Raw genomic sequence first — 72,089 nt, 5'->3', positions numbered from 1 at the left:
CTTTTGTGCATGCTGCTCCCTGCATCGTGGAAATCATGAATTTAGTTCCCTGGAAGACTGACTCCTCATATAACTCAGCTTGAGTTTCACTGTCTTGCTTAGGGTTCTCTTGAGAAACAGAACCAAAGGAAGTAATCTGTCCATCTGCCTATCTGTCTGTCTATCATCCATCTATCCATCTTTTTGGGAAAAGATTAGCATAAAGTGTTGTCTCAGAAAACTGTGGAGGCTGAGGGTCGTTCAGGAAGCTGTCTGCATGCTGGGGACCCAGGCACACTGGTGGTGCATTTTGGGGGCCCACGTGCTGAGCAGCTGCTGGTACAGAGAGGAGTCTGTTCAGAAGACCTGAGCTCCGTGACCACTGAACCGGGTGACTGGTGTTTAAATGGGCAGGCAGAGCTCCTCAGTCTTCCTTTTACTTTGTGTTCTATCCAAGCGCTTACAGGTTTTCCGAGGCTCCAGTGCCCCTGCTTTACTGAATTCTCCACTTCAAGTGCCATCCTCTGGGGACACCCTCACCTACACCCTCAAACATGTTGTTTAGCCAACTCTCTCAACAGCCTGGACACAGGCAAGGTGATACATTCATGATCAGAATCGGTTTGCCCAAAAACTATCTGTGAGAAACTTTCTATGAGCCTCTAAAAATACTTTTAGTTTTATTCATAGCTTTCATCATGAAATTTAATTTGATAATTTATTTTCTGTCTCTACCTGGCTCAAAGCTCATGAAAATAAAGGGTGGCGGTAGTTCTAAAAGGCTGAGTAGCTCAGGTCTGTGAGAGGAGAAGGGAAACAGCTCAAGGAAATGAGGAGGGGCCCTGGAGACCCTCAGAGCCATTGAGAAACACCTCCTGGCTGAGTCCCAGCAGCACTCTGAAGGCAAAAGCAGCGGAAGTCCAGGCAGCCTCAGACTTCTGCGGAGCTCTCCACTAGCCGTTTCTTACTTTGTGTACTGGTGATTTAACAATGTCAGCCTGAACAGTTGAATAGTTGAAAAGGAATGTGAGGCTCAAACTGAATTATTTTCTGTCCATGGAAAAAAACCTCTCTAAAGCTAGTGAGATTTAGCTTCCTAAACAATTGTGTATATTTTATAGAAATCACAGCACATACACATGTATAGTGAAAAATTCTATATACACTTATTAAATAAAAGATGAAATTACTACTCTACGCACTTTAATACATAGTTTGAGTACATTACATGCCCACCTTGGTAGTAGAAATTGCTTGCCACCCTAGTTCCACAGGTGAAGAAATCACGGAGGTCAGGAACATATTTATGTTTGAATAATTCAAGAGTGCAAGACACAGGATGTGGATCTGTGCATTTTGATTTTAGAACTGGTATGTGCTAAGTTTGCTAACCTCCAGGTATGGTTATTTTAAAGTTAAAATCTGTTGGCCTGCAAGCCATCCTCTGTTGCAATGGCCACAATTCTGGTATCCTGTAATCACAGGTGACTAGTGACCACCTCCACGACAGTGAGGTATAAAATATCCCCATCACACAGAATGTTCTGTGTGCTGGTGCTACTGTGCAGACTGCCTGGCCACATCTGGAAAAACTACTTTCCTTACTGTCTCCTCTTATTCCGTAATGAACATGTTGTTCTTATGCGCAGTTCCCATGCACAGTCTATGTACAAAATTTCTGTTTATAAAATTGTTATTCATACATGTTTACAGTATATAATGATTCTGTTCATCTTGGGGAGTTGGTGCATGCTCATAACAAAATTATCTAAGGAAATGCAAATGTAAGTGTCCTGATAATAAAATCTTATTTTCATGTAGTGTTTCTTTAAGGAAGGATCAAATTATGCATATTGTTCCATAACTTGTTTTGTTACTTAACAATTAATTTTGAATTTAATTTTATAACAGATTTTTGAGATGTCTCAAACTGTTTTCCAGAGTAGTTGTACCACTCCAGACTGGTTCTGATTCCAGCAGATAGGATTGCTCCAGTGTGTCTAGCTATTTGCCAACATTTGAAGTTCTTAGTACTTTCAATTTTAACTAACTTGGTAGTTGTTTAGTGATACCACATTGTGGTTTTCATTTGCAGTTTCCCAATAGCTGACTAGGTTAAACATCTTTTCACATATGGATTTGCCATTTTGTACCCTTTTCAGGAAATTTTCCATGCATGTTTGTTGTCCATTTTCTACTTTTTTTTTTGTTATCAAGAGTTGAACTCTGGACCTTATGCTTGCCAGGCAGGCACTTGTGCTGCTGAGCTACATCCTCGCCCTTCCTACTTCTTACTTTTTTTTAACTCACCTGTTATTTGTATGTTCTTCGAGTGTTCTTTGTCTATTCAAGTATTAGTCTTTTGCTGGATATTTTGATTTTGGATATATTTTTCCCACTATACAGTTTTTTTCCTCTTCCTTTTAACAAGGACTTTTATAAGAGAAAAGTGTTGCTATGTAAAATAATTTATTAAATTTTCTATATATATATAACTTTTGGGGGTTCCTTTTTTCTTGGATGCTTTTTAGTCCTGTATTATATGTTAAAATTTTTATTCATTTGAGTTTTAATATTTTTCTATATTGTGAGATTAGATTGAGTCTCTTTTATGTTGCTGTGAATAGCCAATTGCCCCATAATCATTTGTTGAAAAAGCAGTTTTCTTTCATTAAATGGCACTTGTACCATTGTCAAAAGTATACTGGCTATATTTGTGTGGGCTGATACAAGGGTCTGGTTTCCTTCCATTGCCTGATATGTTTATCACCCTATCAGTATCACGCAGTCTTCACATGCAGGAGGTGACCTGTTATATCTCGAAAATTGGTAGAATAATTCCTGCCTCTTATACACTTTATTTCAGCAATTCTGGTTTCTGTGCCTTTTCTTACAAAGTTGGAAAAACTCTCAACTATGTTAATAAAAAATGTCCTTTGATTTACATGAGAGTCACATTACCTCGGTACAGCAATTTAATAATGAGTTCTATGGTGAACCTCCCAATCTGTGAACAAATTATGTATATTTTGTAGAGTATCTTAAACTTACTTCGAGAGCAATTTTTAGTGTTCAGCATAGAACTACTAAGCATTTTTGTTAGTTTTACACCTAAATATGGTTTTCTTTTAAGTGCTTTGCAATGACATTGGATTTTTAAATTTTGGTCTCTGTGTTCATTGCTGGTGCATAGAAATATGAGTGCATTTTAATTTCAAGTTTACCTCATATCTTACACATTTGCCAAGCACACTTTTTTTAATTCTACCGAGTGTTTTAAAATGACATCTTCTATATAGACAAGCATTTTATATACAAGTTTTTTTCCTGTTTTTTGATCTGCATGTCTTTCATTTCCTTTTTTGTCTTGTTGACGTAGGTTGAACTTGCAGCTGTATGTTGAATAAGGGTAGTGAAAAAGACATCCTTGCTTGCTTCGTAGTTTAGCAGGAAACATTCAGAATCCCCCATTTAGTGTAGTGTTAGCTATAGCCTTTTGTTCTATATGCCTTTTACTAAATTGAAGAAATTCCCTGCTATTTTTATTTTTCTGTAAGTTTTGCTTGTGAATGACTTTTGAGTGTTTTTGAAAATTTTTCAGAATTAATTGCTGTGGTCATTTTTCTCCTGGAACCCAGGTCCTATTGGCGGACTAGAGTGAGTGATTGTTGAACGTAGAATCAGCCTCACATCCCTAGAATAAACCCTGTGAGGCTGCACTGCATAATTCCTCTGGTGTATTGCTAATCTTTCTCCTAATATTTAGAAAGAATTTTTATATCTGCATTAATGAAGGATCCTTTTGTATTGTGTTTGTTTTCAAATCAAGCTTTCAAGGTGAATTGAGAGTGTTATGTTTTCTGCAAGAGATTATGTAGAGTTGGTGTCAGTTCACCTTTAAATGTCTGTTAGAATTCTCTATTGAACTTCTTTGAGTTTGGATATTTCTTTTGTTCCGGATTGTTAAAGTTATGAATTCAATACCTTACTAGTTAAAGAGCAATTCAAATTATTGTTTCCTTCTGGGTGAGTTTGAATAACGTCTGTGTTTTGAGGAACCATTTCATTTTACCAAAACTGTCAAACTTATCCGTCTAGTGTTGTCTTTAGAATTCCCTTTTATTCTTTTGATGTCACGGGCACATACTGATTTCCTTGTTTTCATAAGTGATGTTGATAGTGTGAATATTTTCTCTATGTCAGATTTAATTTTATGGATTTTTCCAAAGAACTAGCTTTTGTATGTGCTTGTGCGCTCACACATATATGTGTTTTTGAGGCAGGGTTTCACTATGCAGTTCGGGCAGGCCTTGAATGTTCTTTGGAGCCTTGGTTGGCCTCAAACTCACAGTGATCCTCCTGCCTCAGCCTCCCAAGTGCTGGAATTATAAGCATGTGCCACCGTGCCTGGCTCCAAAACTAGTTTTTTGTTTCACTGATTTCCTCTGTTGTTCTTTTGTTTGTTTCAATGATTTATGCTGTCATCTTTATTTTTCCTTCATATGCTTAAGAGTTTTTTCTTAGTACTTGTTTTAAATTTGTTTTACTGAGTTTTCTCTACATTCTGTAGATAGGAGCTTTATTATTGATTTGAAATGTTTCTTCTTTTGTATACACACAGAGTAAATTTCCCTTCACTTAGTTTTATAAACTATGTTTCCCACATTATGATAGTATTTTGCCTGTTTGACAGTTTTGTTTTATTGTATTTTATTTATTTTATTTTTGGGACAGGGTTTCACTATGCAGTTAAGGCTGGGCTTGCTTTCACTCTGTAGCCAGCCTGGCCTCAATCTCCCCGAGATCCTCCTGCCTCAGCTAGAATTATAGGCATGTGCCACAATGCTCCACTTCTAGTTCAACAGTTTCAAACATTTCTAAACTTTTCTAAAACGTCCATTTTGATCTGTGGATCATTTTAAATTGGGTTAGTTACATTCTAAGTGTTTGAAGTTTTTCTGGTAGTGTTTCTTTCATGGTCTGAGGACATGCCTGTGACTTTAACTCTTTTGTTGGTATCGGGATTGAATTCAGGACCTTGTTCTTTCCAGGCATGAGCTTATGGCACTGAGCTATATCTTGAGCCCCTTTACTTCTTTTAAATAGTTTGAGGTTTGTTTTATGGGGTGAGTTATGGCCTTGGTTCAAGTGTATCTCTTGTAAATGGAAGAGAAAGTAAGTTCTGTTATTAATGCACTTTGTAAATGTCATTGACGTCTGTTCACTGATAGTGCTGACCTCCTCTATTTTGGTGGTTTTCTGACTTGCTGGTGTTTTAATTGAGGTAGAAATACTTAAGTCTATGTTATTAGTACCTGTTGTAGTATATGATGTTTATATCCTTTGTGGGAAATTGGCACATATTTCTAAAGTATCTTAATTCTTTTTTTATCCCCTTTCCCTTCCCTCTCTCCCCACTCATTACCTTACTTCATCCATCTCTTGATATGCTTCCTATTTCTTTTTTCTGTGTAACTTTTTAGTAGTTTCTCTATAAATTGCATTATATGTACATAACATCACAGTCTCCTGGTATGGCTATTTTATCAGTTTTACTATAGAAACTAACTTCCTTTTCCTCATCTAAAATAGAATTATTGCTAATGTTTCCTCTCTATATGTTATGACTGTCACTATATAATGATATAACTTCAACCATAAAAATTGTTTAGAAAACTCAAAATTGTATAATGTGCAATAAATTGAACAGAACTGGAAGATATATTAAGTGAAGCAATCCACACCGAAATAGCCCAGCACCTCACATTCTCTCCCACATGTTGAAGCAAAAATCTGTGCTGAATGTAGCACACTGATTCCTAGAGAACAGAAATGTGGGGGGAGGTGAGCAGGGAAGGGTGAGGGGGGTAAAAGGAGACTGGATTTGATCAGTGTAGCTTGTAAGTATGTTTTTAAATAGCATACTAAAGTCTGTTACTATGGAAAATTACACATGTTAATCAAAAGTCCATTTTTAGAATTAAAAAGAGCCAGGCATAGTGGCACATGCCTGTAATTCCAGCCCTTGGGAGGCTGAGACAAGAGGAACACTGAGTTGAAGTCCAGCCGGGATACACGAGCGAGCTCAAGGCCAGCCCCAGAACATAGGGAGACCCTGTCTCAAAACAGCAGCAACAATTTAGAAAGAAAAACTCAAGAATAAGAGTCTAATGTTTGTCCATATCTTTGTGTAATAAATTCTCCGTCTGTTTTTGAAATTCCAGAAATTATCTGTCTATCTACCTATCTCTATCATGTGTCTGTTATCTATCTATCTATCTATCTATCTATCTATCTATCTATCTATCTACCTATCTATCTTATCTATGTGTCTACCTATCTATCTATTTTTAGAGAACCTCATTGGCATGGTTTGGGTCTAGATGTCACTTCAAAGCATCATGGGGTCTGGTGGGGGGCTGAATTTAGAGTGTCTGGTGCTGGGTTAAAGATGTGTAGCTGCTCAGTCAGCCCACTGACCCTAATTCCAGCCACCTCAATACAATATAAAAGGAACATAAAAATGCCTTCGTTGCTTAGCTGTCCTCTGTCACCATGAACTGTTGCCCCTCTGAAATGTGCCACCCTGCCTTGGAGCCATTCCTATGGACTGAAATGTGTGCAATTTGCAGCTATATGAATTCTCCCCGCTGTAACTTTGAGTGTCAGGTATTTTGTCTCCTCAATTAGAAAACTAAGACATCCCTGAAGCCATCATATTGTGGTAGACTTGCTGTCAACAAATGATCTTAGTTTTTTTTTTTCCTTTCTATCCTGAAAATATTTTTGCTAGATGTAAAATTCATACCTCATTGTTCTTTCATCACATATCACTGTAATTTTTTTGTATGTTAAAATCTTTTTATTTGTCCTATAATTTTGCATTTTTGGTAGCATTTTAGGGGTGGTAGGTTACTACTTTTGCCTAATTTGACAAGTTTTTAGAAAAATTTTATTTAAAGAAAGACTAAACACAACGGAAAATGGGTAGACATAATACATATGTTCAAAGAAAAAATAAACAGTAAGAAATCACTAGTTGATGTTTACATATTGTCCTCTTACAAATAGTTGTTCAAGATACAAAACTGGAACATATAAAGTGGAAATTCAAACAGCGAGACCGCAAACAGTTCTGATCAGTATCAAACAAAAACTTAGTAATATGGTTGTTGTAAATCCTATACACTTAAACATACAGGCAGTTATCCATATCTTCATTTATGTTGAGATTAAACAAACTAAAGCAGGGTAAAATCATTCTTAACAAAGAATAAAAGTATTGCTGGATTTCACATCATGACATTCCAGGATAAGCACTTGGTACTGTAGTGTCTTTTTTTTATTTGAAGAAAGACTACACAAAACAGAAAATCGGTAGAAATAATACATACTTCAAAAGAAAAAAATAAGCAGTACAAAATCAGTAGTTGATGATTACAGATTGGGCTCTTACAAATAGTTATTTAAGATACTAAAGTGGAGCATATAAAGTGGGGATTCAAACAGTGAGACTGCAACCAGTTCTGTTCAGCTATCCAACAAAAACTTACAAATGTGGTTGTTAGGGCAGGGGATATAGCTCAGCGGAATAAGCGCCTGCCTTGCCAGCAGGCTGTCATGAGTTCGATTCCTGGTACTTATAAAAAAAAACCTTAGAAATATAATTATCAATCCTATTCACTTAAACATATATGCAGTTATCCATACCTTCAATTATGTTGAGACTGAAGAAATCCAAGCAGGCTATATCATTCTGAACAAAGAATAACATTATTGCTGGGTTTTACATTATGACACTCCAGAATCAGCACTGGGTATTTTAGTGTCTCTTTTCCTTCAAAGTATTTGTTCATTTCATCATGTGTCATAAGATCAGTTATCATAAGCTGTTTATGGGTTCTACGTATACATGAGTCTTATCATATATTTCTATCCTTTCTATATTAGATGGAGAAACAAAACAAAACGTGACAAAGCAAAAATGTATTCCTATAAACACATGAAACAAAAAAGACATATAAGACCATTGTACAAGGTGTTCTACCATAGTTCCCCTGTTGTCTCTTGTTATTTTCAATAGAATTGGCTATATCATCAAACATAGTGTTACTGAATATCAGTATATAAAAGTATTAATAAAAATATAACTTTGTATTTAGAATAAAAATTCAAAAACAGGCAGTAATCAAACCAGAATATGTATCATAGTATGTCTTGTCATCTTCATTGTAATTACCTATACTCTCAGACTTGATACTATCAATCATATCAGTTTTGAATAAAATCTGTTGATACCAAACAGCAATCAAACAAACCAGATTTAACTAATATCAGTCATGATAGAACAGTATAAGTCATACAGGGCTCCAGATTAAGTTAATAGGAAATTAAAGATGATTACAATGCTGTATCCTGATGTTTTTTGGGTAGTTTTCTATGCCCTCAAATCTAATGCAAGTAGACAAACTGGGACAGGATAAAATCTATCCAAGCAAACTGGTGCAAGTAATGTGGGTTTTAAATCCTGATGCACTTTTAACAATATCTTCTGCCATCTATTTTAAGATTCTCCCTCCCCTTTCGCTTCCCCAGGGGACACTGTGCATTTTTGGGTCTCACCGAGACCCTTGGTTTTAAATTGGGGAGGGGGGACAATCTGCTATTTACCTAAGTGGTTCCAAACCTTCTCTCTCCTGGACTTGATCTCTAATTGTATTGCTTTACCTATTAAAGCCTGTTTATCCACAAATACTAGTCTAGTTGCCCCTATAACTGTCTAGTTCTCTGTCACATAGGGCATTGTTTTCTCATATATGACTTTCAGTCCATATACTCTTTTTCATGTTAATTATATTTCCTAAAAATAGCATCTTGGTGAACCCTACCTTCTGATCTTCTCTACATGTGGATCTCTCTCTTTTTTTTAATTTAGTGTATCAAGGCCATCTCTATTAGAGCTTATAACCAACCATCTCTGCCCCATTTCTGTTATGGTCTCTTTTTGCCATCTGCTGTCTGCTTGTCTTCTTCATTCTGTTTCTGCTCCATTCATTGAGGCATCTCTGCCACTGTTTCTGGAACCCTAGTACTTTTCTCTCTCTCTAGAATGCCCTACAGTATTCTCTGAAGAGTTGGATTGGTGGTCACTAATGTCTCAAGTTCTTCTTTGTCTTGGAAGCATCTTGTTTCTCCATTAGTTTCTGGAGACAGATTTATAGGGTATATCAATCTGGTCTGGAAGTTATTTTCTTTCTGGGCTTGGAATATTTCACTCCAGGCTCTTCCTGAGTTGATGGTTTGTGTCAAGAAGTCTGCCATGATTCTGATGGGCCTTCCTTTATAGGTGATCTTTTTCTTGTCTCTAACAGCTTTTAATATTCTGTTCTTATATTGAATTTCTGGGATCTTGATTATTATATGCCTGGGTGTGTCTCTGTTTTGGTTGTAGGTGGCTGGAGTTCTGTATGCCTCATACATCAGAATATCATTTCCTTTTCCTATGTTTGGGAAGTTTTTGTTAATTATTTCTGTGAATAGCCTTTTTAGTTCCTTTGTTTGTACCCCAGATTCTTCATTCACACTCTTTACTCTCAAGTTGTAGATCCTCTTGTTGTCTTCTAGCCTTTGTATTGTTACTGCTTGTTTCCTTGTTATTTTTAAAAAAGTTTTTCCTTTCAAAATCCCACATTGAAAAACTGTCCTCCAGTTTGAATAATCTATACTTAGTTTCTTTCAAGCAGCTTTACCATCTTTCCATAGTGTTTTTAATTTTCTGGTATCTCTTTGAATCTCCTTCATTTATTCTAAATTTTGTTTCTATTCTTCATCAAATGGTTCTCTCCTTTGTTTGAGTTCCTCCCTTCTTCCATCTGTGTCTGCTTGAGGGGTGCTTAACATCTCTTTTATTAATCTTCTTATATCTTGCTTTACTTGGCTAAATATTTCACTTTTGAACTTATCTTCGAAGTCCTGAAGATATCTCTTTATGTCCACTGGTGTCGTGTCTGATATTGCATATTTGCTGTCCTCATTCTCCTTTGTATATACCTGTCCTGGATCAGTGTTCTCAGGGTTGGGGCCTGGGGACTGTTTGTTGTTGCTTCCTCTTTGTATCTTTTTTGTTTCTTCCAGGAGGCCCCAGTTTATTTCTTTGTTGATTGCAATTCTCCTGAAGCATGCTGGCTAGGTGACCCCACTGCAATGTGCTAGTGAATTGCAAACAGGGGCCGCATATGTTGGCCCATCCCCTCTGGATCAGTCAGCCTGCTGAGGCCTTCACTGCGTTAGTGTATGCTGCCACTGGAGGGAATTGATTTTGGATAACCTATTGGGTCTCAGCCAGGTCGCATGACCCAGGCCAAGCTCACTCCACTAATCCCGTTCGGGAAGGGAACAACTGACTGAAGTCACTGCTGCCCCTAGTTCACATTTTCCTCATCTGTTGACCCAGTGATGGACAATTATAGAGATTCCATCTTGGCTATGGTGATTAGAGCTACAATTAACAGGAGATGAAGCTCTCTCTTTGCTATACTGATTTTGTTTCCTTGTCTTTATACCCAGAAGTGGGATAGGCGAATAGTTGCACTAATTTACATTTCCACTAGCAGTATATAAAAGTGCTGTTTCTTAGTCTTTCTGTGATATTTGATATATTCTTTCTTTCCTTTATTTTTTGTTTTCTTTTCTTTTGTTACACTAAATTCAACTGGATTGAGATAGTGGCTTAATTTGGTTTTGATTTGCATTTGCCCAATGGTTAGAGAGACTGAACATTTTTCTTTTTGTTTAACATTTGCATTTCTTCTTTTCTTCCTCCTCTTGATGTCCTCTGCTTTTTAAGGCAGGATCTCTCTATGCAGTTCAAGTTGGCCTGGAACTTTTGGCAATCCTCCTGCCTCAGCCTTTCCAGTGCTGGAAGTATAGGCAGGCACCACCATGACTGGCAATGTGTTTCTTCTCTTGAGAAATCTCTGTTCAGATTGTTTGCTTGTTTTTTAATTGGTTTGTTTTTGTTTGTTTGTTTTGTCATGAACTTTTTTTTAATTCCTTCTATATTATGGATATTAATTCTTTAGGAGATGAATATTTTCTCAATATTTTTACCCATTCTTTATGTTTTCCTTTGACATGGGATCTCTCTGTAGTCCAGTGGTGTGAAACTCATGGGCCCAAATGATCCCTCTGCTTCCCAAGTGGCTGTTGCTAAAGATATATTCCACCTTGTGCAGCTAACTTTTTAGAAAATCTCATTTTAGATTCATATTGTGGATGGTTATTGCTTCTTCTAAGTTAGAATAAGATTGTGTGTAATCTTTGTGTCTTGATTGTCACATTCATTAGTAAAGACTGTTGTATTACTCCAGTCAAGGAACTTTTTAAACATCATTGTTTAAACTTTTTAAGCAATATTTATTTATTTATTTATTTATGCTGAGAATTAAACCCGGGCCTCATGATAGGGAATTGCTACCACTAAACTCTATACACTGCTCTACAAATTGGTTATTTGCATCTTTTTTGGATGTCTTAGTATGAATCTTCATATTGGTGCACATGACATGTTATTTTTTATTTTATACTGCAATATTATTACCATTAGTCTTATATTTGTTTGGGGGATTTTAAAAAAGTGCTTGTTATTTTGAGAGAGAGTCTCGCTGCATATCCCACCCTGGCTTCACCTTTACTAGTCCTGGTTCTGCCTCCCAAGTACTAGCCCTGAATTTATCTTTAAGAATTTATTTATGTCATCACCTGTTTTTAAATGATAATAATTTATATTAAGGTTTTTTGTTATTCAGGTTTTCCAGGGTGTTTTTTTCTTTTTTTCCAATACCAGGGATGGAACTCACAACTGCCTGCTTGCAGGGCAAGTGCTTGTGCTGCTAAGCTAAATCCCCAGCCCCGGGTTTTCCAGTTTTTAAAAACAGTACGGATCACACTGTGTAGTTCAGACTGAGCTTGACCTCACTGTATTACTCTGACTGGCCTCAAACTTGCAGTAATCCTCCTGCCTCAGCCTCCTAGTTTTGAGAACACAGATGTGTGCCACAGCGTATGCCATGATGCCTACCTACAACATTGATCTCTCACCCAGGTACCTTAGAGATGTTGGTGAGGATACTGAATTTGCTGTGTTGATGGAGAAATACAATTCATCTAAGTGAGGAAATATGTGTGTTTTGTATGGCACTCAAGTAAATGGCTTTGAATTTTGACTCAAAGTATTTTTTATTTGAATGTAGGAAAAAAATCTCTCTTACCCTAAAAAAGAATAATTTGGGTAAAAATTTCAACAAGGAAGGCTCTGGAAGTTCAAGTTTCCCTCAGCTATACAATTCTCACTTCCTTTCTTGTCCCATAAATAGAAAACACTTAGCATATTTGGTCCTACTGAAAAACAGCTTCATGTTCAGAGTAGGGCACAAAGAAAGAGGCAGCTCAGTATCCAGCCAAAATGACGATGATAAAAATAATTCATTTTTAAAGTGCCCATCCCTAACTATCTCAGTAGGTTATTATGGGCTAATCTGTTGGTCAGCCTTCCATGATGAGGCAAAATACCCAGAGCTCATCTTACAGAATTAAATGATTTGGCTGCTGGCCTCAGTAGTGTCAATCTATAGTCACGATTTTCTTTGCCAGAAAAAATACTAAAAATGGAAACTCAGTAATAGAATCTAATTGACATTTGATATTATTTTCCACCCCCATATCTCAATTGCCTAAAAATACTATTTTCTGAGACTTGAAGAAGTGAGAACTTTGGATCTCAGTTAATACAGCCTCTACATTTTACGCGTGAGGAAGCAGATGGAAAAGGCCTGGTTTACATTTCATTCTAAATTTCATTTTCTTCCTGCAGATAAGGTTTGGTTGGTTCCTCAATTCTTGCCTTATGTAAGTGTTTTTCAAAGGTATTGTTCCTCTGGAAACATCTTGATGCTTAATGACAGAACTGGGTTTTCCAGGAGAAAAATAATTTCTCACCTCAAAGATAAAGCCTCTCAGTATGATATCAACTTAAAAATCAAGTGTTCACATTCCCTCATTTAATCCCCTGTAGTTTTCTGTACCATTAATCTTTCTTATTTAATTTCTTCCTGTTAAAGAGAAAGTAACACTCTGGTTCCTTTGCAAAATGTTTCATCTGTGCCCTTTTCTCCCTTTTTGTTTGATAATTTTTCAAAAACTGATCCAGGATAATTGAATATAAAGTAGAGGATAGTGTGGTAGATAGCAGTTCTGGCTCAGCAATAATAATATGATCACACTGGCAATAAGAATCACAAAGAATATAATAATCAACCTAATCCATAATGCACAAAATTTTTAAGATGAAAAAATGTAAAGCTCTACTATGGGACATAAGAAAATTTGAAGTTACCAATTTCATAGATAGAACAATTTAACATGTATAAAGATACCAGTCTTGGGGTCGAGAATTCAATAATAAAGCAACATATGCAAGATTAGTTTTAAAATGTAGCCACTGAGTGCAGTTATTTCTGTCTGATTTCTGGCTAGAAGCCCTCTCATTGGAGAGATTTTGTTTTCAAATAGGATTTCAATATTCTCTTTTTCTTTTTTGTCAAAGTGGATATAATCAAGTAAATTGAGCCATTCACAATTGGGTTCAAACATCTGTGACTGTGTTACTTCGGGAAAATTATTTAACGTATCAATTAGTCTTAGGTTATAAGTCTGTGTAATGATTGATACACTGTTTCAACTTGAGAAGTTTAGAAGCTTAACTGTCTTAATACCTCTGTATCCTAGGAGGTAGAAGACATGGCTGTCTATCCTGTAGGGTGTTGTGATAATTGAGTCATTGTATTAACCTGAGAAATTTTGAAGTGTAGTGTAAGTACGCAGTTCCGCAGAGGTCTAGGGTCCTCATTTTGTCGTCGTCGCCCTCTTCCTTCTCCTTCTCCTTCTCCTTCTCCTTCTCCTTCTCCTTCTCCTTCTCCGTCTCCTCCTCCTCCTCCTCCTTCTCCTTGTCCTCCTCCTCCTCCTCCTCCTCCTCCTCCTTCTCCGCCTCCTCCTCCTCCTCCTTCTTCTTCTTCTTCTTCTTCTTCCTCTTCTTCTTCTTCTCCTCCTTCTCCTTGTCCTCCTCCTCCTCCTCCTCCTCCTCCTCCTCCTCCTCCTCCTCCTCCTTCTTCTTCTTCTTCTTCTTCTTCTTCTCCTCCTCCTCTTTGTACTGGGAATCAAACCCATGACCTCACACTTGCCAGGCAATTTCTTGTGCTGCTGAGCTAAATCCCTGGCCCAATGTCCTCGTTTTGTAAACATCCTCAGTGCATGCAAGAGAAGGACACAGAGATGTTGTGAGCACTACACCTGCCCTAGGGCAAGTAGCCTGCATATAGTCGAAGGGAGGAAGAGAAGTTCAGTCTCACCACTTCTTGCTGTCTTCTACGATCAGTTGCCCCTCGTGTTTGCCACTCTGCCTTGGAACCAGCTGATTATAAACTAAAACAGCCAGCCGGCCATGGTGGTGCACTTCTGTAATCTCATCACTTGGGAGGCTGAGGCAGGTGGATTGTTACAAGTTTGAGACCAGCCTGGGCTACAAAGAGATCCCAAGACCTGCCTGAACTGTATAGTGAGACGTGTCTCAAAAAGAGAAAAATAAAATAAAAAGACTGAAACATCCACAAACTGTGAGCTAAATAAATCTTTCCTGCTTTAATTTGGGAATTAAGTATTTTGTCTCAGCAGTGAGACAAAAGTAACTAAGACAGTCTGTAAAATGGGTTTTGTAAACATTCAATGAGTTAATTTACTTGAAATGCTTGACCTTATGTTGGGCTTATATTGCCTCATAAACTAATTTGGAGAGGAAATATCTAGTATTTTAAAGCAAAGTTCTACTACTGAGATAGGAACAGGGATATTTACAGTGGATTCTTAAAAGATCTCTAGTGTAAAGCTTCAAAACCTTTTGAGATTTGCACATAGCATGTAGTAGTTGGAGTTGTAGGAGACATAAGTTCTTGTCTATTGGCATGAGCATGTGGGAGGGAAGGGTTTCATCATACTGGGGTTTGGTCTTGAGACCCTTAATAACTGTCCTTAGATATAATAAATTTAGTTTGCTCCACAATGGTGGCGTTTACACTGGTAAACTATCCCAGGATTCAACAGTCTTTCTGTAACAGGTCGGGAAACTCATGGTTTGGGCCTTGGTTGCCACAAAGTCTAATCTCTGTTGTAACTACTCAGCAGTCACTGCATGCCAAGGAGCTATAGCTGAGGTGTGATGAATGTGTGCCCTTGTGCTTTAATAGAACTTCATAAAGGCAGCATGTACAGCTGTTACATGTTATTCAAAATTCTTCTTTGGATTCTTCCATTCCTGTAAACTGTGCTCAGCTCATAGGCTGTGTAAAAACAGGCAGTGAGATGTTGCTAACCCGTGATCTGTACCTCAGACACAGGCAGCATCTGAGATATGAAAATGCCTCGCTAGGGCTCTTCCAGGACATTCCTTGAACGTTTCCTGCAACCCTACCAAGTTTCCAGTCCTCAGAAAGTAAAGGTGGTATTTTTAATGCTATCACTATATTTTTTCAACTTTATTTTTTAGGTTAAAGAATAGTTTCATGCTTTTCTAAAAGACACAGTTAAGTGAAAGGAAACCTCATCCCCTTTTACCCCTCTGCAAATAGCCCATAGTTACTGTATGGTAAAGGGCTAACTTCTTTGGGTATAAGTAGCGTATAATTCATGCCACGTTTTTAAACTGAAAAATTCCTTTTATCTTCCTTTAGAAAATCACTGTTCTTTTAAACCCACTTAAAAAGTCATTCAACAAATTTATAGGTCTTGAATACACAGCTATCATATACCATGAATACATTCACTGAATGATATGAAACTTTTCTTATGTAAACCATTTTTAAAGAATTTTATTCTTAGATAGAATTTTAGACTCATAACAACTTGTAATAATAGAATGCTCTCTCATACATTTTTCCAGCATTCACGGATGGTAGCATTTTATGTACATTGTCAAAACCAGGAGTTTCACATTTGAGCAACAGAACAAACTAGTATATAAGCCCCTACTCAGATTTTGTCAGTTTTTGAAAATTGATTTTATTGAAACACTTTTGATGTAGGAAAAATCACATAGATTATACGGAATCTGTACCCATACATAAGATATCTTGATTCTTCTATTTTCCTCCATTTCCCCCCCCCTTCAACCCTTCTGTATATATTAGTATTTTTTGATGGGAATATGTGCTCACTCTCATTCTCTTTCATATCCTGTGGAAAATCTAATATTAATCCAGAAGTTTTCGTGAATATGTGGATTGGTGGAAAGGAGGGTTAATATAACATTCATTTTCTGTAACATTTTAATTATTCAATTTTAACATAATTTACAAAAATTCAAAAATAAAAAAATTATGATAAAGTCTGTCTTTTCTTGACCTCTTCATCTAACCTCAGAGGCATTGTCCTCTTAAAAACATCTTAGCAACTCTGTATGTTTGTCATTGCTGCTGTAATAAATTATCACATGCCCAATGGCTTAAAACAGAACAAATGTACTATCTTATAGTTCTTGAGGTTGGAAGTTCTAAAACTAAAGTATTAGCAAAACTATATTCCATATAAATGTCCTACAGCAAGACATTTCCTTGCTTTTCCCATTTTCTGAATGACACCTGCATTCCTTGGCTTGTGGCCCCTTCCTCCATCATCAAAGCTAGCAGTGTGGCTTTCTGAATTACCATCTTTGTTCCTGAGACAAAATAACTGACATCCAAAGTTAAGGGAGTAAAAGTTCATTTGACTCACAGATTGTAGAGGCTTTAGTCCATATTATGGTAGATCCAATATAGGGTAGCTTAGCTGTGGGGTGTCTCACAGTCCACAGTGCAGCAGGGTAGGCAGCAGGCAGCAGAGGAGTGAAGTAGCACAGCAGGATCAGAGCAGGCAGCGGCAGTGGACTTTCTGTCTCTTCATTCCATCCAGGCTCATTATTCTAATGAACTCTTGTACTGGTGAGACTTCCTCCAGAACGGGCCCAGGTCCATGTTCAGGGACTAATGGTCAGGAGTAGGCAGCTAGAAGGTTCCTTTTAGGTGAAATACAGGCCATCACATTCTCAGATTCCAGCCTCAGAAGGAATAGCTGGATTCTTCATGGAATTCATGGAGCACCTGCCCAGCATACACCACAGGAGAAGATAGGAGGGAAGAAATCACATTAATCCAGGGAGTTAATCATATAGAATTTCTCCTCAGAATCCTAGTATCTCTGTGACATTCTATAGAGCACCTCCTTCTCTAAAATGAGCTAAAATAGGCAAGTCTGGCCATACAATGTCATCATTGTCATAATCTAACCTTATCAGATTTGAGTAAGAAACTATAACTAAATGCTCAGCCCAGGTTCTGCTCATAGTATGTGCTCACTATAGCTTGGCTTTGTCATTAATTTTGTAAGTTCATAAAGCAGAATTAGATTATGGTCAAGTGCTCCAGTGACAGCATAGACTTAAAGCACAGTTCTTTCTGGCTTTGTGAAATCAGTGAAGTTGCTCCAGCTTCCTGAACCTCAGGTTTTCATCTGTCCAATGAGGACAAGTCTAGTGCCTAATTCAAAAAGTTGTGAAAATTAAACACAATGATGTATAGAAAGTGCTCAGCATGGCACTGGGTCCATGTATGTCACTCAAATATTATTTGCTGGTATTACAGTCAGTCTCTTCACTGCTCTAAGAGCATTCTGTTCTCTAGCAATTGGTAGCTAATATTTGCTATGTGATTACTGAAGACATTAAGCATGATAGGAACAGATGATCACCCACATGGAGGTTTAGGTCGTACCAGATATTACAGTGTGCCACTGTTTTGTGTTAAAGAAGTTATCAGCTTAGACTTAGATGGGATTTGGGGGGACGTTTCATCACTGCTTCAGCATCCTTCACTATAGCACCACTGAGTGGGCATCTACTGTATGCCACAGATGTGGGCAGATACTGCCTGGGGAGTTCACATCCCCACAAGACAGGGCATTCCCTTGTTCTTGCCTCTATCGTGAACAGAGTTCTCCTTCCTTTTAGTTTTTTGATTATTAGTTAGTTTCTCCTAGAGAAAGAAAGTGGGGCTCCATCTTACATCAGAGAATGCTGATACACCTCTGAGCTTTTTAAGAGTCTATCTAACAAAATCATTCAATAAACAAACAAAAGGTAATGACTTCAAATGAAAATACAAAATTAGAAAATGAAATTATTTTCAAAAGAATGACTTGTGAATCACTGCTTGTGTCAATACTTATGCAGCTATACATATCTTCCCTTTCATGTAAAGGCAGTTGCATTTGATATGTTTGATATAAAATAATTCTCATCCTGAATTTTCAGTTTCTTCATCCACCTAGGGTACCACCAGTCCCACTTTAAGACTGAGATAGAATGATAATTGAGATACTTCATTCATTAAAAGAGTTTGGCACAGTGCCTCATGAACTGTAGCCATGGTATTATTTTTCTCTGAAGACGATCAAATAACATGTCTTCCTCCTACTGAGTAAATACCATACTTTTTCAAGAAAATTAATTTTTGTTGTCTTTTCAATTCTGCTTTGAATATAAGAGCTGTGTGAAATGTGATATGGATTACTATAGGATTCTTTGGAACTCTGAGGACAAAATAAACTACTTCTTTAACATGGATCTTGCTGGCAGAAGTCTGTCTTTCAAAAATTTGAGTAGAAGTCGATTCCTAAGCATCCAGTGAATGTTGTTTGTCTCCTAATTATTATGTAGAGTATGGAGAATTCTTTTTAAGTGGGATTATAGACATTTTAAGTTTTTTTTGACTCAAAGTTTATTAAAAATTCTTAAATCATTCGTTATTGTCGCTGTGGTTGTGGGGAGCAGGGAGAGGGAACAGAATCCAGACCCTGTGAAGGCACCGTGAGAAAAATCCAACATTAAGTAAGCATTTCTGTGCCCTAACATCATGCTCAACAGAGAGAGAAGGACATGTGGTGTTAGATTTCCGTCATGCCTACCCTCTCCTCGGGCAGAAAGCCCTGACCTCACTTGCCTTCAGATTCACAGGCTGCAGTGTCACAACCACAGTTTTACCAGGGGCCGAGGTGGGGAGCCAAGGAGGGTGTGAGTGCAGAGCCCTGGCACACGCTGCAAAACCAAACCCAGGCGGCGTCAGGATCTGGCTCCTCTTCTCACATCTCACGTCCAGCACAGCTGGGCCCCACTCAAAGACTCCTTGGTCTTCTTCCAACTAGGGGTTTTCTCCTCTTGTTTCCTTTGTAATCCTGATGAGAGAAGTTGTCTGTTTGTATCAACTTATCTGCTAATTCATGACAACACATCAAGAGGGATGTTCAAGACCAAACTCTATACATTTAACAACGAAGTATCCTTCATTTTACCACAAAAGTGTGTCCCTCAATTGCTGAGAGCAAAAGAAAACCCACAGGGTTGCAGCCATGACTGAAATTCCTTGAGGTGCTATTTAGGAGTCTGCACTGTGTAGTGCGTGTCTCTCTGTCTTCACGATGGTGCTCAGCATTGGGTGACCCAGGTTGCCCTGGGAAGTAACCTATGCACTTGCTGTGCCTTAGGCACAAGGATAACTAGCTTCCAGCCCTTGCACCTCCGCAGGAGTAATGCAGGCTCAGTAAAAGTGCAAACGTGTATCAGATAAATGGAAAATTTAACTTCCTTGACATTTTGTTTTTAAAAGTGTTTGCTATGATTGTTTTTTAAGAGAATGAAATTCTAGAAAGCTTTTTATGGAACACACAGGTATCAAAAATTATATTAATTAGAAAAATGACAATAATCACCTGTACTGAATGGGCACATATCCTGTATCACTCCAAGTGCTATGAACTTTAGATTCTTCTGTGACATCATTTCCGAACAACTCTACTACGTCCCTGAACTCCTGGCATTGATTGGGGACTTGAATCCTGGACTGTCTGGATGCAAATCCCTGGCCCTTAAATCAACTTTCATAGAAAAGCATGATTAATAGGCAGGACTTTGCCACCAGACAGGCCTCCCTGCCCATCAACAGATAAATACATAAAGAAAACATGGTCTATGTGCAGAGTGGGACACTGCTCAATCAGAAAGAATACATTTGAGTCATTTGTAGGAAAATGGATGGAGCATGACAGCATAAGACTGAATGAAATAAGGTGCATAAAGAAGTTGAAATATCACATGGTTGCTCTAATGAGAGAGCTCCAATATATAAATAATTAAAGAGCAAAATTAAAGAGAGACGGTAGGAAAAAATAGAATAGAGGTTCAATGCATGACCTCAAATATAGACCACTCTGCAATGCCTTGAGAAGAATAGAGGTATTAAATGAGTGGAACTCCATGCTATGTCCATTATAAGGAGAGGGGCGTGGGCAGAAGCCCTGGTACGAAGAACTCACTCTATGCATACAGCACAAAAAGAAAGATTTTAAGTCTTTATTAACTCCCAAGATGGAGCTAACCCATGTCTATGGTGGTTTGAGTCTTATTTAGAAGAAAAAGATTGAGAGTTTCAGGCCCATGCCTGTGAGGCTGACATGGACAGTCCAGTTCATACACTAAGACTGGCTGAGTACACTCATGGTGTTCTGGCCATCCACAGCTTCAATTCTGTTGGTGTTTCCACAGCAAATGTTCACACTGGTTAAGGAGTTCCAAGCCTCTGGAGTCATCACCAGAATAGGTGTCTACATCACAGCAGGAGTCAGCGCTGCCATGGCCCTTATGTTTATTTTTGGTGATTTAACTCTCCTGTAAGTCACTGAACGTTGTATCTCTCTTCTTCTGAGACTGTCCGTATAGGCACCAGTTCCTTTCCTCCCATCAGGAGAGTGAGGAATCCACCTGACCCCAGCTTTGTCTCTTCTTTATTTTCCCATCCTCTCATCGTCTTTACCCCAAGAACCTAAAGAACCTTAAGAGGCATGCTGGTCACAGCACATACTGTTGTTCAAGTTATGAATATGCTTAGGTTGAATAGGAAACACATTCTACAAAAACTACCCTCTTCAGTAACATTAGATCATGACCAAGTCACAGAATTTTTGCCCTTTATCAGAATACGTGGCATACAGTTTTTTCCGAGTTACTTGTCTTTATTTTTTTAATTACTTAAAGTGTAATTACTTAATGGTAACAGTTATTTAAGATATAATGGCAATGCAATATACAGCATATTTAAATTGTATTCAAATTTGACAATTATACTGTTAAATCATCACTACACTTTGGACCCAAATATTCCCATCACTCTATCAGTCTGATATACTTTTATGTTTCTGAAGTATTCTTTTATCTCTTGGAGAAGACATCAAGGCTCTATACATCACAGTTTAAACATCATAACATTTACTTTTTCCTGCATGGACTTCCTTGAATCATGGACTTTGTGTAGTGTGCCCAACCATCTCAGGCTTTCCAGGAGTGAAAGGGATTCCTAAGATATGGGATTTGCAGTGGCAAAACTGGGACTGTGTGGGAAAACTCAAGTGGCTCAGCCTACCTGTTACCTGAAGTTGCCAAGTACTTGAAGCAGATTAATCCTCATAATGACCCTATGTGATAAGTGTAACTTTCTAATGGAGAACCAGGATGCTGAAATTTTAAATAACTTGCCCATATTTGCACACTTAATTGATGGGTATAGGAATTCAAATAGAGGCTGCCATCCTCATCATCACCTTTCTGCCACTGCTGGAAAATGTAGTGTTCAGAGGAATAAACAACACCATCCACACTTACCTGCACTTACCCAGAGATAGTTTGACAATTGATCATATGAATGCTTGGGAATGGATCTAAATGTAGGGTCTAAAGGCTATTAAGGACAATGATAAAACTGAATACATTTTTGAGTTCAAAAGTGAGGAACTGGCTGGGCATGATGGCACATGATGCCACAAGCCTATAATCCAGGAACTCTGGAGATTGAGGCAAGCGGAGTTTTGTGAGTTCAAGGCTGGCCTGGGCTACATACAGAGTTCAGGGCCAGCATGAACTACTACCAAGACCCTATCTCAAAACAAAGAGGGGCTGGGGATTCAGTTCAACAGGATAAGCACCTGCCTGAAAAGCACTAAGTTGTGAGTTCTATTCCTGGTATAAAAAAAAAACAAAAACAAAAACAAAAAAAACCCCAGAAAGTTAGGGCCTATTACAGTTTGTGTAAAGGGTAATCAGTAATGAGAAAGTCGGACATGTTGTTTAGGTACACTTACCCACCCGAACATTCTGTAGCCATAAATTCCAAAGCCATGAATTTGAATAACCTCAGATCAAAAGTAACACGGAAAATTGTACAGACTTTTTTCTTATTACTCCCTAAATACAATATAACAATTATTTTATATAACATTTAGATTATATGAGGTGTTATAAGAAATTTAGGGTGATTTAAAGTACATGGAATCATGTACTTAGGTTATATGTAAATAGTATGTTTTACAAGGAAATCAAGCACTCTAGGATTGTGGTATCTGTGAGGGGGTCTTGAAATGTATGTGGTGGAAAGAAAGAGCCACCTGTGTGTAATTCCCAAACACGGCTAATTAGAAGACCAAATCACAAAGTCCTGTTTAGGGGCTGGGGATTAACTCAGTGGCATAAGCACCTGCCTTGCAAGTGCCCAGTTGTGAGTTTGATGTCTGGTACCGATTGAAAAAAAAAAAAAAGTCCTGTTTAATTTGTAACTTTTTCCTGGAAATTAATTACTGGGGAATATTTTACAGGCAAGGTGGTACAGTTTTAAGCTATGACTTCACAGCCACAAACTGGCTTAGTGATAGCCAGCAGTTCCATTTCCTTCCTTCCTTCCTTCCTTCCTTCCTTCCTTCCGTCCTTCCTTCCATTCATCCTTCCTTCCTTCCTTCCTTCCTTCCTTCCTTCCTTCCTTCCTTCCTTCCTTCCTTCCTTCCTTCCTTTCTTTCTTTTAATGTTTTTCATACAGGGACTCACTATGCAGTTTGGGCTGACCCTGAGCTTAGTTTGTAGGGCAGGCTGGTCTCAAATTCACAAGGATCCTCCTGCCTTAGCCTCCCCAGTGCTGGGATTATGGGTGTGGGCCACCACCTGCAAGAGTTCCCTCTTGTAGTCACTTTCTGAGATGACCACCCGCAGAGCTCAAGGCTACTCAAATCTCCTTTGTCCCTCTCCCACTGATTATATAGCAAGAGCCTCTTGGCTTTGGCAAGGGCTCATCCCCTTTTAATCCTTTCATGTGAACAATTTACCTCTTCTTTTGCATTAGGACTGTTTTCTCTCCAGTGGCTCCCGTTTCTCACTCTCCTTTCCAGCCATGGTGCTCAAGTGAGTTGCTCCTGCTCAGCCCCGCCGCAGTCTGACTGCCCATCACCTTGCTTTTAACACCATCCCCATCTGAATAGTTTTGGTCAAGCTCTGCCCTGCATGTTCCTGTCCCCCTATTCTGATATTATCTTAGCTGCAGCTGATCTTTCTGTAGTGTCCTCCCTTGCGTCCCCATCCTAGAAAGTCTTAATTTTTAAATAAATGTATTGTTACATTTTAGGTATGCATAATGATCGTATTTATCAGAGAAATTTGTTCCTGTACATGATACGTCTTCATTCTTTTTTCCCTTCTCCTGCACTACCTTCAGCCTGTTTCCTTCTCGCTTACAAAAGCTTTGTTTCTATTTTTTCCTGTTTTCTCATTTTTTCTTTTCCCTTCCTTGCTTTCCTTTTTCCCTTCCCTTGCTCCTCTTCCCATTTGAACACTTTCTTCCTGTTTCACAATATCTATTATACATTTCAGTATTATTTCCTTTAGTTTTTCACACCAGAAAAACAATGTGATATTCACATGTGTGTTCAATTTAATTCACTTAAGCATGGTCTCCAGGTGCATATATTTGGCTAGAAATGCCCCAAGCTTCAGATCCTACTAGCTGGAGGCTGCCGAACTCCAAGTGATCGCGAGATGGAATCAGCAACAACAGAAGCACCCAACTCCTTTTTAGCAGAATCCACTACATCACCCTGGAAAAGGGAATTTGTAACTGCTTGACTCCAACATGACTTCCAGCCAAGGCCCATTAGATTGACCCACATCGTACACACCCATTGTTTACCCCCGTAACTCTCAACTATTCCTGCTCCTCATTGCTTTCCCACAGTGAACTTCCCTCCTCTGAACCACCATTGTTCCTTAGAATTCATCCTGCAGCAGGGCATGGTGGGGCACACCTGTAATCCTAGCAGTTGGGAGGCGGAAGCAGCCAGCTTTGGCTGCATAGCGAGTTCAAGGCCAGCCTGCACACATAGTGATACCCTGCCTCAAAAAACATACAAAGACAAACCAAAACAGAATTTATTCTTCAAGTTCACAGAACACAAACTCAATTTAATATCTTGCATTTCCCATATTTGGATTAGTGGCTCCTCCTGGCTTCTTCAAGGTAATGGATATCTATTTAGGATAGCAATCCTTAGGCTGTGGCTGCATTTATTTGGCTTTTGTCTTGAGATCTGGGTGGCAGGAAGTGTGTGTTTTTCCCCATAGTTGCAAGGTATCTGGTCTTCTGTTCTGGCTCCTTTGAGGCTTCAGTCCTGTCTGACTGCCTATAATGTATCTATCTAACTCAGCTGCATATAACATAATCATCATGATGAAAAGGAGTTATCTCATTTGATGACATTTCATTTACTGTTGGCTTTTAAATTTTGAAATAATTTAATGTGAACAGAAAAATTATCCAGCTAGTACATCTCTATAATTCACTACCTGTACATCACTGTACATTTGTCAACACTGTGAAATGAGTATGATACTGCCCTCTACACTATTTGTTTTGCTTTGTGTTTTGAGATAGGGTCATGCTACATAGGTCGGGCTGGCCTTGAACTCCCAATAAGGCTGACCTAGAATTTGTGGCCATCCTCCTGCCTCAGCCTTCTGAGTGCTGGATGACAGGCGTTTGTCACCATGCCCAGCTAAACTATAGTTTTTACTTAGATTCCTACTATTGTTTCTTAAAACTTGTTTTGTTTTTAATCTATAAAGTATTATAATTAGCTTGTATTAAGATTACAGCTATAAAACAAAAATAGCAAAGCCTTAAACTTTACAGAGAGTAAAATATAAAATCTGCATCACAGCAGGTAATTGCTAGGATGCCCTTTCATGGCTTTTGAGCGGTGATTTCTTAAACACTATTTAGATTCAAGCACCATTTAAATGTCAAATATGTCAGTGACTTAGTTTATACAATCAGAAATAACATTTAGCTCCTCACAAAATAAACTCTTTTTAAAAAAACTTTAGACAGTTACCTAGAACTTCTTAAAGTTTTAAAGAACTTCAAAATGTAGTGTTCTATATGAAACCAATAATACTAATAACAAAGTTTTATTTTTTGTTAGAGACAGAAACCAAAAAGCTAATATATAATTCTCCAGCTTATCCAATACTTACATATTCACACAAACAGGTTAACTTATAAAAACATAGGGTTATTGAGCTTATGGTTTTGGAAAGGGAGAGTTGAAATTTGTTGTTTTTGTTATTGTTATTACTACTATTTTTACTACTATTTTATTACTACTATTATTATTTAAAATCAGGGTCTCCTTATGTAGCTCAGGCTGGCCACTGAATCCACCAAACTCAGGTTGGCTTTTTGAACTCACAGTGTTCTTCCTGCCTCAGCCTCCCAAGTGCTGGGATTATACATGTGCTTTGTTTCTTAAAAGTGAGTGCTTTTAGAAAATTACATTGGGATTTAAGAAAGATTCAAATCTTTCCAGTTCCATATTCCATGACTGACCAGTGATGCTGTCATTCTGTCTGTGTAGCCTAGCTTGGCCTCAAAGTTGCATCAATTCACCTGCCTCAGCCTCCTTAGTGCTGAGATTACAGGTGTTCCCCAACATGCCTAGCTATTTTGAATTCTTTAAATTACAACTTCCAAGTTTGTAGGCTCTTTGTAGGAATTTCTCCTGTCCCCATTCTATGCCACCTTCTCCATTCCAAGTGTGTAATGTACAGTGAATCCTATCTTGAAAACCAAGTTCCAGTCTTGACATAATGCTACAATCTGTCGCTAGCCTTGACTTTGACCATGACCTCTCCAAGTCTTCACTTTCTCTTATGGGGTAGAGAAAAGATAGGGAAACACTGATACCATGCTTAAATTTAACTGTTTATTGCAAAAGGAAATGGAAAAAAATAGTGCAAACTCACAGAAGCATGCTAAAGGAAGAAAGGGAAGGCCTACCTCAAACTTTGGTCTCCATGCTGGAACCATGTTATTTTGGGATGTTTTGGTTTGGTTTCATTTTGTGTTTTTGAGACAGTCATGCTGTAGAGCTCAGGCTGGCACTGAAAGTCACTATGTAGCCCAGTTGGCTTGAAATTTGTAGAGATCCTCTTGCCTCAGCCTCCTGAGTGCGAGGATTATAGGTGTGCATCAGTATGCCCATCCATTACACATTTTTAAAGTAAAAATCCCTCTCTGGTTATATATACAATCCTGTAACTTTTGCCTTTTGATTTAAGGTAGTATTTTCCTCTGACAAGTAGTATATTATCCTTGAGAGCAGGGAGTCTTAACTTTCGTTCACCGAGAGGCTGCAGTCTTAAGACACAGTGTGTGGCATAAAGAAGTGGTTAATGAATCTTCACTGAATGGATGAATGGGCATGAACTGCATTCCGCATGGAAAGTCAGATCACCTAGACATTCCATGGGGCCAGGGAGGCACCCATGGCCCCATCACCAAGGAGCCCAACACACGGGAACCACTTAAAAAGTATTTTTCAAATTAGCAAAAAAGTAAACTAAATAAAACCACTTAGTTCTTTTTATTTAATTTTTTAAGTTTTTCAGATAGGATGTTGTCAATGACAGTAGTTCAGGCTAGCTGTACAGTCCAAGCTAACCTCAAACTTCTCCTGCCTCAGCCTCCCAAGTGCTGGGATTACAGCATATGACACCGTGCCCTGCACCACTTAGCTTTTTGAATTGTACCATTATTCCCCTATTGTCTCTGTCTTATTTCCCCCTTTCACTGTACCTCTCATACAAGCAGCTAGAGATCTTGGCCAGGTCCCCAATGGGTGACTTTATAAAATGGTCTCCCTTACATAGCTTTCTCAAGAAAGCCAGTGAGCAGCCCACACATCGAAATTCATACACGGGCAGGGGGCTAGAAACAAGCAGGAGGCTCATCCCTGAGGACCTCTGGAGAGCAACTCTGGAGCAATGCAGCCCTCCTGTGGAGAGGTGCAATTGGCAGGCAGCAACAGGGCCACAGGGCTGATTCATTGTTAATGAGCAAAGGAGGTCTCAGAACAAGGGGACCAGGCAAAAGAGTCCCAGCCTGCCAGGGACCTCAAGAAGGAAGCGATGTTGGAGACCAAGACCACTGTGGCTGAGTAAGACCGGAAGTGGGCACTTGTGAAGAGTTGGGCTCTTCTTGAGCTCTTCCATGGAAAGGTCTTGTGGGGAATCTAACCTGTTTACTTAAGTCTTCATTCTGAAGAGAATTAGTCTGTTTCTGCTGTGTGGGAGAACCAGGCCAGCACTGGAGGATGAGCAAAAAGCACACAAACCTAGTTCTGTCATCTTCAGACTTACACATAGGGACCGCTATCTTCCTTCTAGGCAATGATATTGACAGTACAGAGATCTTAGGGCCTCTGCCCGCTTCCCATCAGAAAAATGTGTACCCAGTGACTGGTTGAGTCTTTTGTGAAAAACACTATTTTGACACAAAAGGAAAGAAAAAAACCTAAAAAGAGGAAGACAAGTGTAAAGAACAAGAGGTGGGGGGCGAGGAGAGGAGCTACTTCCCCATGAGGACAACACAACTTAGCCACAAACATAAGGGACACTTCCCTGGCCCCAGGAGCTCTGTCCACACCACAGACTGAACATGCTTCTTAATGGAGGTGGAAAAGAGCTACACAGAGGTGCTCACACTGGGAGACAGCATTCAAATAGGCAAGAGCTTTGAGACTCAGAAGGGAGTTTAAGATCACAGAGTACTAATGTGGTCCTGCTTAACTCTTTAAGGATCAGAGACCTTATGAAAATCAGTAGTCCCTTTAGGATTTTTATGCCCTCGCCCCCAGAAAAGCATGCATAGATCTCGACACACAAATTTTCTTATTTCCAGGAGCTGTATAGATGCATCATGTGCCTAACTTCTTTGGAGGTCCAGAGACTTCAAAGCAAGAATTCCTAGTCAGATATCTGGTATATGCCTTTGATACCAACACTCAGGGAGACTGAGGCAGAAGTATCATCAGTGTGAGCCCAGCCTGGGCAATTTAGTGAATTAGCAACAATCTGTCTCAAAATAAAATTTTCTAAAATGTGTTTAAGAGCAGGACCTTAGGTTCAAACCCTGATGAAACAAAGGCTTCTTAATCGTGTAAAAGCATTTTTGAGCTCTAAGGTACACAGTTAGCAGTCTCTGGGTTGGGCAGCCATGGAGGCTGGAAAACAGTGGTTATCCTATGCCTACATTCAGCATGGGTCACCGCTGAATCCCCATGTGAGCTTGTTATCTTCTGAAAACAGAGATATCCTTTTAGGAGGCTGTGGGGAGAACCTGCAAAACCAGTCACATATCTGTTTTGAAAAGGACAGTACCAAGGTGAACAGTGAAGGGACTGAAACCAACAGCATGGAAGAGCCAGAGGTCATCACTCTGGCTGCCTGCTGCTGACAGAGCAGGAGTGGTCCCTGGAGTCCTCCACTTCGTAGACGTTTTCCTCCGTGGTGTAGACGTTCTCTGTGGTGTAGACATTCTCTTCAATGGTGTAGATGTTCTCCTGTGAGTGAATCCCTTTTGCTGCTGCGTTTGTGAGTCCCGAGGGAAGACGGCTGGCCAGAGTGATGAGGCTGTGAAAACAACATGCCGCAGATGACTTAGGCATTTCCCAATGACACACCTGTGGAATAGGCTAGAAGAACAGGTTTATCTGAACAGGCTGCAAGCAAAGGCAGAGCACGATCCTCAGTGGGATACCAAGGGGGGGGGGATAATTTGGCAAAGAGCTAAGAAAATTGGAGCTAATCTCAACTTTCTTAGGTATAAAAAGTGCATTTTTTTCCTCAGAAAACACAGGCTGAAGAGTTGAGGTGAAGTGTCAGGATTCTGTAACTTCCTTACAAATGGTTCAGAAAAAACTGTGGTCCATATAGAGAAACAGATAAAGCCAGGATGCCATTCCCAGTGAGGAGTTTAGGTGAAGGGGTCTACTGGCTCTCGTACTGTTGTGGTTCTGCTCATGTCACTGCAGTTCTTTCACGGCCTTCAACAATTTCACAAAGGAAAAGAAAAAGAAACAAATGTTATAGATTTAATCAGGCTTGAGTTTGAATATTGTCTTACTGTATCCTGTGGCTTGGGTAAATTGTGTTGTTTTCTATTTTCATTCAAGAAATGTTTAGTGTGTTACACATGATTTTATATACCTGCAGATAACAGCAGTGAACAGAACACAAAAATCCCACCTGTACTGTATTTATTAAACTTTGTGTCTCTGCATCCTCATTTATAAAATGGGAATAATTAGAGCCCTGCCTCACAGAGCTACTGTGAGAAATATCATTCATTCATTTAATTATATTGGTTGCTCCCAGGCTGATGGCACATGCCTGTAATTGCAGCTACTTGAGAGGCTGAGGCAGTGAGATCAAAAGTTGGAGCCCAGCCTAGGCAACTTAATGGGAGCCTGTCTGGAAACCAAAAAAACAAAATCTAAATACAGCTGGGGCTGTTGCTGTGGTAGAGCACTTGCCTATCAGGTGTAAGGCCTAGGGATCAGATCTCTCTCTCTCTCTCTCTCTCTCTCTCTCTCTCTCTCTCTCTATCTTTCTCTCTCTCTCTCTCTCTCTCTCTCTATCTTTCTCTCTCTCTCTCTCTCTCTCTCTCTCTCTCTCTCTCTCGCTCTTTGTATATGTGTACATAAATATAGATTTATATATATTATTAATAGGTGCCTGGGACTATGCTTGGGATACTGTTGTCAGTTCCTAATTGCATAGAGTTAACAATTTACAGACAGAAATGAATATAAACTACATAATTTTACAAATAACAGATTAATGAGTGCCTATCAGTGTTACCTGTCAATAGCATCATATTTTCATGTTTCAAGTCTAATGAAGAATATTGATCCTACAATTCAATATTTTATCTGACCTCACTTTATTACTGCACATTATTTTGTGTTTGTAATATGACATTTGTTTGTTTGAGACAGGGTTTTGCTATGCAATGCAGGCTGCACTTAAACTCATTATATAGCCCAGGCTGACTTTTGACTTGTGACAATGCTTCTGCCTCAGCCTCCAGAGTGCTGGAATCATAGGCATGTGCCACCATAGCAAGCTAATATACCATATTTTACTTATCTAAAATGATTTATATCATTTTAGGATTCAGTAGCATTTTTTTCCAAAATATATTGCATTCTCCTGTATCAAAGGTCAGAAAAATTTAAAATATAGTGATTCTAAAGCTCTGCTTATTTGAAAGGCATGTATATGTAGAGTCAGGCATGGACATCAAGACAAAGACCTATAACAGACCTGGATTTCTCAGCCCTGGTTCACTGTTACAGTCACCTCCAGAGTGAGCCTCTGTACTGCATCTCATTATCCCAGCTGCTCAGAAAGCTGAGGCAAGAGGATCACAAGTTGAAAGCTTCCCCGGGCAACTTAGCAAGACTCTGTCTCCAAACAAAATTAAAATGCTGGAGATGTAGCTTAGTGGCAAATCACTTGCCTAGCACATGTGAAGCCCCCAGGTCAATCCCCAGCATCACACAAATACACACACACACACACACACACACACACACACAGACAGACACAGACACACACACACACACACACACACACACACACACACACACACACACACACGAATGGTGTAGATGTTCTCCTGTCAGCAAATCCTGGAGAGTTTTTAATAAACTATTTGCTCAGATTGCAACCCAAGATTCTGATTCAGTTGCCCTGGAGTTAATCTTTCATATTGCACATAAGTGCTCAGATGATCCTAATATTCAATTAGAGATAAAACTGTCTGATTTTGGCTATAAGGATTCTGAGAATAGATCCTGGTTTTCTTGTTAACTTTGGTAACCCAGTGTCCACCCCAAACGCTGGAAAGTAGAGATTTGCTTCCCTGAAAGTATTACTATAGTGATAAAAAGTATTTATCATTAATGGGGATATAAACTCTATAACTTAAGAACTCAAGAAGCAACATGCTGAATTTTCATTTCAGAATTAGGCTGTCACAGCTCAAATCTAGAACATCCCCCTTTAACATGTGTTCGAGGTGGGGCTTTTGGAACGATCATGAGAGAGTCAGAGATGAGCGTGTTGTAGGTTACAAAAGAGGGGTCCCTAGTGTGTAATGTTCCCTGGTGCATGATATGAGCAGCTCTTCTTCACCAGAGTCTTCTACCACCTGCTTCCTGTGTTAGAGCCTGGAAAAGACTTGTGAAAATTGAAAACATAAGTTAGACCTCTCTCCATTTAAGTTGCAGTAGATGGTCCCAGCAAGGATCAAAGTAACTAAGAGATAGGCGCCTCTTTTAGATGGTGAGCATTTTAGAGTTTTTAGTGATACAAAGAGCCCACTGTGGCACGTGTGCCATCAGTTCTCCACCAATGGCCTAGGGCATAAAAGAAGTGTGAGTTTAGCTCCTAAAACCCAGGTCAGAGATTCCCTGAGCAAACATCAAAGGCTGATTAGAACACAGGCCTCCAAGATACCCTTCTCCCCAATCCTGTAATTCTCACCTTGCATTCTGTGAGTTCTTTTTCCTGTGGAAGTACCCTACGTAAAAGGAGAAAAATGTTACTCAAAGTACTTTTACAGATAAACAAGAACTAAAATAGGCTCACTGAAGCAAAATGGTTTTTGTTTTTGTTTTACAATAACGTAGTACTAAAATGAAATAAAGGAAACTCTCAATGTGCATCTCATGCACAGTGCATATAAGAAACTAAGATACATTGTCCTTACTTGATAAATACTATGGTACACATTTCCTTCCTGTGGCTGACAGCTTGCCACCGGGGGACACAAAGATGAACTATAAGACCTAATTTCAGCCATCCCGTGAGCCAAGCTCCACCATAGGGATCAGTAAGCCAGCTGGTGCACAGGATGGGAAACCAGAAGAGAATCCCCATCCCAAGCCACTGGCTGATTCAGAGCAACTCAGGGTGCAATGACAGCAACTGAGCTGAAAGGAAAGCTCCATGGTTGTATTGTTTGATTGACTTGGTGGGCGGGGCACCTATTTGGAGGAAGGCAGTGTGTGTTGTGGTAACCGTGGGGGATGGGATTTCCTTCAGTCTTGTTTTTGAAATCCAATGTGTTGTTCAATTTGTTTTCTTTTAAACTTGTATCTGGTTACTTTGAGTAACTATTTTGAAGATAACAAGATGCAGTATAAAACCATTGTTAAATTCTTATCATCTTGTTTTAAAAACCTAAATAGTATTGTTTTTGTTTTTGTTCTTTGTCATTTTGTTTTTGTTGTTGTTTTCCAGATTTGTTTGCTTCTTGATTTTTTCCATTTTTTATTTTTTCTCATTAAAATAAAAAAAGACCTAGCTTTATGAAGCTTACATTTTAATGAGGGAGATTTTTATGAAAGAAAAGAAAAAAGTCCTGGACAAGGTGTTGCATTCTTGTAATGTGAGCACTGGAGAGGCTAAGAGGTAGAGGTTGGAGACCAATACGGGCAGTTTAACAAAATAAAATATGTCTCCAGTGCTACAAAAGTGGGGAGAGGGAGAGTAAGAGAGAGGGAGGTGTGTTTTCATAAGCATTATTTAGTAAGTAAACTCTGTAACATGTTTTATCTCAGGGGCCTAGTACATTCCTTGACTAGGCTGGTGATAGACATTTGTAGGCAGGTATATGGTAGCTATATTTCATATTCAAGCAGGAATACAGCATATCAAATCCAAAGATTCTTGGTTTTCCTTCAAGGAAGTCAAATGTAACAAGCATGACCAACAGCCAAGGAAAATTATTATCATAGATAGCAATAAGAATATAGCAGATCTGCAGGCAACTAGATTTTGAATAACACAGAAAAGAATGTTTTCGTGCTGTTTTTATTTTTTCTTTTTATGGAAATGGAAATCTTTACCTTTACCCCTTCCTTGCCTTAGCTCACACATCTTCTCTTACGCACAGGACTGAGATTGCTTTATAAATGTAGATCACTGGCCAGAGCTTTTGAATTATAAAATTATTCCAGAGGTATTTTTTAAAAATCAGCACCCATTGGCAGAACAATTCAGTGACACATAATGAGTCACAAAAATTGCTTACTTATGAGGTGTATTCAGTTTGCTCAGTGAACTCAGTCTGTCACTTCAGGGGAGAATGATAACTATGTTAAGGTCAGCAGGGAAAGTGGATGCATTCAGAGCTAAACTGAACTCTAGGAGCATCTTGTGAATGTCAGAATTTTTGACACTTTTCAAATATGAACAGATATTTTGAAAGAGATTGAGTCAGGAGCTTCTTTCTGCCAGCTGCTGTATGTTCACTTATCTCGGCTTTCAAAGGAGTTTAAGTATTACTTCCCAAATACAAAATAGCTCAAATTTGAGAAATAACAGATATGCGACCCATGAGTGAATTAAGTCAGGTCAGTTGACTTTGTCTGTGCTAGAAGAGGTTCAGTTGCTTGACTTTGCAACTGACGGTGTCCTTAAAAATATGTTTGACCCTGGCATAGTGGCACACACCTGTAATCCCAGCACTGGGGAGGCTGAGGCAGGGGAATCACTGTGAGTTCAAGGCAGTCTGGGCTACATAAATGAGTTCAAGGCCATCTTATGCTACATAGTGAGAACTTTAATTCAAAAAAAAGAAAACCAACCCCAAAACCAAATAAAGTAACAAATTTAAGTTGGCGATAACTTCAGTTCTCCATGCATTCTAGATTAAATTGACATTGTAATATCCTGAACTTATCACAAAACATTGAAAATCCTACCCCTATTTCTAACATATGTAGAGCAGGGTTTTCTATAGTGACAGCAACCAAAGTAAGACAGTGGAGCAGACTGGAGATGAGCAACACACAGCTGTCACATTATGCATTTCCACCTCATGGGACTACGTAGGGGCAGAAAATCAAGCTTGGAACTCCAACCTTCTGGGCATTACAATGAGTGGTATACTTACCTCCCCATGTATTATCAGATAATAATCATAGAAATGAAGCATTCAATAAATTCTTGAATGATCTCAAAACCAACTTTGAGGTCCCCCAACCATGGAAAAATTGTCCTCCATGACAATTTACTGGTCCCTGGTGCTAAAAACTTGAAGACCACAGTGCTACAGGACTTCTCAGCCATAATGAAGAGTTTGGATTTTATACTAAGACCTGCAGGAAACTGAAGGACAGAAGTATGATCTGACTTAATTCTTAATTAAACTTAGACTGTTAAATGGGGTGCAGGTTAGAAACAGGAATAAATAAATGAGACAAATAAGGATGACAGTTCCTTGGAGAGAGATGCAAAATAATGAAGGGATTTCAGATTTATTTCATTTGTCTTGAGACAAGGTTTGGTTGTATAATTCAGGTTGCCCTTGACCTCACCATGTAACTCAGGCTGGCCTCAGACTTACAGTGATCCTCCTGTTTTAGCCTCCTGAAAGCTGAGTTTACATGCCTGGCTTACACATTCTTGGCTAGATTTTAGATAGCTTTTAGAGAAAGATTACAGGAATTAAAGTCAGACTGTGAATTAAAAGGAAGGAAAGAGAAGATTCAAAGATGACTTCTGCATTTCTTACTTGGGCGGCCAGGTAGACAGTGGTGAAATCATGAAGACATGAGAGAAAGGTTGAGCTGTAGGAAGGTGGAATGTGGCTGTGGGAGCTTAGTTTTCAACTTGTTAAATGTGTTAAACTTCAAAGGAGACCTGCCATCTGGAAAGTCAGACAAATATCATCAATACTTAAAGTGCTGGAGAACTAAATTAAAGATGACATTAAAGCCCATGAAAGCATCTGCCACAATTTAGAGAGTTAAGAGCCAAGGAATCTCAACATCTAAAGGTCAGGCAAAAAAGGAAACAGCCACATAGCTGAAAAGGGGTCGCCAGTCAAGTAGGACAATGGTGTTTCAGAAGCCAAGACTTCCTAGGATGGGGAAGCAAGGGCTCTTGAAGTAGTAGAAGAAAGATCAGCTGCAGAGAAGACAACCTCAGAGAGAGTCAGCCAAACACAGGGCCTCGGTGAGTCTGACCAAAACTATTCAAATGGTGATGGTGTTTCAAGAATAAAAGCAAGGTGATGGACAGTCATGGTGCAGAGAAGAAGAGCAGTAACAACAGCTGAGAAATGGGGGCCACTGGAGAGGAACTTGTGGATTAATGAAAACAGCCACAATGCAAAAGAAGAGGAAGATGGTTCAGATGAAAGGATTGAAGGGGGTTGAGCCCTTGCCAAAGCCAAGAGGCTTTTCTGTGTCATCAGTCAGGAGAGGCGGGAAGAAGGTTTGAGTACCAATGAGATCTGGATGGACATCTCAGAGACTGAGTATAGGACAGAATTGTTGGCCATTATTGAATCAGTTTGTGGCTGTGAAGTCAGGAATTAAAATGTGCCATCTTGCTTGGAACCTGTGGATAAGGAGGATTCCTGTATATGTACATTAATAAAATGTCAAATTTCCCCATTCTTGACTAAAATAAACTATAATAGTCTCTAACTTTTGAACTCAAAAATGTAGTCAGTTTTATCACTGCCCCTTAATAACCTTTATATCCTACTTTCGTGTGGTCATTTCCCAAACTTTACTTCTATCGCTAGGTAGCAGGTGACTATGGATGGGATCAATTCTCACTGTGATCAGTCCACTTTACAATAATGACAGAAAAGATAATGAGCAGGAGAGGGGTGTTTCCTTTTTCAATTCCTATACCCATCAGTTAAGTGTGCAAATGTGGCCAAGGTATCTAAGCTTTCAGCATCCTTGTTCTCCATTAGAATGATATTCCTATCTACCACTTAGGGATATTGTGTGGAGTTAACCTGCTGAAAGTACTGGGAACTTCAGGCAGCAATTGGAATGAGTCACCTACTCCGAGTTCTCCCAGACTGTCCAGCTTTGCCATTGGTAGTCCTGTATCTTAGGAACACCCTTTGATCCTGGTAAATGCAGGATGTTTAGGCACACTACATCATGTCTATATATTAAGCAAGTTGTTATAGGAAACATATATTTAACTCTAAGGCCTTGACCTTTTCCCTCAAGAAAAAAGAATATACCACCATTATAAGAGGATGTGAGACTTCTAGGTTGTTGCAAATGTTTGGATCTTGGAGGTTTCAGGAAAGATGGCAAAACAGTAAGCATCAGGGTAAACAGCCTCTCTGACAGAAACAGTGCAGATGTTTGAATATTACCTCATGGGGAGGACAAGAAGGAGGAAGGAGACAGGAAGAAAATAAAGTGAGAATTGAAGCCCACAGAAAGAGTAAAGTTCTTAAAGAAAACAACTTCCAACCCAGATTTATGTCCCTTGAAAAACTATCTTTCAAAATTAATGGAGAGCCAGGGATTTAGCTCAATGGCATAAGCACCTGTCTGGCAAGCACTGGGTCATGAGTTTGATCCCTGTACCCCCCAAAAAATGTAAAAACAAGGTAATTCCATGACAAAGAACAAATGAAGGAATTCATGACCACCAAACTCACCCTATAAAGTATACTGAATGAAATTCTAGAGAGAGATTAAAAAAAAAAAAAAGATCATGGTTCCAGGCCCAGCAGCAGAGTAGGATCACAGAATAGGGCAAACAATGGAATGGAGGGGAAAAGTAAGCAACCAACAGCAGGAAAATAGATAACAGAGATGAGGCAGAGCATGTTGGTCATAATCACTAATAAAGATGGTCTCAATTCACCAATAAAAAGAAACATGGGCAGATGGGATCAGGAGACAGGGTCCATCAATATGCTATATACAAGAAACACATTTAACCTGAAAGGAGATTCATAGACTGAAAGTCAAAAGAGAGAAAACAATGCTCTACATGGCAGGGCACCAGAAAGAAGTGGGAGTATCATGCCCATCAGATGCAGACTGGGTAAGAAAGACATGGCACTGTTACACAATGGAAAACTACTCAACTCTAAAGAAAGAGAACCTTGAGGCTCTTGTGGGTAGATGGATACAACTTAGATCATGCTCATGAATATTGTGAATATTGTGATCTCTCCTTAGTATAAAAGCTAAAGGAGTTAGTGGGATCCAAAATTCACAATACATCCTGAGAAGGTGAATGTGGAGGAAGTGTCTAAAAAGGGAAGGCAGTGGCCATTGTTAATCTATTATCGTGATTTGAAACCCATGTTGTTTTCATTGTTCTTTTTAGTTTGGTTTTATTGTGTTTCAGTTCATCTAATTTTATTATATTTGATGGCATGGACAGCTATTTCAAAGATAGCAAAATATATTATGGTACCCATTATTGATTTCCTATTATATTGTTTTGAAGCCCTGTATTACATTTATTTTTTATTTTGACTGATTTTATTCTTTTTTGTTTTCTTTGATTGTGTCATGTCTGAGGGTATAGGAAACTACTTCAAAGATAACAAGATACATTGTGGTCCCACTGTGGTTTTACTGTTATATTGTTTTGAAGTTCTGCACTACTTCCATTGTTTTATTTTTATTGGCTTAGTTCTGTACTTTATTGTTCAATTTTATTATGCCTGATGGTATGGACAGTTCTTTTGAAGATAAGAGGCATTATGGTAGCCATTATTGATTTCCTTGTATTTTGTTTAGAGTCATGTACCATGTTCATTGTTTTGCTTTGATTGAATCTAGTCTGTTTTATCTCATTTGGTTTTATTCTCTTCAACATTAAAAAAAGGACAAATGTTTGGATCTTGAATAAAATGGTGGTTTCCCAGTATGACCATTAAATGTGAATACACTGCCAATATGATATATATATATATATATATATGTATATATATCATATCAATTATACTTTAAATAATTAATCATTAAGTAATTATATTTTAAGGTTTTTTAAATAAAACTATCAGTAAAAACTATGTATGCCAAGCATTGTGGTAAGGGGTAAAATGTTATGACTCTGTCAGAATCCATAGTCACATCAGAGGGTTGTTTTCATGGAATGTGTTTCCTATCAAACCTAGGCATATTTGTAGATTTGAAAAGTGAGTTTTCTTAACTAATGATATGGATGGAGACGGGTACTGGAATCCATATGCCTAGATTTCAGTGTCAGTTTTACCATTCGTTGACTCTGAAACCCTGGGAAAGTGTCCTGCTGTCTCTAAGCTTCACTTTCCTCTACCATGATGTGGGGATAGTAATACTACCTGTCCTTTAAGATGGTGATGGCAGTAAAACAAATGCAGAAAGTGCAGTGCCCAGCAGATCTGACACGGGGAATCACTGATTATTGGTTATTATTAGTGAGGGTTTATAGGGACAAATATATATTCAGTTAATGAGCTTTAGGAATGATTATAAAGAGATATTTTGATCTAGGATTGCATTGGTTCCTATAGGGACAGTCCCAGAGGAAGAGACAAAAACATCCAATGACTTACACAGGAGAGTTAAAGCACCCAAAATAAACATGAGGGCCACGATAGCGCTGACTCCTGTTGTGATGTAGACACTCATTCTGGTGGTGGCTCCAGAAGCTTGGAACTCCTTAACCAGTGTGAACATTTGCTGTGGAAACACAGAATTGAAGCTGTGGATGATCAGGAAAACCAGCAGTGTACACAGCCAGCCTTACAGTGTGTGACCAGGACCTACCATGTCAGCCTCACAGGCATGGGCCTAAAACCCTCAGTCTTTTCCTTCTAAACAAGACTCAAACCACCATAGACACGGGTTAGCTTAATATTGGGAGTTAACAAAGATATAAAATCCTTCCATTTGTGCTGTGTGTGTAGAGTGAGCTGTTGGTACCAGGGCTTCTCCCCACACACATCTCCTTAGAATAGATGTAGCCTGGAGTCTCATTCATTTAATACCTTGTGCTCCTCAGGGTATTGCAGAGTGGTCTACAGTTGAGGTCATGCAGTGAACCCCTGTTCTATTCTTTCCCACAATCTCTCTTTAATTTTGCTCTTTAATTATTTGTATTTTGGAGCTCTCAAATTAGAGCAACCATGTGATATTTCACCTTCTTTATTCACCTTATTTCATTCAGTCTTATGCTGTCATGCTCCATCCATTTTCCTGCAAATGACTCAAATGTATTCTTTCTGGCTGAGCAGTCCCCACTCTGCACATAGACCACGTTTTCTTTATCCATTCATCTGTTGATGGGAAGGGAGGCCTGTCTGGTGGCAAAGTCCTGCCTATAATCATGCTTTTCTATGAAAATTGATTTAAGGGCCAGAGTTTTGCATCCAGATAACCCAGGGTTCAAGTCCCCCATCAATGCCAGGAGTTCAGGGATGTAGTAGAGTTTTTCGGAAATGATGTCACAGAAAATCTAAAGTTCATAGCACTGGGAGTGATACAGGATATGTGCTCACTCAGTGCAGGCGAATATTGTCATTTTTCTAATTAATATAATTCTTGATACCTGAATGTTACATAAAAAGCTTTCTAGAATTTCATTCTCTTAAAAACAATCATTGCAAACACTTTTAAAACCAAAATGTCAAGGAAGTTAAATTTTCCAATTATCTGATACACACTTGCACTATGCACTTGCACTGCATTACTCCTGCGGTGATGCAAGGGCTGAACACTAGGCATCCTTGTGCCTCAGACTTGGCAGGCACATGGAGGTCACTTCCCAGGCTGCCCTGGGTCATCCGATGCTGAGCACCTGTCGTGAACACATGAGGAGGAGACATGCACGACAGAGTGCAGACTCCTAAAATAGCACCTCAAGGAATTTCAGTCATGGCTGCAACCCTGTAGGTTTTCTTTTGCTCTCAGAAATTGAGGAATACTACCTTTGTGGTAAAATGAAGGATACTTCATAATTAAATGCATAGAGTTTGGATTTGAACATCCCTATTGGTATCTAGTCATTGTAAGTAGATAAATTGATACATTTCTCATCAGGATCACCAAGGAAACAAGAGGAGAAACCCCTAGTGGAAGAAGACCAAGGAGTCTTTGAGTGGGCCCCCGCTGTGCTGGACATGAGATGTGAGAAGAGGAGCCAGATGACAACACTGCATTTTGGTTTTGCAACGTGTGCCAGGCTCTGCACTCACACCCTCCTTGGCTCCCCACCTCGGCCTGTGGCAGAACTGTGGTCATGACACTGCAGCCCGCGAATCTGAAGGCAAGGAAGGAGTCAGGGCTTTCTCCCCAAGGAAAGGGTAGGCATGAAGGAAATCTACCACCACACGTCCTTCCCTCTCTGTTGAGCATGATGTTAGGACACGTAAATGGTTACTTACTGTTTGATTTTTCTCATGGTGCATCCCCGAGGTCTGTGTCTCTGACACACGCACATACACACATGCACACAGAGGAAAATAGACAATAGTTAAGAATTTTTTTAAAGGTCTTAGTCAAGTAAACACTTAAGGATGTCTATAATTCTATTTAAAATTAAGTCTCCATACTCTTCACAATAACTGAAAGATCAAAATTCACTGAATGTTTAGAATCAACTTCAAGATGACTATTTTTCTCCAAGATAATGAGCCCTCCTACCTCTATTTTATGAGATACTTCTTCCAGCAGGATTTACGATAAAACATATTTTATTTTGTCATTGGTGTCCCCAAGAGCTCTGCAATAATCCAGTAAAATGATAAACTCAGCCCTGATAGTCTAACCATATTTTGAAAGAAAATGAAATAATTTTCTTGAAAAAGGTTAGAATTTATTCAGTAGGAGGAAGATAAAGTATTTGGTTGCCTTCAGAGAAAAACTATACCATAGGTACAGTTTAGCAGGAACCAGGCATCATGCCAAACTGTCTTCATGAATGCAGGATCTTATTGATCATTCAGTGCAGCTGTCTTAAAGTGGAACTGGAGGTCCCCTAGATAGGTGACAAAACTGAGCTTTCAGTACATGACATTCCCAAGTTGGCACAGTTCAGTGAGTGACAGAAATGGCCTCTACCTCAGGTCCACATGGCTTTGTACACGCACTCTGACCTACATAGCCTGAGCACCTTTCCCTTGGGCACGCCCACAGCTGTGAGGGGGGTGCAGTGCTTGGCCACCACTCAGCAGCTTTCCCTGTGTGCATTTGCTTACTGTTTTGCCTGTGTGTTTAGTCATCGAGTGTGCACTGCTCTGCACTGGGTACCGGGGGCAGAGCAGAGAGCAAAATGCACCCAGGCCTGGATCTCAGGAACGCTGCATTCTAAAACCACTACCATAGACTGCAACCCTCCAGAAACCAAGCAGGCCAACTCATCTCGATGGCTGTCACACACTTTGAAGCCCCTTAAATGTCACTGTCACCCTGTGCAAACCTTAAAGTCTAAACCTTTAAAGATGTATAAAAGGTTTACTGGAGTATAGTTCAATAGACTGGGGTATAAATTTTATAAAGTTGCAGGCTCAGTCTAGATTATTTAAGAAAAAAGTAAAAGAAATTATGTTTCTCATAGCTTTGCTCTTCTTAGCTAGAAAGGAATTTAAATATAAAAATCACAGTAGTGGCTAGGGATTTAGCTCAGCAGCTCAAGTGCCTGCCTAGTAAGCACAAGGTTGTGAGTTCGATCCCCAGTACCAAACAAAACAAAAAATAAAATCCCAATAGTGAAACTTCTAAGTAAACATGAGTCTTAACCAGTTGCAAGTTTTCAACTAAAAATTTATCCTCTGTTTCTGTATAATTATTACTATTGTTGCTCTAAATGGTCATTATGACTTTTTCTGTGTGTGTGCTTGTCTGTGCTTGTGTGTGTGTGTGTGTGTGTGTGTGCACGCACATGCATGCATGTATGCACGCATGTGCCAAGGATTGAACTCGGCATTTGCGCTGAGATTGTCACTAGCCTATTCACTCATTTATTCATGCACTTATTTGTGACACGGTCTTGCTAAGTTTCTCAGGCTGAGTTCGAACTTAGGATTCTTCTGCTCAGTCTTGCAGAGTGCTGGGTGTACAGGTGTGCTCCTCAAAACCCAACTGAGCCTTTGAAAATGATCAGGAAAATGAGTACTGTTGCATTATCATAGCTTTCTCCACACAGATTTTGCTGTCAGTCAAGATGGTGGAATGACCCAATGACATTGCAGTGTATTCTGGAAAATCCCATGTGGCTAGGATGGAGGCAGCTGTAGGGTGGAACAACATAATCCTAAAAGTATGCAAGTGCATTTATATGCATTTACGATGCAGGAGACATCATGCTTAGTGCTATTCCCACAATTGCATTTAATTCTCATGACAATAGTTAGGTAGGTACTATTATTTCTCCCATTTTTTAGATGAAGAAATTAAGTCTTAGAGAGATACTTTAACCATGATCACGAAGCTTTCACAAAATTGAGAAAGCCATCCTACCTGCTTCAGGAAGAAGAGATAATGCATTTGTTGTCTATTCAGTATGGGTTAAGGAAATTCAACTGTCCTTGGAATTCACTTTTTAAATTTTATATCAATGTATTAAATATAACTACATTCACATTAAAAATAAGCTATATATAACTGCATAAGAGTTGATTTGCCAGATTAACATATATTATATATTTCAGACAAGTCATCCATTGTGCATTACTTTTACCTGTTAATTTTATTTTCCTTTTTGAAAACGTTAACTTTTGTTTGTTTAACTGTTTTCTCAGACTCTCAAAAACCTCATAGTTATACCAGTATTCTTTCATATATTAGTTGATCCCACTTTCTTGCTTTAGGAAGAACTAAGTAATAATCAAAAACTAAAGGGAAGGAGACCTCTGTTCATGATAGAGGCATGAACAAGGGAATGCCCTGTCTTGTGGGGAATGAACTCCCCAGGCACTATCTGTCCACATCTGTGGCATACAGTAGATGCCCACTCAGTGGTGCTATAGTGAAGGGTGCTGAAGCAGTGATGAAACGTCCCCCCCAAATCCCTCTGAATCTAAGCTGATAACTTCTTTAACAGAAAACATTGGCATAATGTAATATCTGGTACAACCTGAACCTCCATGTAGGTGATCATCTGTTCCCACCATGCTTAATTTCTTCAGTAATCACATAGCAAATGTTAGCTACCAATTGCCAGAGAACTAAAACCTTAGAGTGGTGAAGATACTGACTGGAATTCCAGCAACTAATATTTGAGTGAATGTATGGACCATGTACCACGCTGAGCACTTTCTATACATCACTGTGTTTAATTTTCACAACTTTATGAAATAGGTGCTAGACTTGTCCACACTGGACAGATGAAAACCTGAGGTTCAGGAAGCTGGAGCAACTTAACTGGTTTTGCAAAGCCAGAAAGAACTGGGCTTTGCGCTTATGACAGCTGTCACTGGAGCACTTGACCATAATCTAATTCTGCTTTATGAACTTACAAAATTAATGACAAAGCTAAGATACGGTGACCACATACTATGAGCAGAGCCTGGGCTGAGCATTTAGTTATAGTTTCTTGCTCAAATCTGATAAGGTTAGATTATGACACTGATGACATTGTATGGCCGGACTTGCCTATTTTAGCTCATTTTAGAGAAGGAGGTGCTCTATAAAATGTCACAGAGATACTAGGATTCTCAGGAGAAATTCTATATGATTAACTCCCTGAATTAATGTGATTCCTTCCGTCCTATCTTCTCCTGTGGTGTATGCTGGGCAGGTGCTCCATGAATTCCATGAAGAATCCAGCTATTCCTTCTGAGGCTGGAATCTGAGAAAGTGATGGGCTGTATTTCACCTAAAAGGAACCTTCTACCTGCCTAATCCAGCCCATTAGTCCCTGAGCATAGACCTGGGCACATTCTTGAGGAAGCCTCACCAGTGCAAGAGTTCATCAGAATAATGAGCACTGTTAGACGAGTTGTCCCACTGGATCAAGTTTATTTGATATTTTAGTAAGGTAAAAGAATAATTTCTTATTGAACTCTTAAAGGTCAAAAATTCAAGTGAAATGAAGTCTAACGTGGTGTCTTTTAAAATACAATGATGGCAAAATTCATCATTTTTTGTGTTATTTGGCAAAATGCATTTTCTATGGAAAGGGATGGAAATTCTCACTGAGTTATGAAATTCAGACGTCTCTAAACATACTCTTTAGGCAGAAGAGGAAGCTGTGCTCCAGAGAAGTGAAAGATCTTGCTCAGGTCCCATGGCTAGTTTGTGGCTAATCTGGAATCCTAACCCAGGGACCCCATTGGTAGTGTTTAGTAGATCTTCAGGGAAGGTGCGCCCAGAGGTAGGCTTAGAAGCTGAAAATGTGTTTCTACTAATGTGTTGTATTTCATAGTTTTCCTAACCCTAAGAGCCCCTGTCCCCAGCACAGATGTGTCTCCCCCCTTCCTCACCTTGAACATCATTTCAGGTACACAATGGCAACTGATTTCTCTACCCTTAACTGTGCTATCAACTTTTTTCATCTTCTAAACCCTCTAAATTCAGACACTAACCAAGAATTCCTCCTATGCCCCTTGAGTTACCTGGTCCACGTTCTTCGGTGGTAAGCGTCCTTGGAAGGGTTGGAGTCCAGCCTCTCTGTGCAGTCGGAGTGGGAGTGAACTTGACTAATGTCAGAAACCAACATTAAGCATGAGGCTTCCTTGAGAATAAGGAGTTTGTTTCAGGGAATCAAAGGGGCAGCCGGAAAATTATGAAACAATGAATGAGGAGTTCAGTTCTCTTCAGTTTCTAAACCTACCTCGGGGCACCTTCCCTGAAGATCTACTGAACAATGAAAAGCAATCTTTGTTTTTACTGCTGAATTATAAACAGAACTAACACCCATTCATATGGCAATATCAAAAGCTTTGCATTAAATATATAGCATGAACCCTTTCAGCATCCTGTGGTAGATATTATATTTTACAGTGGAGGTCATAGAATTTAAATAACTTACTCATGATCACATAACTGACAAGAGGCAGAGTTGGCTTTGAATTCGTCCAAGTCTGGCAACAAAGTATGTGCTCTGTAACTCTTTAAACATTCAAGAATACATACTCTCCCAGCACACATATACCATCAAGCGATTCACAATCCTGGCTGTGCTTGGATTAAACTTAGTCAAAGGCTAATGCTCAGCTTTGCTGCCAGAAATTCTGGTTTCTCTGGTTTGTGGGTAGTGACTGAGCATACATAGTTGTTGAGGAAAACAAAACAAACAAACAAACAAAAAAAACCCTCTCAAGATAATTCTAAAAAGCTGCTGGTCTAGGCCTTTCTTCCTATTCTGTGGGTCCTGTCAAGTTTCAAGACATATGGAGGGTATTGCACCTCACTGGGCATCATGGATTAGGCCTCCTGGACCCATCCCAGGACTGTAGGGCAGAGGTGAAAAGATCAGTGTGTTTCTTATGACCTGCAGAAGAATCTTATGCACAAAGAAGGATTTAAAGGTGTACTCACTTGGCCTGATAACCAACTTTATGTTGAATTTGCCATCATTAAATGGACCTGAGAATTTGACCCGGCAGCAGTAGGTTCCACTGTCATCCAGAGTCACATTTGTTATGGTCAGGGACACATCTCCTTTGTGGAAGTGTCTCTCTAGTGTATATCTCCTGGACACCATATATGTCACATTCTTTTCATCAGTCCTGAGTATCAAATTTGAACAGTCGAATGCAGGGCAGGCTCCACTGCCCCAGCACACAGGCACGAAACTCCCCGTTGTGGGCAGGCTGTATGTGCAAGGCAGCTGGGCATTCTGACCCAAGTCCACTACAGTCCCCTCTTCCAAAGACCCTGGAGAGGAAAAGAGCACAGGACCACAAAGGGAGCACATTTCAGGAAGACAGCAAGGAACATTTTAGAGAATGAGGACAAAGTCACTGCTGTTGTCCTGTCGGAAGGATGAGTGACTACATCAATGATTCTCAGGTATAAAAGGCATCAAATTCAGCAGGAAGCCATGCTCACATATGAGTTCTAAGGTTCAGCCTCTGGAGTTTGGGGCTCAGCTCATTTGGGTGCAGCCATAATCCTTATACGAGTAGCAGTTCCCAGAGTTGAGGGTTCTAGCCCCTCACCCTGAAGACCACTGTCCTGGAGAGAGTTGTGGAGTAGTTCTGTAATCATCAGAAGAGACAGAGGATGGGAACTAACAGTAAGGAAAGGTCATTGTCAACCAGAACCATTTTACAGCCATTATCAAAGGACAGCTGTCCTCACGTAAATCTCCCTCTCTAGGAAGCATCAGGAAGCTGGGCATGGTGGCACACACCTGTAGTCCTAGCATCCTAGAACCCTAAAAGAATTGCAAATTTGAGCCCAGGCTGGGCAAATAGCAACTTACTGTTCTGGGGGTTTTGTGTGTGGTTTGTTTGTTTGTTTGTTTGTTTGTTTGTCTGTTTTGTGACAAAGTCTTGTTACATAGCTCAGTGACTTCGAACTCACCATGTCATCCAGGAAGGTCTTGAACTCATGGTATTCACCTCCATCAGCCTCCTGAGTGGTGGAATTATAGGCATGTACCACCACATCCAAAAATTTAGAGATTTAGGAAGACTCAGTTTCAAAATTTAAACAAGGCTCAAGATGTAGCTCACTGAGAAGGCCCTGTATTCACTTCCCAGAATTTAGATAGAAACAGAGAGAAAGAGACATATACATAGAGATAGAGATAAAAGAAAAGAACACATTAGGAAAAAGATGAGCAAAGTCCTGAAAATGACCAAATAAGGAGCCTTACTGAGTTCAATCCTCAGGACCAAAAAATAATAATAAAAAATAAAATAAAAAAAGGAACTTCTGTGTCTGAAGCCACTCACAGTTTGCTTTGAAGTTTCAGATTAATTCTTTTATACCACACAGACGTTTATATGTACACACAGACTTACCTGGTGAAATACTCAAACAGTAAAAATGGTGTATGAAAAGTACAACTTCCTCTCCAAATCTTTCCATTTCCCAGCTCCCCTTCCTGGAATCTCTATATTAGGAAATGTCCAAGTATCCCTTCTCCCTTACAATGTACACACACACATGGACTTGGGTCAGAATGCCCAGCTGCCTTGCACACACATTGTTCTGTTCCTTGATGTTTTTCAGCAACATTATAACTTAAGGCATTCTGTGTCAACATATTCAGTGAAGCACATTGTTTGCATCATGGATATATCACATTCGTTTACCCACACCCCGATGATGAACATTTAGGCTGCTTCTAAACGTATGTATTGCAAGCATAAATATGACCATCTTTGTATTGCTCTCTAGTGCTGCATACACCACCGTTCTCCAACTGTAAATGTTCCTGCCCACCCACACTTACTTGTAAGCAATGGTAGCAACAGCAGCAGGACACAATCAAGACAAAGATGTGAAAACATGGGTTCTTCAGAGGAAGACTCAAAGGATGACTCTGCAGCTCAACTGGGTACTTCTCCAACCACCTGCTTACCACAATCATATGAGAGGTAGCTACTCCCACTGAGAACCAGCCAACACAGCACGCCATCTGAGTACCAGCGATTTCTCTATTAGTGCTGCTAAGTCTACACTGACCAGGAAGCCCCAGGTTTTGTCATGCCACAACACATATCCGGTAACCTTCTGATGTTTATGCTAATACATCAACAAAGAGGAAGCAATACTAACTGCAGTAGAAAAAATTATATTAGTCATAGCAAGTAGAGCAAACCCTTTGAAATTGCAAATAACAGAGGACTAAAATGGACCACACTGAAGTCTGGCTTGTTATAAGAGAATCAATTTTCAAATATATCATTCATGCATCCATTTAATCAAGTCTCTCCTGCCCAGTATTCATAAGGCATCTACTTTGTGGCTGGCACTAGATTAGTCTCTGGGAATAGAACAATGAATGGTGTGATCTTTATCCTCATGCTCAAATCACAATCTTAATCTTATCCTTGCTCTATCTCAGGTTAGGCTGTGTGCTATAATCTTGCCAGATGTGAGTTTTCTTACTTGCAAAATTTATAAAATGAAGAAACTGTGTTAATATATGCCCAGCTACATGCTCTTATACTGTGATTTTGACCTTAACACTTTGAAGCTTTCTGTTTGGGAAAGGTCTGTTCCTTTCTGCAATGCCTCCTTTCTCCTACATCGGATGTAACTGAAAAGTCCACCCTCAGTGTTCTGTTTCTTCTCATGCGCAAGGTGTCTCATCTCTCCTTTATCTGAGGGAGTCTCAGGCATGAATTGTCATGAAGTATTGAGTTCTAGCTACACTGTTCATTAGAGGTAACATGTCAGACCCAAATACTATCAGTCCTGGGAAAAGTAACAATTATCTAAATACTTTAAAAACCAAAGCTTCTTTGTTAAAGGGAAGTAAGTTCAGATCGCTAAGTGGTTTTTGGAAAACAGGGGACTACTATATGTCTTGACCTCTTTAGTTTCCTTGTCATGCATATGCCATTAAATATGCTTAAGATAAATAAATATCCAATTTGTTCAACATCTGTACTTCCATGGCCTCATAGATAGGTACTCACCCAAGAGATCATAGTTAATTTTCTTATTTTACAGACAAGGAAAATGAAATTTAGGAAAATTGGTTTGCCCAAAGACACATGATTGGTAATTCAGTGTAAGAATACAAGTCTAAACTCCAGACATTTTGGCACTGTAACTAAGTTGCGTGAATCTAATATTTGTCACCCACATATCTGTGGACAGAACTAATAACAGCTAGCACATGCTCATGTTCAAGTGTAAGGTGGGGTGGATGGAAGATGGATTAGGAACCGTATTTACTCCCCGCACCACCTCAGACAAGGCTCAGTCTTACAAGCATCAGTCTGAAGTTTTTGTGTTTTGTTTTCTCTCTTATTACTGATTTCTGCCTAACTCTAGAATTGTTCCTGAGACTAGCTTTATAAAACATGAACAAGGAATTAATTTACTGAAGTCTACACATGAAAAAGCTGAGTGGTCTACTGTAACCCATTCTACCCTGTCAGTCCCTGTTGGTGAAATTTTTAATTCCCTTTGGCTTTTTAAGATTTACTTATTTTGGGAGTGCTAAGAATTAAATCCTGGGCCTTGTACACATGAGGCAAGTTCGACCATCAAGTACAGATTTTTGGGGATTTACTTTTTGTTTTGTGACACATTTACTCAGTATCATGATCAGACTATTACATTTAGCAATCAATATCATAGGTGCAAAAAATGCATTAAAGACCTTTGTTGGAATGCTTTATACTTTCCATAGAATAGAAACAAAAATAAACATTATACCCATCATAAAAATAATCCTGGAGGTTTTTTTAATCATATACTTGAGTAGTCTAAAATGCATCTTTTTTGTAGCAATGAGGCCCTGTTACCACTGCACTTATCTAAATTGTCTATTGTTTATTTTTTAAAAGCTAAGTAATGTTTTGTTTTCTTTGTTATTATAATGAAACACCTGAGCCTGGGTAACTTAGGATAAAAAGAGGTTTGCCTCTTCATACTTTTGGAGGTCTAAGGGCACTGGCTCACTTCTGAGGAAAACCTCACAGAGGACAGGGCCACCCTGCTGAGAGGTGTGAAGGAGAGACAGCACAGTGGCACAGGAAGCCAAAGCTGGGAGAGGGAATTGGCTTGTTTTCTTTTAATATTTTAGCCTAAAACTCAGAGCTCCCTGAGAGCTGTCTTAATCCCTTTCCAGGGTGATATCCCCAGGGGTCAAGTCAACTTCCTCTGGCTCTCATCTCTTAAAGGTTCACTGTCTTTCCTTTACCACACTGGGGATGAGCTTGCACTATGTGAATCTTTGAAGGACAAACCTCATCTATGCCAGAGCAGGTAGAATGTTCAGATGGCTAAGAAAAAAAAAACAATATAAAAAGCTTGTCTATTCCCACCCATTCATGTGGGCCCCATTTCTCCTACTCACACTTTATACTATCATCAGTCTCTGTAATGGGGCATCAGAAGCACAAGGAAATGAAATATGTCTTTACCTCTTTACTTAGAGAAAATATTCCATCACATATGCTTTTTCTTTTTGCTATTTTGGTTGTTAAAACAAAATCAGACAGTGCACAACGTATGTACCACTGTTGCACCTTATAAAAATTAAAATTAAGTATAAACAAATCACAGACATGAAACAAATCATAGGCATGTTATTCCATCTGTATCGGCTTTACTGTTAATCTTCTTTAAAATACACAAAAGTTGCTGCATAATACTAACATCACGGTCTCTCTTGCACTTCCACAAAAAGGCCCGCAAGATGAAAAATGGGGCAAGAACCCCTGATGAAAAGAAAATGGGGTAAAACAACATCATTTTAATAAGAAGCACTTTTATTTTTGCTGGCCCAGTGACACAGTACAGATGGAATTTGCAAAGCTGTGCAATTGATTTTTGACTGATTTTTACAGTTTATGATCATTAAGTACATAGTGATGAGAAACAGAAACAAGGTAGGCCTTTGCTCCCCTTTGCTTGAGGTCAGAGGCATTTCAGAGTGGGTGGTTAGCTAATTCATAGCCCTTGGTCTGCCAATTCCAGGAACATTTGTCTCTCATAAAGGAAACAATGGTTGACACAGTGTCATTGTCTCTTACAAGGGGAACAAAGGTTTTTATAGCAAATAGGTTACTCGTGGGACGATGCATACAGGACAGCAGGATGTGTGGTCAGTAAGTCTATAACTATGTGGTTGGTGGTTGTTTACTAGGGTAATGAGCTCAGTACAGAATGACAATACTGCTTATAACTCTCCTTTTAACTAACTGTTTTTGCTAATTATCTTTTAACAAAAATTTAAATTTTTCAGCATCTTAGTATAACATTCCCCAGTGACTTTTGTCAGTGAACCAAATCATTGGCAAATGGAGTTTTCAAGCAGTGGTATTCATAAACTTGTGCCTTTAAAACCATGAGTTTTGTTGTTTGAACCTGATCTTTGACATAATTTACTAATTTGTTTATAATGCAAGGTCCAATTGTTAAACAAGTAAGTAAGATTAACGAAGATTTGGAGGCTGCTGGGTTTAATGTTGTCAACCAGGGAGACAGAAAAAATCATCATTCAAACCAATTATTTTCAGCTTGTCTGGCTTGTTCTTGTTCCTGTAGCCACCTTTTAAGGCTGGCCATATTTTGTCTGATAACCCCAGAATGATTACCATACAAGCAACCATTTTTTCTCTAATGCCAGACAGAGGCCTGCTTTCTTTAGGAACAGGAGATCTAGACCCCGCTGGTTTTCTAAAATCATCTCAGCCAGTGAAGTTAAAGTATCATCTAATTTGGAGACAGAGCCACTGAGGGCTGGTAGATCTTGGTTCACGAGTGCACTTAAGTGTCTATAATTTTGGTCTCCAATTATTAAGCTGGATATTCCTAAACCTATTGACCCTGACAACCCAACTCCCAGTAATACAGGTAAGAGTACTGGATTTCTCTTCACTCAGACCAGACTCTTTCAGTCACAGCTAGGGAACATATGACTCCTACCATTATCTCCAGAATACCAACACACTTGGGGAAAGATACAGACTAATATGCAAAGCCCAAGGCAACGGGTGAACAGGTGATGCATAGAACAATAAGTTATACCAGAAGTACAGGCAACCCAGGTTCTGTTGGGAGCAACAAGGTGCTGATTAGCAGGATAGGAAAAATTATGAATCAAAGCTGAAGAGGTAAGATTACAGAGCACAGCAAAAGGGGAAGTGCACAAAGAGTAGGAGGCAGAGTAAACACAGGTTCCTGGGGTACCCTATATATGGTCCAGTGTGAGCAGGAGCCTAGCACCCCACCAACAAGTGGAGTCATCTGCAGAGGAATTTAAAAGTTGATTTTCCATAATAGTCACAGGGGTGCCCATATAGAAGGGAGGTCAAGATGGAAGGCATCACCAACCGTCAGCAGTGAAGTTTGGGGCACTAAGATTAAGAAACTGGTAAGCAATGTCCAGAGGCAAGAAGGGATGGTGCAGAAATGGCAGAGGGCAGAAAGGCCTTAGGAGCATGAAGTCTAGTGGAGGAGGGCTGAAGATGAGTAACAGGATGAGGCTGAGGTGGCTGGGGAACCTGAGGGCCTATGGGCCTGATGGGTGCCGAACAACAAACTGAATGGTAAAGACACTTCCCAGGTCATATCCAGAGATACATAACCTTATACCATAATGTAATCCTGCTTTCCAAACAGTGTCAGTTGGGATTTGGAGTCTGAAAGTCATAAGATTACACTGGTTGAGGATGCAGGAAGATGGGGTCTCCCAAGTGAGGAAAAGGTAATGATCCCCTTTATTTCCCTGCTAGGAGATGGAGACTCACAACCCCAATGTCTACAAAACTATTCTGTCTCTATGGCCTGTGAACACCAATCAGAGGCTGGCTGTTGCTTTTGGGGGCAAAGATACCAGCAAGTAAACTGTAATTCCTTTTGACTACATAAGTCCTGCAAGGTCCAGATAGGTTCATTAGCAACCAATCATGTAGTATGGAATGCTGACCCAATAACATTCTCTTCTGTCTAATTTTTGCTGGGATGTTATCTCATAGGACACATAAATCTATTTAATTATCCCATGGACAGTAGCATTGGCTATTAATAATTCACCAGTGAAACAGTAATTTTTCAAGTTCCAAACAGTGGGTTATGAGGCATCTCCTTGGGGTACACATAAGAACAAGATTATCGGACACATTTGGCAATTTTAAGTTTTAAAGGATTCTTGGAGGGAACAACAGTCCACTTTTCTGTAGGTTGATCGCTGTTGTAGGCTGGAACTGGCTTGAAGTGGAAATGATGAATCCAGGCAGGCTTTCCAATGACTTTGATGGCAGTTGAAGTGCTGAGGACTACGGTGTAGGGTCTTCCCACATGGTTCAAGGGATTGAACAGTGATGTCTCTTGATGACGACTAGTGTCCCAGGTTCCACTGCAGGGTGTTCTTCAGAGTGGACAGCAAGCGGAGGATGTTGTTGCCAGAATAATGAATGGATGGAAGTTAGAACTGGCTGGAGGCCCTGGAGGGACTTAATGAGAACTTGATAAGCCAGATCAGCTAATTTTTCCTCAGAAATCTTAGGAATAAGAGGAGGAGGTCTCCCATATAGAGCTTCAAAAGGGGAAACATCTGTAACACAGGGGGAACATTGTGTACCCAAGAGGGCAAAAGGAAAGAGACTCACCTGGTTCTCATGAGTTTCCAATGCCATCTTAGTTATTACCATTTTCAAGCTCTGGTTCATCCCTTCTACTTGTCCTGAACTTTGAGGCTGGTAAGCACAATGGAGTTTCCAATTACTCTGCAAAGCTTGGGTTATTTTTTGAGTTATCTGGGCTATAAAAGCCAGGCCATTGTCGGAACCCATGAATAAAGGGAGTCCAAATCATGGGACAACCTCATATTAAAGCTTTTTGACTAGCATCTGAGCTGATTCAGATTCAATTGGAAAGGCTTCGACCCATCCAGTGAAAGTATCAATCATTACTAGCAAATACTTATTCCCTTGAAGTCCAGGCTCCCCATTTCTGTAAAATCTACTTCCCAATGTTCCCCAAGCATAGTCCCATGATAATGAGTGGTTTCCACTTGTTGTGATTGCTTTGGGTTCACCAACTTGCACTGAGGGCATCTAAGGCTCACAGACTGAGTAAGCTTTGATAACTGAGGGATAAAGAAATGATCTCAAAAAAGAACAGCTAGTTTTGATCTTCCCATATGAGTGGACTGATGAGCTTGTTGGATGAGTTCTCGTCCAAAGGCCTTGGGGGGAGGACTCGATTATTAGGCAGTTGGTACCAGCTCCCGGGTATATCAGGCTTTGCTTGGAGTTGAGCTGCCAAGTGCAAGTCTTTTTGAGTGGCAAGGGGCTCTGACCTAGTAGGTGGAATCAGCAGCAATGCCAGGGCTGTCTGAATCCCCTCTGATTTTGTGGCTGCTTTTCAGCCAGTGGCATCTGCTAGGTTCTTCCCTCATGTAACAGGATCATCTCCCACTTGATGGGCTTTGCAGTGAATAATAGCCACCTTCCTTGCCATCAAAATGGCAGCCAACAAATCCAAAATTTGGGGAGCATTTTTGATCTTTTGGTTAATAAACCTTGTTCCTAATAAGTGGCCCCATGAACATGGGCAGTAGCAAATGCATATCTGCGGTCAGTATAAATGTTTATATCTTTTCCTTCTGACAACTTGAGGGCCTCAGTAAGAGTTATAAGTTCAGCTTGTTGAACTGATATCCTGGCTCGAAGGTTTGTTCCCATAGAATCTGAGAGTCCGTAGTGACGGCAGCTCCCGCAACTCGCTTACCTTGATAGATGTAACTGCTTCCATTGGAGAAATATGATGGATCTCTGGATAGCAGCTCTTCCATCAAATCAGATTGAAGTCCTGTGAGGTCATCAAGGACCTCAATACAATTGTGGAGAGGCAAGGAGGCGTCCTCATCAGGCATCAGGGTAGCAGGATTCAAGGTTGCTGCTGTTTGCTTGAAGCTAATAGTAGTTGGATCTAGGAAAAGCGCCTGATAGCACATAACTCGGGAGTTCAACATCCGTCGATCTGGTGGAGCCTTAATAAGAGTTTCCAGTGAATGAGAAGAAAAAAGTTTTTGTCCAAATGTCAACTTTTGGGCCTCTTTCACCAAGAAGGCCACCGAGGCAGTCACCTGCAGGATGGTGGCCATCTAGCTGCCACGTTATCAAGTCTTGGAAAGGTCGGCAACAGGCCATTGCCATGGCCGTAAACTTTGGGTTAGTACTTCTTTTGCTATCCCTCATTTTTCATCAACATAGAGGGAAAAAGCTTTTCACAAATTTGGCAGAGCCAGAGCTGGAGCTTATGTTAAGGCTGATTTCAGTTGCTTAAAGGCCTGGTTTTGTGAGTCTGTCCACTCTAGATGGTCTTGAGTGGCCCATCTCAATGAGTCATAAAGAGGCTGGGCTATTTCAGCAAAGTTAATAATCCAAAGTTGACAATATCCTTCAGCTCCCAGAAATTCTCGTAGATGCTTCTTAGTCACAGGGACAGGGATCTGCTGGATAGCTTGTATCTGCTGAAGGGAAAGAATCCGTTTTCTTTCATGGATTTAGTAACCTAAGTAGGTTACTTGTTTTTGGCATACCTGAGACTTTTTAGCTGAGATCTTATAGCCCAATTCATCTAGGGTCTTTAAGAGGCCTTGAGTGGTGCTTGCACAACATTCATAAGAATCTGTTCCCACTAGAATGTTGTCAACATATTGCAAAAGTGTCATGTTTGGGTAGTTCTCTCTGAAAACCAAAAGGTCTCTGGCTAAAGCCTCATCAAAAAGAGTGGTTTTAAAACCTTGTGGCAAGCGTGTCCAAGTCAATTGTTCTGACACTCCCATAGTGGGGTCAGTCCATTCAAAGGCAAAAATAGGTTGACTTACCAGAGCGATGGGCAAAATGAAGAAGGCATCTTTCAAATTCAATACTGAGTACCAGATCAATGAAGCATAGGGGTTAGGTACAGTAGGATGGAGTTACAACTCTTTTGTTTACTTCCCTGAGATCTTGCACTAGCTGGTAATCTTGTGTTCCTGGCTTCTGAACATGCAGCAAGGGAGTAGTCCAGGGAGAGATACAAGATTTTAATATACCATATTTTTTTAACCTTAATATATACCTGGCTATGCCTTGATATGCCTTCAGACTGATAAGATATTGCTTGAGCTGAATAGAAACAGCTTGAGGTAAACGCTCAATCACGAAAGGCACTTGGTTCACTGCCAGACCAGGAGGATTGTTTCCTGCCCAAACCACAGGCATTTCCTGCATCCAGTGGCACAATAGCTCATTGTCATTTGAAACTGTACAACTTTCCAATAATAAATGTCTTCCATCCTCAGGATCTAAAGCAAGGACTCTGGTACCAAGGAATTCAGGTGGACATTGTCCATTTGCACTGGTGGGGTGGCTGCTTCAAAACTGAGATGAACTTTTAGTTTATGCAAGAGTTCTCAGCCTATCAAGGGATATGGGCATTCTGGGACCCAGAGGAATTTATGAGACATAGTCTTTTGTCCTGGTCAGGTTAGCTGAGCTGGAAATTTTGGGTATACTCTTGTGGTGCAGGTAGCTCCTAATACCTTTATTTCCTATAGAGGTCCCTATGGGCTGAGTCAGAACTGAATGAGCAGCTCCGGAGTCCACTAAGAAATCAATGGGTTGGCCCCCCACAGAGTTAGCCTGTGTTCAGGGGAGGCATGAGAGCCGTGACTTCCCTAGTCATGGGACAGTAGAGCCTTGGCTTCCCTTTCCAATTTGGCCTTCAGCTTGGTGCAGTCCTTTGGCCAGTGTCCCTTTTCCTCACAGTAGATTTCTATCCATAGGCAGAAAAAAATCTTTGCATTCGTTTTGGTCACTTTCTCAGTCAATATTTCTACTACCTTTGTCAATTTTTGATCTCTGAGATCTTCACAGGTGTCAAATACCTTCTGAGCTTTTCTAATAACTGTCTAAGAGGCATTCCTTCAAATCTCTCAAGCCTTTGCAATTTTCTTTAAATGTTTGGGGCCGACTGAGTCACAAAGGTAATATTAATGGCCCTTGCATTTTAGGTGCCACCGGATCTACAGGAGCATAAATGCCATAGGCCTCCTGTAGCCTTTCCAGAAACCCTGAGGGAGACTCATGAGCCAACTGACTTACCTCTGAGACCTTGGACAAATTGGTAGGTTTCCTAGCAGCGCCTTTAAGGGCTTCTAAGAACAACTGGCAACACGGAACAAGAGCCTCCTTACCTTCAGTTGTGTTAGGATTCCAGTCAGGTCGGGACAAAGGGAAATCATGGTGCATGCGCTCAGGATCAGATGATGATTTCCCATCAGGATCACACACTGCTTTTTGTCCTAGCATGTGGATGCATTACCTCTCCTTTGCTGTGAACAAGACCTGCAAAATCTGCTGAAAATCGTCCCAAGTGGGATAGTGGGTGGAAAAGATTGATTCTAAAAGGGAAATAATGCCTTGAGGATCCTTTGAAAAAAGGGAAGTTTTGTTGTTTCCAATTGTAAAGATCAGAAGTAGCAAATGGGACATAGGTAAATATTGGGGCAGGGGGATTCTCAGATTTAGAGATCTCACACAGAGGAAGGGCGGGAGTTGAGGTACAGGAATCAGGCAATTCTGAATGCTGATAACTTCTGGTTTGGATTTGGCCAGGTGAGCGAGAAGGAGGTCCTGGTTCAGAAGGAACAGGCATCGGTGCCAAGGGCCAGTAAGGCAGTAGCAGAGGTTCTTCTTCCTCAGCAGGGAGAATCAGGCATAGCACAGACTCAGGCTTTGCTTTCACTTTCAGAGGTGCCAGGAGAGAGGGATTTTCATATTGAAGCTCAGATGCATTGAGAAACATTTTAAGCCAAGAAGGTGGATCACAAATGAGATCAATCCAAACCTGAATGTACACAATCTGGTTTGGGTGGGTTGTGGGTCCAAAAATGTATTGTAGGACAGTCTGAGCAATGAAGAAATTAAAACTACCTACCAGGTGCCAGTTAGGAACCCCAGCAGGCCATTCAAGCCTACAGAAAATATGGAACTTCCCAGAATGTACTTGTTCTCCATATCTCTAGGCTCGATCCTTGAAATCTCTGAACTGATTAAGAACCAAGGTCAGGGGAGACAAGGGCTCTGATGATGATGCCTGGCCCATAATTATTAATAACTGGTCAATGACAATAATACAATACAAGGTGCCACAGAAGACAAGAAAAACACAAAACACACACACAAAGGCTTCTCGATCCACAGTTGTCTGGCGATCTTTTGGGAACAATTTTCATTAAAACCCACAAGTCCAAGAAGACACATGGAACCTACAAAAATAGTTTAAGAGAAATAAAAGAAACCTAAATGTTAGTACTGAGGTAACAGATTTAAATTCAAATGAACAAAGGGCTTCACAGAAAAAATGTACCAAGAATAAAACCAAGAAGTGAAAAAAGGTCCTAAATCACAAATGGGCTAGAAGCCTGTCCCTGGAAAGGGTTCTGCCCTGGTGCAGAAAGAGCGAGTCAAGCTCATCTGCAACTTTAAACGTGCACACTCAAATGTTATACTTCCCCAAAAAGGCCCCAGAGATGAAAAATGGGGCAAGATCCCCATGATGTAAAAAAAGACGGGGCAAAATGATTTTGTTTTAAGAAGTGCTTTTATTTTAGCTGCCCAGCGACACAGTGCAGTTGGAATTTGCAAAGCTTTGCAACTGAGTCAGAATTTTAACTGATTTTTATAGTTCATTTATGATTAGCTCATTGATCATTAAGTACATAGTGATGAGAAACAGAAACAAGATGGGCCTTTGTTCCCCTTTGCGTGAGGTGAGAGGCATTTCACAGTGGGTGGTTAGCCAATTCATAGCCCTTGGTCTGCCAATTCCAGGAGCAATTGTCTCTCATAAAGGAAACATGGTTGACACAGTGTCATTTGTTCTGTTTCTCCAGAGAACCCTGAGCATGACAGTGAAACTGAAGCTGAGTTATATGAGGAGAAAGTCATCCAGGGAACTAAATTCATGATCTCCAAAATACAGGGAACAACACATACAAAAGCACTACAATCTGTGATTTCCAAAAGATACAAAGGCCCCTGTGATCGGGAAGCAGTGAGGAGAGGGAAACGGTGTGTGTCAGAATGGTGGAGCTGCTGGACCAGTGTTAGAGGACATGAGCAGAGGAAAGCATGGAGGGTGTATTCTAAGCACTGTGTCTACATGGCTGACACATTACAATTTATATTTTCAGATGACTACATTGCATCTTGGCAGTGTAACAATAATGTCCTATGGTTCATTCAGGCCTTCAGTTGTTGGCTGTACTAAACACAGGATAAAACCATAATACATAACTCAAAGAGTTTAAAATCACACTGTGTTATTGTCTGCTAAACTCCTGTGGACTGGCTGGGCTCATCTGGGAGGTTCTCACTTGGGATCACTCATGTGGTTGGAGTCTGCTGGTGGCTGGGGCTAAGGTCATCTGAAGGCCCCACCAGGATGCCTGTCTAAACCAGCAGCCTCCCGTGGCTGATGGCTGAGGCTGCCTTTAGGGTGATCGTCAACTAGTCTGTCAGCCACAGAATCTGCCAGGCCTCTTTATCTGGCTTGGACTGCTCTCACCATGGCAGAGGGTTCTGAATAAGAGCACCCAAAGGGGAGAGTGTAAAGAACAAGCATTCCAAGACATCTGAGAGAAAGCTGCAAGGCTCCTTAGGACGGAGCTGCTGGACTCCCACAACATCCCCTCTGCTATACTCCCTTGCTGACGCATTGCTAACAATCACCCAGACTAAAGAGGAGGAGAATTAGACTTTGCTGTTAATGAGAGGACACTCCATGAGATATTCAACCCTGGTCACAAACATGATTAACACTAACACAGCTAATTTAAACCACACACCTTTCTATCCCACAGTGTCTATGGGATAACAGAGTATGTGGGGTGAAGCTTTGTGGCATTGTTGCCTTATGGTCTTTGCAATCAAACCATCAGGTATGAGTCAGCACTGGGGTCCTATGTGGAGGTGCAGGTGCGAAAGGCTGCAATGCTCATTCTCATGACATGTGGCAGACTTTAGCTCCTGTGGTCTGTCAGGCTGCGGGAACTCTCTCTGGCTGGCTGTCATCCAGAGGCTAGCCTCAGGTCCCTGCCGTGTCATGTCCCTATCTGATGGCTGACATTCACCCCACCCAGAAAGGGACAGACTCAAAGGAAATCTGTTAGTAAGGCAGCAGTTCTATCTCATTTGCTAAACTCTGCTAAAAGCAAGTCAATGGGCTAGTGCTTGCTCCTAACTAGGTGTTTCACAAGGTTTCGTGTCAGGTGATTGGGTCACTGGGAGCCACCTGAGTCTGCAACTCCAAGTTCCAATAAATGTGGGTGTATCTTTAACCTGCCACACAGGTTTGCAGGTAAAGATTAAAAGGGAACTGACAAATATTTCTACATTCAAAAATAATTCCTGAATGTCAACAATGCACTACCCAAGCATCACAGTAGGTGCAAGAAACAAGACAACGAATAAAATGCAGTTTCTGTCCCCAAAAAAGTCACATATGAAATGGAGAGACAGACATACAAAAATTATGTTTTGAAAAAAGAAAAAAATAAACATATACAACATATAGAATGACACAAGAGGACAAAATAGAGAAGATTATCAAGGAAAGATGAGGTGTACACAGGGTGCGAAGAAATAAAGTGAGATCATGAAACAAACATGGTTGGCCAGGGGTTGTAGCACACATTGTTATCCCAGCACTTATGAGACTGAAGCAGGAGGATCTTAAGTTTGAGGCCACCCTGGGCTCCATAGCAAGTACAGGATAGCCTGTACTATGTAGCTAGATCATGTCTTTTTTAAAAAAGACATAAACAAGGTTATGCTAGGTAGAGAAAGCAGCATACACAAAACAGCAAAAATGAGAAAGAGCATTATGTTTCTAGAGAATGATGAGTCTTGTGCACCATTGGGAAAAGAAAACAGGGAGGACAGGGAGAGGACAGTGCCCAGCAGAGGTATCATGGGGCCACATTAATATGCATCAGTTCTGTAGGGGACAAAACGAGGCATCTGCAACAAGAGGGATGCACATCTGGCACACCGTGCACTTCCAGCCATCTCTGCTGTGGTTGCATGGGGATGGACAGGAGGAAAGTGAGGAAAAGGAAGAGAGACCTGGGAACTGCCCTGAAATAATCCTGCATGGTGAAGCAGGGCGTGAGCGGGGATGGATTCAAGACTGCAGGAACACGTAGCCAATAGTCTACATGGACTGTTTTAGGGGAGGGAGAAAGAGGTTTGGGTAAGATTTAAACAGGAGAGGAGAGTGCAGAGTGCATATGCGTTTTGTTTACTTCTTGCGTGGAGTCTTGGGGATGTTTTTTTGTTTGTTTGTTTGTTTTACTTTGCTTTTTTCTCCCTTTGAGCCAGGGTCTCACTATGAAGTCTAGGCTGGCCTTTAACTCACAGTTGTCTGCCTCAGCCTCCTGAGTAATGAGATTTCAGGTGCACATCTCCATCCCCTGTGCACGTACTCTTTGGACATGATACTGTTCGGGGAACTGTGACTAAAAGACATTAAGCTCAGACTTGGAGAATCAAGAATCACTTGGTCTGTAAAATACCCAAGAAAAATTAAGCAATCAGCAGTTCACTTATGGATGTGAAGCTCACAGCACAGACCTCGGTTTCATTGAGATTTGGGGCTTGTCCAATGAAGTGGGGGGAATGTCATTCAAATGGATTTTAACCACAATCCTGGAAATAATTTTGTGAACTTAGGTACCACAGTATTTTCTCCCTTTTGCCAGGTGGTCTGCCCAACTTCCTTCATAGTATTCTTTAACAAACAAAAGGTTTACATTTTGACAAAGTCCTATTTAACTATTTGTATCTAAGTTGTTCATGCTTTTGGTATTATAGCTAAGAGCCACTGTCTAAATCAAGATATTGAAATTTATACTTGTGTTTTACCTCATTTAAGATCTAGAAAATTCCTTGCATGCCAACTGCACAATAAAGGTTTGTTAAATGTTGAGTGAAAGATCAGGGAAATAGAAAAATCAATGTGAATTTTCATTCTTAAAAAGTATGACTATATACAGGAATTTCCTCAACTGGATTTTCAATATCTACTACCAAAGGTACAGCTAATACCAAACTTCCTGGTAAGAAACTCTCCAATCAGATGAGAAAACAGGTATGAATTAAACCAGGCGTGGTGGCTTGTGCCTGTAATACCAGCACTCAGGAGGCTGAGGCAGGAGGATCTTTGGGAGTTCCAGACCAGCCTGGGCTACAAAGTGAGCTCAAGCCCTCCTGGAACTGCATAGAGAGAACCTGTCTCAAGAAAGACGAAAAAAAAAAAAAAAAAAAAAAAAAGAAAGAAAGAAAGAAAAAAAAAGTAAAAGAAAACAGGTATGAATCTCCCCCTCCCATCATTCGTTTTTGACATCATAGCGATGCCCAACTAATGTAAATGAGATGAAAAAAAAGGTTTACAAGTTGTAAAGAAAGAAATAAAATATTCACATATGACATGAGTGCAGAAAATCTCAAAAATACGTAAAAAATACACTCCTACTGGAATTAAGAAATAATTACAGCCAAGTTTCAGGACCTATAATTAATGTCCAAAGTCTATTCTCTTCCTATAAACCTGTGATGAAAATTTGATGCAAAAACTAAACATTTATTAAAATTAAATACTAAAAGATGTTGCATGTTCATAGAAGACAGTATTGAAAAGACAACTGTTCTTCCCAAAATTATCTATGGATTCAATGAAATTCTCATCAATGTTCCAGGAAGCTATTTTTTGGAAATTGAGAATGATCCTAAACTGCATATGGAGAAACAGAAGACCCAGAGTAGCAAACCTAAGATTGAGAGAACAAAACAATTTCTGAGGACTGAAACTACCCAAACTTAAGGCTGGCAGTAATGCTACAATAATCAAGATAGTGTGTTACACCCACAATCACAGAGATGACTGTAACAAAATAAAATTCCCAGAAATGTACCTATACTAACACAGTTAAATCATCTTTGACAAAAGACCAGAAGTATAGAGAAAAGTGTCTTAGTAAATGGAATCGCGTTAATTGGAATTGCGCATGTGAAACAAAGTGCAAGTAGATACAACTTTGTACTCTTGACAATTACAACACATCAGACTTCTACATTTAAAAGCATAAACTATTAAACTCCTAAAAGACCACAGGAGAAAAAATAACTCTGAGTTTGTCAATGCGTTTTTTACCTAGCACGTCCAAAACTTAATTTTCAAAAGCAAACGTGGCAAGTTGGAATTCATTCAACTTTAACACTGTAATGCAAAAGACATTGTCAAAAAAACCAAAAGACACTGCCAGGCTGGAAGGAAATATGTGCAGAAGATGGGGTAGGCAAGAACGAGCGAGGACTTTTTCAATGAGTGCACATGGGGCTTCAGGTCAGCAGAGCTCCCGCCTGCGGCCCCCAGGAAACACTTCCGGGAAAGATGCAAGTGTCACAGGAAGCAGGACTTGCCGGAGCGCATGGAAAATACTTCCGGGCGAGGTGAAAGTGTCAGGGGCCTAGACAGAGCCCAACACTCACCAGAGTTCACTACAGACCAGACAGTGTCTTTTGGTGGCCGATGCTGGGTAGAGGACATGCTGTCCTTGGAGGACATGAGCCACCATCTAGCTGGCGGCCCACCCAGCGTGCTAATCTCTACAGAGCTCTCTGGGCCTTTCCAGAATTTTCTCACGTACGCGCCCCTCCAGAATTGCGCTGTGTAGCTGGGTCCCAGACCAGGGGCAGGCTCACTGTTTCTGCTTGCAGAGCTCCCTCCATACCGCTGAACCCATCGCAAAACTCTAAGGAAATGGGGTGTCCTACTGTGTGAGGATTGTGCTGTTTTAAATCCTGCCTCCTGAGGCTCCTGCATTTATTATGTTGCATTTATTATGAACATTTATTATTTTATTTTATTATTTAATTATATAATAATATAAATATTATATAATACTTGTTATATATTATTTATTATGATAAATAAACATTTATCATATATTATTATGAACATTTATGGCCTGCAAACATGTAACGAGAAACTCCTGTGATTAGATTTTTTAAGTTGCTGTGTTCATAATTAAGATGCATTTCCATTTTTAACAGGTTGAACATTTAAAATCTTATAATGTTCTTTTTGGTAGATAATAGTAGAGGAAAATTCAGCTTTCCAGCATTCCTCAATAAGCAAAACCTGCATTATTTTCACTGACTATGAAATTGCTAAATTAAAAATATATGCATACATGTTGTAAAACGAAATTTGGTAGTTCTTATCAAAGTAGGAAATTGTAAGCTAAAAACTGTAGTTTGTCTTATGCTGTGTATTCCCTGTCAAACTTGAAGATCATATTATAAGACAGTTGACTTTTTGGCATGGTTTTCAGCTAAAATCAAGTTTCTCAAAGGTTTTGACTAGTCTATTTATAATTATGAACTAAAATTATTAAACATTTTAATAATTGAATTTGAGTGCACTCTGATTTTATAAAGAAATTCTCTTAGTTATATTTGTTGTATGTCTGTCCAATTGTAAAAAAGTCTTACTAAGCTCAACAAAGTTTCAATTCTTTTGCATCTTTGGATTTTTGAAACATCTGTCTGTAATTTAAATTGGCTTATAGGTAAATGTGATTAATATGAATGCTTTCACCCAGGTTGCCAATGGCTCGGTGATACTAAGATTGGTTTTATAAATGTAATGTATATTGTTGTGTGTACAGTAACTTTGGAATTTTTCACTAGTCTAAAATAATGTGTTAAGTGTTATAATCAGATTCTCATAGATCAAAAATTTGTTAAGATGATGAAATAAAAATCTAGTAGTCTGTAGAGACTACTGGACAGGACTTCTTTTGGTGAATAAGAAAGCAGTTGACAGGAAATAATTCTCAGTCCTTGTTCATTAATGGATGCCACAGTAGTCTCCATAACCTTATGGAAGACACCATGATAAATTTAAAATATATTGCTGTGATAGGTTTACATTGGTCATTGTCAACAGTTTAAGTCTTAATGGTTAATACAATAAAATTTTCTCATTATGAGTTATATTCAGTATACAAATAAATTAAGAAACCAACATTTTTATATGATTATGACTATTCTTTGTGGTTAAATGCATTCTGTTCTAAATATACTTGTGCTTTCCAGATGTACAGGTCTTCCAGAATGTATAACTGGGATTGCATATGGGGATAAACATTTTCTTTCTGCTTCGGACATCTGCCTTCCTCTTGTGCTGCAACTGCTTATGAAGGGAGGGTCATGAGCAACAAGGAAGAGGTCTTGTCAAATGATGCTTTTTTAAAACAAAAGTTTTGTGATGTGCAATAAACACACACACACACACACACACACACACACACACACACACACATGCTATTATACATAGAGATGCTGAGTAGTCCAGACAATGTCTCACAATTCTTCAATGATATCCCATTAAAGGAAGCAAATTAGATAGAAGCTAATTTATACACTAGATGGAGGCCTCTGGGGCCTCCAGCAGTGACCATGCCTCTGCTGGACTGAGCTGCCTCTCCAACAGTGAGTCTGGCACTGCCTACCCCTTCCTTTTATTTTCAGCTTCTCTGCTCTCCCTGTGGACCTCAATTCTTCCTTGGCGTCTTTCCTGTGTCCAGAGGACCAACCCACGTCCCTCCTTATGCTCTTTTTCACAATGCTACATTCTTTCTCTGCTGCTGCCTCTTCTGCCATCTTCCCAGAAGACTATGTGCTGTCATTGAAACAAACACAAGTGATCTGTCTGCTGTGTCACTATATCATAATCTGTATTTGAACAATCAGCCAACTGATTTACTCTGGCTTTTATAGTTTCAAACATTTCCATAAGCTTTAAAATATTTACTTTGCCCTTTATTATTACTCAACTAGATTTATATCAACCAAATGTAAAAGTTTTAGACATTCTAAACAGCAACAGCAAGTCATTCACTTCACCCATTTTAAAAATATGCAACAGAAACCATTAAGTGTTTTGAAAATCCACTGGATTTCTCTATGACACACCCACTACTTCATCTCAGATCTACAGGTCTGGAAATAGTTCTCCTAGCTACAGCACGGCACAGTGTACAAATGTACAAAATTTCCTACTGCATGTCTCTTTTCCTGAAGGCTTTAATTAATTAAAAATGGGTTCTTGCTTTGTACCCAGGCTGGTTTTGAACTCAGGGCTATCCTCCAGGTTTAGCCTCCCAAGTGCCGGCATTGCGGCTCTGTGGGTCTTCCTGTGGGTGCCAGGACACAGCCCCGTGGCTGCCAGGATTTACTGTTTTTCCCCTCTCCTCTCCCATCTGCCCTCTGCCAAGGCAGCTGGCACTTTGTTAGCTGTAACTGAACTTAGCAGCGTCACTGAAGCACGGGAAGGTGCTGAGACATTAGTATGGGGGATATAGGGCTGGTTTAGCCTTTAACACGCTAAAGGGCTTGGTTTTCTAAAAGTGGGTTCTTTCCTCTTGCAGATGTGTTCCTAGAGCCTTTCCCACCAGCCCCTGCTTCCCCAGTTCCCGTCTCTCCAGCCTCACTTCCCAGCCTCTCTGCTCTCGCCAAGGCCCTGAAACACAGTTTTGCTCTCAATACTTAAGCTTCTTCCTGCCCCAGCAGGAAGAAAATGTTCAGCAGATGTTCACGTGGTGCCACTTACAGGTTCCTTTGCCTTCATCTCAAATGGCAGCTCTTTCCCAGCAGACCCTGATACCATGACTGCAATGTCTCAGGGGCCACAGATAGAGCTGATGTTACTCCTCAGTGGACATTGGCATTTGTCACACCAGGAAGATCTTACTGCCACCTGTTGGGTAGAGACCTGAGATGACACCCAACAGCTGACAATGAATGGAACATTCCCTAAACAATATTTCCAACCACAGACACCACGGCCCGGAAACCAGGCTCAATTACAATATTCTCCTGTGTTCACTGGTGCCCCAATAATGGACATTTTGTATGTTTGCTCAGTTTAGTACAGAAAATAGAACTGAGTGCCTCACACTAGGTAACCTACATCGTTAGGTTCTTTTTTTCCATTTTGATTGTGAGTCCAAGCCTCACAAAGTCAAGTGTGAAATCCCTCTACTTCAGTTTTGCAGGGTGTTGAAATGAAAGGTATGAGGCACTGTGCCCACCTCTGTCCCCAGCACCAAGAGACCGGCAGCTAGTGGGCAATCAGTAAATTCTCATATAATTTGGCCACATCCTAGGAGTCTATAGCAGGATGAGGTTGCAGAGCTGTAGCTAACCCATGAACTTCAAAAAATGACAAGTCAGTTTTCATAATATAAAAATTTTTATTTGTCATACAACCAGTAAGAACTGCTCATTTAATGTACTCACAAAATTATTTCATATTTGAATGAATGGTTTTTCCATTTCTTACACATGTACAAAATTTCATAAATTGAAATAAACTATCTTAAATGTAGCAGCACATGTCCCGGTTCCTCCCATTTTCCCTCATTCATTGCTTCCCTGCCTCACTCTGAAACTTACTTCAAGAGCCTGGCAGTTTGTAGTGCCATGGTACAGAGCTGGTATCACACACAGTGTAAGTGTGATGAGCCACATGGCAAGTGCTTGTCTTCCCTTGTGCCTGCGTGGTTCCTACTCAGCACTGTAACTTCATCTGACAGCTGAAACAGCCAGTGGTCCAAGGATCACACAGAGCCGGGAGTAAAAATATACCTATAACAACAAAAGTGGACTCTCTTCTGCTTCCTCATAAGAGAAGCAAAAGCCTGCATATTTACATGATTTACACTTAGTAAACATATGAAATGTCCCATTTGGAGTTACAATATAAAAGCAACCAGTAATCACAAAACACCCAAAGAGTCAACTTGCATATTTTGCTTTTTAAAATTCATTGCTTTTGACAGTTGTGTTGGGCTCATTTATTGTGTTATGCTGATTACTTTCTTTGATGGAGAGAAATATTTTGGAGTCTAAAGAAAAGACAAAACTGAGAGGCATTCATGCTTGACAGAGAACTCTGCAGTGCCTGGAGAAACCGAGCCAGTCTTGTTACAAAGATCAGGACTATAGTACCAATTAACTTGACAACATAAGCCTTTGACCCCGAGAGCTACCCTATCCAACAGCACTGATTCATTGGAAATACAGATGGAAGTTATGCAGAAAAATGATCCAAGAATCCAAAGGGTTGAACTTAGTGATGCATTGTCAGTGTCTTCAGTCACCTGCCTTAATCTGTGCCTCAGAGTTTACTGTCGATGACACAAGCTTTGTTTTCTGCTGGATCTTGCACTTGCAAAACTTGGTATTGAGGATGAGTCTCCCAAACCCTGCTGCAGGAAGAGATGTAGAAGAATAGCATGAATAAGAGCAAAGCAGATAATTTCTGAAGTACAAGCAGTGCTGTATTTATGAGCCAGAAAAACTGGCTCTCTGTGATCTGTGGGAGCCCTGATCAAACAAAGAAAAAATACCTTTTTCCAGAGATGTATAACTCAGTGGCACAGTGTCTGCCTGGCAATCTCAAGGTCCTAAGTTCGATTCCCCAGAAACTAAAAAATGCCTTTTATTGGTGTGAAAAGTGTAGCCCTTGGTATTATACTGCAGCAATGTCTGATTTAGTAAGCAAATAGGCTGAGTATGGTGGTGACCCCTGTAACCCCAACTCCTCTGAGGCTGAGGCAGGAGTATCACAAATTGAAGCCCAGTGTGGGTAACTTGGTGACTTTGTAAGACCTTGTCTAAAAATGGAGGAGGCGGGTGGATATAGAACACTATCAATGTCCTGAGCTCAATCCTTTGTACAAAGAAGTTAAAATACTCATATAATAGAATACATAATTGAAAACACACGTGTTTAGTATCAAACTGAGTTACTCAATTTTCAAATGTTGCTAAGATCTACATAACTGAGCTTTGCACAACTGTGAATTCTGAGCTTTTAGAAAAGGTTATTAATTAGTGATTTACACCTTGTAAGATAAATACAGAACAGAAGAGTGTTTCAGGCAGCCAAACAGTACTGTTCACAGATTTGTACTTGATCGCAGTGCCCAAAACCTTGCTGTGTCATTTGATTGAGTCTCCAAAGGCTTGGGACAATAAACTTTTAAAATACTAATATTAATACACAACACTGATGATGAAAGAATTCTCTATTTAGAGAGAGCTTTGGTGTTTCCTGCACCTGTGTTTCTCTCAGTCTTTGGAGGTGCCCAGTGAAAGTGCCTGGAGAGTTCATGGTGCATCCCTGGTATTTGGGGTGCTGCCTGAGGACTGCTGGCTGAGGTGCACAGAAATCAAGGAGGGGCCATCAGGGAACAAGGTGGACTGAACTTCAACTCATGTCTGGTGCTGTGATATGGCTGGAATTTTGTGCTTTGTCTAATACTGACTATTGCTACTGTGGAAATGTAGAACTTGAGTGTTTGATCAAGCATGGATAAGGAATGTCCTGTCACTCACTAGATTTGAAAGAACTTGCAGACAAGTTGGTCCTGGATCAGTTACCCATGTTATACACAGCTAAAATCTCAAATGAGTCTGTGTACAACTGCCAAAAATTAAGTGTCATCAGAAAATGTTCATTATATTTTAAGCTAGGATGCTCTTTTGCTTTATTTACATTTTCTGTAGCAGTTACACAGTAATAGTAATGAGCCCCCAAAAAACATAGTCAACAATGCATGATTAGAAATCAAATTACTGAAATAATGCTGTAGTCCATCATTATCCACCTATGTGGAGCATTTCCTTTCCATGTACAGAGCAGTTAATGAAAAATATTTACAAGCTTGGGTTCCTGAGTCTTGGTTTTTACAGACTGTGTGGTTGGATGTGGGTCGTCTTTCAAATGTCTAAACCTATTTGCTGATCTGTAAAATGAAAATATTAAGGGTTAACTTTGTAGCTTAGAGGATGTGAAGGCTTAATTGCAATAATAAAGGCCACAATATATCAGGCACTTATGTGTGGTGTGTGGGACACTGTTTAATGCACGTCCTATGGATTGGCCCATGGAACACAGCACAGGCAGACTTGCAAGGAGACAGAGGATGAGTGGGAGTTACAAAGAGGGGCCTAGTGGCATTGATTTTTAATATTAAAAAAAAGATTTTGTGTGGAGTCAGTCTGAGCGGAATAAAGCAGGACAGTTTGCTTTCTAATGGCACAGACAATGAACTGCATGGAATAGATGCAATCTAAGAGATTAAGCTGAAATTGAAAGACACAATAAGTGTTTAAAAAGCCGGATCATCATTCGAAAGAGTAGAGTGAGCTGGCTCTGGGGCAGCGTGGAGTGGAGGAGCCTGCATAAGTGGGAGCCCTGGCCCTGCCTCACAGCCTCTGCACTTCCTGCCCCTTCAGCCAGGAATGAGCTTCCTTCAAATCTGCTTCAGGGAACTCAAATAGCCTGCTTCCTGTTCTGTGTTTCTCATGGTGTAGATAGAGAAACAATTACAGGGACCTTGTTGCTTTGCTTATGTGTTTTATGGGTTGTGTTTATTTCTTTTGTTTTGTTTATACTGGGGATCGAACTCCAGACCTTGTGCCTGCCAGGCAATTGCTTATGACTCTTGAGCTAAATCCATGGCATCATATTTTCTCTTTCTCAAATCAGCTTCAAATGAAATAGACACTCGATAAACATTGAAAGCATTGAAGACAATGCTTTTGAAAACCAAAAATAATTTGTGCAATATACAGCACTGTAGTTCTTTTACTCAGAGATTAGGAAAAGCTCCTTATGTGCCAGTTTTGCCACAACTGGAGGGAAATACCCTCAAGGCATTGAAGGGAGGTTTGCATAGCAATAAAGGTATACAAACAGCAGAACTTTGAAGATTCAAAGGAGATAATGTGCCAGAGGTGGTGGCACAGGCCTGTAATCTCAGACCTCTAGGCTGAGGCAGGAGGATGGCTGCAGGTTGAGGCAAGCCTGGGCTACAAAGGAAATTCAAGTCCAGCCTGAACGACATAGTAAAACCCTGGCTCAGAGAAAAAAATTTTAAAAACACAAAGCAAAGAAGGAGTATTTCAGGAGAAAAAGAACAACTAAGCATAACTACTTTTTATTTTTACTAGCACAAGAACATCAAAAGATTCTATCACAAATCCTTGCAAACTTACCTTAGTGTCTTCATCTTCACTCTGCTGTTGAAGTAGTCTAGGTGGCCTTGGAGGAAACCAGAAAGAAGTGGACAGGAATATTAAACATTTCAGCAAAAACGTTCAGGAAAACTGCTTCCAAACAAGTATACTGTTTCTATTGTCATTTGCGCCCTCCCCTGGTAACTCCAGGTTGATTCTTCTCCAGAAACCCATTTGAGTTCACAGAAACATAAACCAGCTCTTTAGTGCTCAGTGTCTTGTTTTCATTTCTGTGGATACATTCTCCCACGTAGCCTGCCTTGTTACAATGAAATTTTTAAATTGCCTTTATCTAATGCAATGGAAAATTTCAGTTTTCCTAAGTGGCTGCTGGAGGTCAGGTGTAACCCAAGTCTGTCCCAGGCTACCTGAGACAGAAGTCACCGTCTAAAGTTCATACATCTGCCAAAGACCTTTCATACTGTAGTCAAATTTTTATATTATCAGTAATCTCTCCACTGAAAAAGAAGATAAAAACTGTTTTGGTTGAAGAATGGAGCATATCTGAGGAACTTTACCCAATGTCTAAACAATCATTATATGACTAAGCAAATTCTTAGTAATTAAGTGAAATTTTTCTCAGATTTGACAAGCATATTCAGCTTTCTGATTTTTGTCCAGACACATGAAATATATCAGCAAGGAGTCCATATACTGTGTTTAACAAAAAGGTGACGCAGGTTCTTTCCTTGAAACTAGAGAGAAGGACATAGTACACACACACACACACACACACACACCTGGCAGAAAGGGGGCGCTCATCCTAGGATGGCTGTTTCTTGAAGACCTACCCTGTAGTGGTAATACTATTTGGACAGTGTCCCCTCCAATGTCTCATTTGCCTCTTGCTAAATAAGTGTTCTAACATATCCCACACAACTTAGGGCTGCCGTGCATCTCCCGTACACCATAAGTCATTCAGTACGTTATAGGTAGCAACACAGCCACCAAGAAATAGATGTTGCTACCAGGCGCACTTGACAGATGAGGCCTTGGGGACAGGGAAAGTCACGTGAAACCAAAATGAGCCACCACATGGAGTTACAGTATTTGACTGCAGGCACCTGGCTGCAGATCCCTCGCTCTATTCCCTTGAAGAACAACCTTGAAAAGACTTACTTGTGATAATGATGACAACCACAAAAACGAACAAAGCAAAGGTAATAGCAAGGACTCCCATATAGACTTCTGCAGGGAGAAACACCTGGTGTGGAAACATCAGTGAGTTAAAAAAGCAGCTACCTAGAGTTATAAACACGA

The 72,089-nt window shown here is 39.9% G+C and overlaps 1 protein-coding gene across 2 annotated transcripts; it reads right to left on the bottom strand.

Annotated features, from left to right (window-relative positions):
• Nucleotides 1-26,170: 26,170 nt before the first annotated feature.
• On the bottom strand, nucleotides 26,171-47,668 carry LOC100730376 (hepatitis A virus cellular receptor 2 homolog). 2 transcript variants are annotated; one of them, XM_063230700.1, is made up of 7 exons: nucleotides 47,447-47,668; nucleotides 45,580-45,918; nucleotides 44,655-44,738; nucleotides 40,485-40,525; nucleotides 38,655-38,781; nucleotides 31,811-31,847; nucleotides 26,171-28,891 (listed from the first exon to the last, which is right to left on the bottom strand). In XM_063230700.1, the coding sequence occupies exons 1-7, from the start codon at nucleotides 47,502-47,504 to the stop codon at nucleotides 28,693-28,695; spliced, it is 885 nt and encodes a 294-aa protein (XP_063086770.1). In that variant the 5' UTR covers nucleotides 47,505-47,668; the 3' UTR covers nucleotides 26,171-28,692. The 2 variants fall into 2 exon arrangements, with proteins under 2 accessions (XP_063086770.1, XP_023422273.2); XM_023566505.2 differs by lacking the exon at nucleotides 44,655-44,738.
• Between the last annotated feature and the right edge of the window lie 24,421 nt (nucleotides 47,669-72,089).

Source organism: Cavia porcellus, unplaced genomic scaffold (assembly GCF_034190915.1).
Source record: "Cavia porcellus strain 051 isolate PalLab524CR breed Dunkin Hartley unplaced genomic scaffold, mCavPor4.1 scaffold_19, whole genome shotgun sequence".
Classification (NCBI taxonomy): Eukaryota; Metazoa; Chordata; class Mammalia; order Rodentia; family Caviidae; genus Cavia; species Cavia porcellus.
This window is presented reverse-complemented; position numbering and strand designations above follow the sequence as displayed.

What these genes read in the sequence shown, in the direction of transcription:
- LOC100730376 (XM_063230700.1), bottom strand. Translation starts at nt 47,504, where the DNA reads ATGTTTTCACATCTTTGTCTTGATTGTGTCCTGCTGCTGTTGCTACCA. An exon ending in AAAGTTGGTTATCAGGCCAA is followed by an intron (nt 44,739 to 45,579) that starts GTGAGTACACCT and finishes TTCTGACATTAG; the next exon opens with TCAAGTTCACTCCCACTCCG. An exon ending in GGGTGCTTTAACTCTCCTGT is followed by an intron (nt 31,848 to 38,654) that starts GTAAGTCATTGG and finishes CCTTTTACGTAG; the next exon opens with GGTACTTCCACAGGAAAAAG.